This window comes from Barbus barbus (genome assembly GCF_936440315.1).
Source record: "Barbus barbus genome assembly, chromosome: 10".
NCBI lineage: Eukaryota > Metazoa > Chordata > Actinopteri > Cypriniformes > Cyprinidae > Barbus > Barbus barbus.
Window position 1 is genome coordinate 31916842 of NC_136738.1, and position 72089 is coordinate 31988930.

General features: G+C 33.7%; 1 protein-coding gene across 1 annotated transcript; it reads right to left on the reverse strand.

Moving 5' to 3' along the window:
- Positions 1-2683: 2683 nt before the first annotated feature.
- LOC306875667 (rho GTPase-activating protein 6-like) lies at positions 2684-33182 on the reverse strand (the record flags this gene model as incomplete). Its single annotated transcript, XM_079426346.1, has 13 exons — positions 2684-3117; positions 4441-4521; positions 5910-6082; positions 6902-6999; positions 7972-8151; positions 11691-11839; positions 12645-12795; positions 13754-13809; positions 14109-14304; positions 15398-15654; positions 18629-18697; positions 18817-18976; positions 32751-33182. The coding sequence occupies 13 exons, from the start codon at positions 33180-33182 to the stop codon at positions 2684-2686; spliced, it is 2436 nt and encodes an 811-aa protein (XP_079282472.1).
- Between the last annotated feature and the right edge of the window lie 38907 nt (positions 33183-72089).

A 72089-nucleotide genomic window follows, 5' to 3' on the forward strand; every position in this document is an offset into this window, starting at 1 on the left:
TAACTTGTATTAAAATAAACAAAAACTGTATTAAAAATCAATAAAAATAAAATAGTTTTTTTTTAAGTAAAAATGACACAAAAATTAGTAAAAAAAAAAACTAAAAAAAAAAAAAAAACTAAAATGAAAACAGAAAAAGATAAATAAATAAATAAAAAATCTAAATGTTAAAATAGTATCTCAATTATAGTAAAATAACGCTGTAATGTGGAATACAAATAAATCTTCACGTTGCACAGATAGACTGTGAGAGACATTCATTTTATTGTGTTTTTGGACACAGATGCTTTTGACTACAGGCAAAAAAAACAAAAAAACCCAACAAACAAAAACAAAGCACAACCCAAAAAACTCATGGAAGAGTTTCATTGAATTCTATTGTGTATTAACTTCATGATAAAAACAAAGAGACTTCTGATACACAGTAAACATCATTAAAGCACTGTATTGTGTAAAATTTTTCATTTTACATTCTCCTACTATTTAGGTAAAAATAATTGATTATCAAAATATATAAATTTGTTTTATAAAATGATCAACATTATATCACTCTCGGCTGTACAAATACCACAAATATCAAACAGAACTCTGACAGAGAAAATAATGAAGTACTAAAACTCACTTATAAATGTATAAAACTCATATACAGGACGTGACTGCTTTGTTCTTCATGTGGTTGTAATTTAAAGGAATAGTTCACCCAAAAGTGATAATTAGCTGGAAAAAAAGACATGCTCACCCTCAGGTCATCCAAGATCAGGATGAGTGTGTTTCTTCATCAGGTTTGTAGAAATGTGTCTCTGCATCAGTGTCTCAGCAATGGATGCTCTGCAGTGAATGGGTGAAATTTGTTTAGAGCTGTTTAGGTTTGTAAATGCAGCTTGATCTGTGCAGATTTCTCTCCTGATTCAGACCAGAACACTTTTTCACTGCAGGAAGCATTATTATGGATTATGAACTCATATTTGAGCTTTTGTCTTCTCCAGATGTTAACTGATGGACTGGAGTGGTGTGGATTATTGTGATGTTTTTATCAGCTGTTTGGACTCTCATTCTGACGGCACCCATTCACTGCAGAGCATCCATTGCTGAGACACTGATGCAGAGACACATTTCTACAAACCTGATGAAGAAACACTCATCCTGATCTTGGATGACCTGAGGGTGAGGAAATTTACAACAACATCAGTCAAAAAATAACGTTGTTTCAGAGGCAGAGCAAATTATTACAATAAAAAATATATATAAAGATAAACATGTTTCTTCAGAATAATGTGCACCATGAACATGAATTAACAGTCATTTTGACATTAATATCTGAATATGGTGGAGATAAAAAAAATGTATTGATTTTATGCAGATAAAGCAATACTGAGGCAACAAACTAACTCTGAAATAAATCATTCTGTGGTGATTATACACAGTGGTAACATACTAGTGGCTAATTTAATAAATAACATTAATAAATAAATACACTGGATGTTGTAAATATGACGTTCTGTATGTTTGCAGCACTGTAATTAATCTGAAATGCTAGTTAACTTATGAAGTGATGATGAAGTCCTAAAACATCATCAGCGACAAAATCAATTGATGAATGAAAAAAGGGTCAAGCTGGAAATATGAGGTGTTATTTACAGATAAAGATAAATTAATCTTTTAAATCTCCAAAGTGCAAATGTTTGCTGTGTTTAAAATCATCTACAAACAATGAGTCTTTGGATATTACCAAACTACTGAATGGAACTGAACTGCATTTATTTGATATATTCTAGATATAATTTCAACTGAGGCTGAAGTGAATTCAGAATTTAAGACTTGTTTTATAATTACCAATGACCATGTTCATACACCAAAAACATTGTTTGGGAAAGAAGTCTCTTCTGCTCAGCAAGGCTGCATTTATTTGATCAAAAATACAATAAAAATGTGAAATATTACTACAATTCATAATAGTTTTTTGTGTTAATATCTGTTAAACTGCAATTTATTTCTGTGATCACAACTGTATTTTCAGCATCATTACTCTAGTCTTCAGTGTCACATGATCTTCAGAAATCACTCTAATATGCTGATTTGCTGCTCTAGAAACATTTCTGATTATTATTAATTCTGAAAATATTTTATATTTTTGTAGAAACTGTGATACATTTTATTTTTCAGCATTCACAGATGAATTGAAAGTTCAAAAGAGCAGCATTTATTTGAAATACAAATCTTTTGTAACATTATAAATATCTTTACAGTCACTTATGATCAATTAAAAAATGTTAATCTTTGTAAAAAAAAAAAATCATAATGACCCCAACTTAAATTTAAAACATTAAAATATTCATCCAAAATTTTTATATCAATAATTATTTTTTATGAAATTATCTATAAACAATGCGCTAACATTTAGTGGGGCTTCCTCTCATTCCAATTCAAATTCTAATTCAACATTCTGTGGGTTGTGTCCAATTCAATTCAAATTAACTCACAAATTAAAAGGTTCTTAAAGGGACAGTTCACCCAAAAAGATCATTCTGTCATCCTTTACTCATTCCAAACCTGTATGCCTTTTTTCTTCTGTGGAACATAAAAGATGAAAATTCAATGAAAGCCAATGGGGTCCTTCAAACATCTTCTTTTGATGACAGTAAGTTCAAATTTTTGGGTGAACTGTCCCTTTAAGAAGCGTGTTTCACACCATAGTCTCTGGAAGTGTGTCTATGCTGTCTGATGATAGGAGTTGCCATATTTGCCACTTCTCTGTGGGCCAGTCTGGATGCTGCTCCGCTCCGAAGGTCTTCGATGGCACGTGTGACGCCGCACCCTGACAGGAAGTGACACGCGGCTGCATGGACACGGCAGGAAGTCTGTCATCTGGTTTGGCGGGAGATGTCATCACCTGCTCTGATTGGTGAAATGCAGTCCGGCGGCTTGATGCGATTGGATGCATTTGATGGCGCAGGGCGCTCAGAGGACTGCCGTCTGCATTGGTGACCTGCAGGCACGCTTTACATTCAGCGGCGATATTTGTAGGGGATGTTTGCGTCTCACGCACAGGTTCTGTGTCCTTATCGTCATCGTAGAAAACATCAGAGGAGGCGCGTTTATACAGATGTCCATCCGAACCTGAAGGACAGAGACACATTTCCTTATTCTTAACCCTCATAATGCATTCAGGACATTTTGACCTGGAAGACATGTATAAAAATGTCTAAAAATGCAGTTTTTAGTAAAGGAAAGAAACATTGCAAATGCTTTTAGATCCTTAAAATACATGTCATTTATTTTTTTCAGATTTTTTACATTTAATTTTTAAGAGATATAACATGTCTTGTGTTTGGGTCATTTTTGACCCAGGTATGTATGGAGTACCATTAGTGTCAAAAATACTTTTTGTAAAATTAGCTATGAAGTTAAATTAGTGTCAAAACAACTTTTGTAAAATACACTACCGTTCAAAAGTTTGGGATCCGAAAGATTTTTTTATGTTTTTAAAGAAGTCTTTTTAAAGAAATATTTCACAAGATTACAGTTATTTCTGTATTTTTGATAAAGTAAATGTGGCCTTGATGAGCATAAGAGACTTAAAAAAACATTACAAATCTTACTGATCCCAAACTTTTGAACAGCAGTGTATATTCATACTTTTCACTATATCTCACACACTTCTGGACTGAATTTAGTTGATAAACATGAATATGTGCATCTATTGATGAACCACTGCAGCATGAAAAAAAAATCACTTTGAATTTATGAATTTATTTAGTTTTAAAATGTTCAGAGTAACATTCATCTTGTTTTGTTTGATATAAATATGTAGGTTTCATAAATGTTGACTGTTTTTGAGCAATCATGAGTTATAAAGTCAAACAAACTTAATTTCCATTCATTCTAATGGGGTTAATAAGATTTATCTTGCTGTGTTAATACGATACATTTCTAAGATTCATAAAACATTTTTAGGAATAAAAATCTTCTTAACTGCCATACTTATCGTACTTATATTCTGTATTCTTCTTAAGAATCTTATCTTTTTTTTCTGAAGACTGTTCTTCAGACCACACTTAGGAAGAATTAAAATTCGTGAAAAGAATATTCTTAAAAGTCATCATAATTAACGTTTTAGACAAACAATTCTATTTTTGACACAGTATTTTTTTTTCTTTGAATTGACACCACAATTCAGCACACATATAATAAACATAAAAATAAATAACACATTTAACCAGTCAGGATACAGATTCGCTATCTGACCATTTTAATACTGTAATAAAGATTATCAAAAGTGCATTGTGTAAAGACAAAAATGTTAATGCGCTTAGTGTTTACCTTTGATTAAAAGAAGTTCTACTGTATAAAATACAGAGTGTATTGCATAATACAGGATAGATTATGTGGCTCTTAAAACTGTCATGCATAGTTTTTTTGTCTTTTGTTTCGTGTTTGTACCTGTGAGGAGTTTGTCATGAAGTCCTGACAGAAGAGCATGTCGTGTTCGCCAGATACGAGCCTTATCATGTATAGTTTCCCCTGAGAAGAAGCGAATATTCATTACTGACACGCACAACTCACAAAACCTGTGCTGCCTCCTTTCAACACATTTATAAGACAGCATTACATGAATGCAGTAGAAAGCAATCGGATTTTGTGCTGTGATGAGTTCAGGTAAAACAAATAAAATAAAAAAAAAATAGTCAATATTGGAAAGTATTCATAAAAAATAGTTTGATCCAGTGTGATTTTAGTCTCATTGATTTACTGTTAGATTATTTATTAATATTGTTAAATTGTTTTTATTTTTATAGCTTCTGTTTTTATTTAAAATAATAAAAATTATAATAAAATTGGCCCATGCTGTGAAAACTAATATTTTTAATATAATATAATAGGAAGAACTTTGTCTATCTTTGAATACATAGTTTTTATACTCTTTATTTTATTTTTACTTGGAATTGTATATAATATAATAATAAAACATCACAACAAAATAGGCCCATATTATTTACTGTAATACTGTAAATATTATTTTTGGTAAAGTTTTAGTAATTTTGTTGTGTTTTTGTCATTTTTAATAGTTTTTTGTTTTTAAATGTCCATATTGTTTTTCTTTTAATTAATTTTTAATTCAGTTTTAGCTATTTTAGTATTAATTTAACAAAATGAAAATGACAATTTTTCCTTGTGATCTAACTGAAATAAAATAAGTTTAGTTTTTTTATTTTAAGTTTAGTTTTATTATTTCAATTAGCATTTACTTTTTTTCAAGTAACAATTTTTATGGTTTTAGTTTTGGTTAACTATGATAATAAATTAAACATTTATAATAAATGTAAAATTACAATAAATTATAGTCTTTATATATTTTATATTTATAAAAGTCTTGCATACAAATTTTTTTTAACATTTCCACTGCTACTGTCTTAGAAATAAAAGTCAACTTTTTGTGACAACATGCCCCAATAGCTTAGATATGTTGTCACAATATTTGGGGTAAGTTGTCACAACAGGGCATGAAGTGACAATGTGAAATGTTGCCTTGGCAACTATAAATATATAATAATTATTATTATTATTAATAATGATTGAATAATAAATAAAGATTGTTTTTATATTTTATTTAGTTTCAGTCCAAATGTATTTTATTACAAATGACAAAGGTTTTTCTATGGTTTTAGTTTTAATGAACTATAATACCCTTGGTTTGATCTAATTAAAATGATTATTTTACCCAATATTTGTGCTGTGTATTTATGCTTATTAGAGTATCAGTAGCAATAACCTAATGACAAACTCCATTCACTCAGAGCTTCTTGTGTGATGCAGATGTTGAGCACTATATGTATGAGTTGCTGCATATGCAGCTCATTTAAATCAGTGGTCAGTATCATTGACGTCTCTTCATTAGTGAATAAACCCACCGGCGCTGGCTTGTGAGGCTGAGAGGCAGAAATTCCCAGAGTTGTTCCTCTCGAGAGCATGCTGGAGGTTTGTGGGACTCTGATGCTCGGGTCCTGATGGATGAAACCACTCTGAGAGCACCGGAGAGTTGTTATCATACGGAGAGATTTCTCCACTCGAGCTCTTCACATCTCTGCAGGACCACAGATCCAGCACAACATTAACAAAACTTGAATTATTTATAATAGAATAATATAAATACTAAAATAGGCACTTATGATTGACTTTATTGTTGTGAAAATTAATAACATTTAAATAATGAATTATTTGTAATTATATTATATATTATATGTATTATAGTATATATATATATATATATATACACACACACACACATATATATATATATATATATTATTTTAAAAAATAATTTTGTAGTTCATGTCACAGTGTAAGCCTAATACGTTTTTTCCCCCCCTTGGAATAATATATAACATCATAATAAAAAGTTATAAACAAATATAAGCCAATATGATTTCCTTTAATGCTGTGAAAATAAATAACATTTATATATTGTTATTTATATAATATAAGACCTTATATATTCTTCATTCTTTTTTTAAACTTGTAATTGTATATAATATAATAATAAAAAATGATAATACAATTATTTATTTATGATATGATTTACTGTAATGCTGTGAAAATAAATAATATTCATATATAATAAAATATAATATATTTTTGTGTACTTTATAAGTGCTTTTTATATTTTTATATTCTTTATTTATACAAAAAAATAATAAAATAGGCTCATATGATTTACTGTAATGCTGTGAAAATGAATAATATTCATATATTTAATACAATAAATACAATTATTAATATAATATAATGCAGTCTGATGAATTATTACTGCACAGTTGTTGTCTATTGAGGGTTAATCAGTAGTAGTGGCAGGTATAATTGGCTCGTCAGTCTTGTTGTTCAGAGGAGACACACAGTCACTTACTCACACTGTGGCATTTTCCTCCTCAGCAGATAATCCACCACATCACTGTCCGTGTCCAGCAAACTCAGCAGAAGCTCGTTCTGCAGCTCCGCTGAGATCTGCGGCACAAATCACATCAACACCTTCCATCAAAACACAGCCGAGTCCAGTCAAACCACTGACACACACACAGCTTTACTGCCAAAGAACAAGCACAGGGGCTTTAGCTTGGGTGGCTATCAAACTCTTTACAAGAAATACAATCTTTTTACATTTAGAACGCATTTAGAGACACAGTCCAATGCACAGCCGACTCAAAATCACTTGCAATATACTGGATGCAACTGGAACTTACTGGAGCTTTCAGAAATCAAAACTTCTTCCACAGTGGATAGAAAAACATTTATTCAAATTAAGATGCAAAAACATCCCATCCTGGCCAGTGTTACTGTTAACTAAAAGTAAAACTAAAAGTAAAATAAAATATAAATATTACATGAAAAACATCAACTTAAAAAAACGTTGCCTTGGCTACTAATAGAAATAAAATAAGTTTAAGCTGAAGTATTAAATTACTAAAACTAAAAATGACAAAATTAAAACAAAATAAAAGTAAAATATAAATATAAATGCTAATTCAAAATACACTGACCAAAATGATAAACGCAACACTTTTGTTTTTGCCCCCATTTTTCATGAGCTGAACTCAAAGATCTAAGACTTTTTCTATGTACACAAAAGGCCTATTTCTCTCAAATATTGTTCACAAATCTGTCTAAATCTGTGTTAGTGAGCACTTCTCCTTTGCCGAGATAATCCATCCACCTCACAGGTGTGGCATATCAAGATGCTCATTAGACAGCATGATAAATAGCATGATAATTCAAACTTAAATGGTCCAAATCATCTCAGCAGCCCTTTTTTGGACTGTGCTGGAAAAGCAGAGCGTTTCAGTGCTGAGCAGCATAAACTACATCTCAAGCACTTTCATAAATCTGTCATAACAAACAGCCATAGAAGTGGTGATTTATTTTCTCTGGCTAAGCATCCTCATATCTCAGTCATAAGGTCATGGTGCGTGTGTGATGTACCGTGAACAGGGACTGGTGCGTGTCGATCATGAGCTGCACCACGCTGATGATAGCGGCGCTCTCCTCCATTCGTGCCGAGCTCTCCACGCTGAACTCCTTCTCCGAGCTCTTCTGCTTGTGCAGCAGGTTCGGCCCGAATATGGTGGCCAGGTTCAGAGACGTCATCTTATTACCAATCACCTACAATACAATGCAGCCATCATTTCTAACTGCATTGAGCTCAGTGAAAAAACAACGCATGACCTCCAAAACCTGCCGTATAGAGACTTTTACTGCGCTTTCAAGTGCTTTTGTCCTTTTTGTAATTTGACAGATGTGGTCAGCATGATGTTTTATGGAAAAGAGCTGCATCAAAAACGGTCATGGAAGGAAGAAACGATTCCTTTTTCATTGAATTAAAATGTACTAATAAAAAAGATTGTGTATTTAACTAAAGTCATGAAACTTACACAATTTAACAACATAATTTTTTTATTTAACAAAAAAAAATTTTTTTTAGGGCCATATTATTTTTCTTATTTTTTTTTTTTACCAAATAATTTTTTTCTGGATTCTTTTTAATAGTTAAATTAAATTTTACTAATCAAAAATCATGTCCAATTTAATTGAAATCATGAAACTCACACAATTTAACAACATTTTATTTATGTATTTAGGTTTAAAAAAAAAAAAAAAAAATTAGGGCATTTTTAGGGTTTTATCAAGTCTTTTTTTAAACCAAGTATATTTACATTGATTTTTTTTTTCCATTTTAATAGTTAAATTAAAATTTACTAAAGAAAAATCATGTCTAATTAACCGAAATTGTTAATCTTACACAATTTAACAACCTATTTTTAAATCACATTTTTAGGGCTCTATGAAATCTGTTTTATTTTACACAAATTCTATGTTTTCCATTTTGATTTTTCTATATTCTGAGTTAAGTTACATAAATTTTATTATTTAAAAACATGCATTATTAATTAAAATAATGAAACTTACATAATTTAACAAGTTATCAACTTTTTAACCAAAAAAATTAAAATTTAGGGCCCTATGAAAACCAAACCAAATTCTGTTTTCTGTATTAATTGTTCTGATTCTGTGTTAATGAATTAATACAATTTTGATAATCAAAAGCATGTCGAACCAAAACAAAAGAATCTTTAATTATTCATTTAAAGTTTTTTATTTAATTAAATTTTTTATAAAAAATTTAAATAAAATTTAAATTTTATTATTACATTTTATTATATTTTTTACAATAATAGGTCCCTGTGAAATGTTTTTATTTTTTCAGAAAGTCTGTGCTGTCTGTTTAATTTTTTAATGTAATCAATTCCTTTTATAAAGCTACACAACAGAGATTTACTGATAAATTCCCCTGGAATTTTAGTAATCAAAAAGTATGTCTAATTAACAACTTTAAACTTTTTTTTTTATTATTTACTTCTTTATTAATTTTTACAATAATAGGTCTCAGTGAATTTTTTTTTAGAAAGTATCTGTCTTTACAATTTATTGTCATACAAGGTTGAAAACAGGAGTAAATAATAACATTTTTCTTCAGGCCGACCACAAACCCCAGAGTTCATTGAGCTCTTTAGGATTGATGCAGTTTGTTACACATCAGTAAGGAATCATGGGTAATCTTGAATGAGTTACTTTAACTAAAACAAACAAACACTCAGAACCGCAGTATAGATTTCTATTGGAAGCAGCATTAGGAAACCTTGTGATTCTTGTGAGCATAACATGACTGATGTATGAAAAATGACTCTTTCTTATTGTCCTCTTGCATTATTGACAAACTATTTTCCTGTTTGACTCTGTAAAGCTGCTTTGACACAATCAGTACTGTATAAAGCGCTAAATAAAGGTGACTTGACTATGATCATGGCTTCATGTCGTCTGATTCCTGCTGCAATAACGAGCTGTTATCTGCTGTTCATCCTCTTACACACACACACACACACACACGCACACACGCACACACACACACACACACACGCACACACGCACACACACACACACACACACACACACACACGCACACACGCACACACGCACACACACACACACACACACACACACACGCACACACGCACACACACACACACACACACACACACACACACACACACGCACACACACACGCACACACAAGCTAAAAGATGATACCTCAGTGTTTATTTAGCCGTTTGATAATATTTGACATTATCTCATTATTTATATATTCTCAACAGAGGAAAATCATTTCAAGCAAACAGTATATTATATAAACGAGCCTTATCCGACCGGCTCCTCCCGACCGCAGACGCAGGTTTACAAGCCACTTTTTCCATGCGTTTTTCAGTCAATTTCTTGATACCCCCTTATGAACAACACATTTTCGTACATTATAAAATCTCCTTGTGTTTTCTCCATTTGACCGATTTGAGCATTCATAAACAACACAAAACACAGGCATCTTGAGTTTCTGCTACTGATTCCTATGGAGAAAAAATGACTTCCTGCCCTCCAGCTGCATTTTGCGTCACAGCAGTATATTTTAAATACATTTTTAAATAATTTTAATCATTAATCAAATTCAGTGTTTTCCACTTAATTTTTTCTGATTCTATTTTAAAGATTTAATTCAATTTAAAAAATAAAAAAAGCATTAAAACAAAATCAAAGAACAATGTCAAACAAAATCAACATTAAATATATATTTTTTATTATTATTTATTAATTTAATGAATTAATTTGATTTATTTACAATTATAGGCCCCTGGGAAATGTGTTATTTTTTTCTGGATTTATGATTTAATACATATTTACTATCAAAAACAGTGGTAATTAAATGAAGGCATATAACATTACCAATTGAATTAATGTTTTAACAATTTTATCAAATGAAAATGTAACAATTCCTTTTATTTAGCTGCACAACAGAGGATTACTGTTCAGATTAAATTCATCTTGCAGTTTCTCTGTCATAGTATTTTATGTATCCTGTATTTTATGTACATTTATATATCCTTTAGTAAATTTTAAATAATTTTTTAAAACATTTTAATAATTTTGATTTTCTGCTTTCATTGTTATTTTTATTTCATATGCATGCAATTTTTTTCTAATGCATCTGATTTCTGAGTGAAAATTGTTTCACTACCAATTTTTTTTCAGTGCAAGATTTACTTTGAAACGATTTTCACTCAGAAATTGCCAGTAAATTTCACAAATAATTACAAATAAACAGCAAATAACACATCGATAAACATAATATTTTGAAGTAGAACGCACTCCAATAATCTTTATTTATTTATTTAGAAAAATCAGTTTTTTCAGTGAATAAGGGGTCGTTCACACAGAAAGTGTTTTTAATCTAGGCTGCTTTTTCTATTGTTTTTCTATGTAAACATGCACTAGAAAGACATATTTGACCTATGCCTTTGCATTTCATTTCTTTTTCATCATCTTATGCACGGCACATGGCGCTTAATTTGAAAGTGGTTCAACTTTTAACAAAATGAGTCTCTAAAAATGTCCAAAAAGGTATTTTGAGTGAACGGCATCTAACTATGTTTTTTCTTGAAGTTTATTTTAATTGAGATATTGTATTAAATCATGAGTCATGACACAAGTCTAAATTAAATTTATACAAATAAATATAAATGAAACAAATAAAACATTCAAATTGCCACAATTTTGCTTAATTGTAAAAGTCATCACAAATGATCCACACAACTCACCTCGTTTCCATCAGCATCCCGCGAATACTCCGCATGATTGGCTACATCTGACAGGAAGTGAAGTAAACACTGAAGGGTGTCGCTGTTGCAGGCAGGAAGCAGACAGATGAGTAACTGTATGAGCATGTGCTGATCCGCCTTGTCTAGAGCTGCACAAACACCACAGAGAAGATGAGTGGAATAAAGAAGAAGAAAGTGTTCATTTATTAAAGGAATAATTCATACAGAAAAATGAAATGTGCTCACCCTCAGGTCATTCAAGATGTAGATAAGTTTGTAGAAATGTGTCTCTGCATCAGTGTCTCAGCAATGGATGCTCTGCAGTGAATGGGTGCCGTCAGAATGAGAGCTGATAAAAACATCACAATAATCCACACCACTCCAGTCCATCAGTTAACATCTGGAGAAGACCAAAGCTGAAAAAACATGTCTTTAAGACGTTTTTAACTTTAAACGATTGCTTCTGGCTAAAATATGAGTCCATAATCCATAACAACTTAATAATGTTGTCTCTCACATCAAAATCCAGCCACATATTTGTTTAGAGCTGTTTTGGCTTGTAAACGGTGCTTGATCTGTGCAGATTTCTCTCCTGATTCAGACCAGAACACTTTTGCTCTGGAGGAAGTTTTATTATGGATTATGGACTCGTATTTTAGTCAGAAGCAATGGTTTGAAGTTAAAAATCAAGCATGCAGATTTTGTCTTCTCCAGATGTTAACTGATGGACTGGAGTGGTGTGGATTATTGTGATGTTTTAATTAGCTCTCATTCTGACGGCACCCATTCACTGCAGAGCATCCATTGCTGAGACACTAATGCAATGCTACATTTCTCCAAATCTGATGGAGAAACACACTCATCTACATCTTGAATAGTCTGAGAGTGAGTATATCTTCTTCTCTGGCTGAACTATTCCTTTAAGAATGATTGTCTCAGTATTGTTTTGCTTACACGCGCAGCTGATAAACGCAGAGTACAGTTCTCTGGTCAGCAGAGGATCAGGCATGTCTCTCAGAAACTCTTTGAGCAGCGCCGCCACGTCATGAACACTGTGCCGCTGGTCCAGAACAACATCGGCACCCTGATCGAAGGCTTCACGAAGCTGAACGTCACAACAAACACACGTCAACACTGTGAGAACTGACATCGGTCTTTACAGAGTTCACATACTTCCACCGATGAAGTCATACAACCTTTCCAGTTATTTGCTATTATTAATGCATTAGGATTTTTAAAAATCATTCAAATGAACCCAGATTCATTGAAAATAACCCTCCTGAAAGGTTTGTGCACACAACAGCATTATCTAGAGCAAAGTTTAGCAAACTGGGTTCGTGAAGAAACTGCTGGGGGTTAAAAAAGCTAAAAATGAAAACAAATTACAATACTTACTAAAAATAAATTAAATAATTTATTTGTTTACCCGAATGTCACAATAGAAAATTTGGTCAAGTTTTATTATATTACATATTACATGAGTGACTGTATGATATTGCTTAATAAATTTGACAGGTTTGTATTTTTTTTGTTTGTAAGTTCAAAAATAAGTCATAGCAAAATAAAAAAAATAGATGAATAATAAAAAAATAAAAAAAATAAAGATGAATTATTTCATTTGTTTGTATTGTGTAGTGTTTGGTTGTCATGTGACCATTAACCAGAGAACTGTGAATATGCAAATGTGCTGTTGAATTATTAAACTTATTAACTTTAAATAAATATATTAGGTAAAAGTAAGATAAAATAAAATAAAATAGTTTGGGTTTGGTGTTAAAATAAATTTTGAGTTTGAGAATTCATGGTCTAGATGATGAAATATTTTATAATGAGAAAAATATACAAAATAAAATGCCTTTATTTTATTTACCTTTATTGAAATATAATAACTGAAATATTAATTTAATTTAATTTAATTTAATTTAATTTAATTTAATTTAATTTAATTTAATTTAATTTAATTTAATTATTTGCTTTTATGTATTCTGGTTTCCTTACTGTCATTAAGTAAAAAACAAAATTGAAATATATAGTCTCTAAAACGTAAAACATTTGCCTCTCACCTGTCGAACTCTTTTCTTGGAGCTCCCGACCCGGAAAATGCCCACCGTCTGCAGACCTTAACAGCAGCAAAACAAATAAGTGGCACTGTTACGTCAACGTCTATATGGAAACAGTCTTAAAACTGTTTAGACTACGATCAAACAAGTCCGGCTGTTATTGTGAACACTGAAGACCCCATGAAATGGAAACGGTTTAGTTTTTTTTTTTTCCCTGTGTTGATGTTTTCTACTGAAACAGGAAGTTGGGGCGGGGCTTATCCAACCATAAAGGCGACCTCAAACTTACAGACCTCAGGACCACAATTTAGATTTTTAGGGGCTCCTTAAAACACATTTGGGTTGAGGTGGCACTGACCATACTTCTGCAGGTGCTGGCAGCAGCTGTCCAGAACGCGTGGCACCTGTCTGTAGATGGGGTTGAGGCTGAGCTTGGCGTCGCTCGTCTTCTTCTTCTCGCTGTGTGACTCCACAGGCATGGAGAGCTGAAGAGCCTCCAGCAGACGAGAGTGACTGTCATCCAGATCAGTGATGCAGTCCACAGACATGCCGCCCTGCAGCGGTCAAACACCGATATAGACACTTCTGTCAGCATATATGGCTGAGAAATACAGTTTGAACCCTATTGAAACCATTGCATTATTATTAATAGCATTACTTAATATCATAGCAAATACATTTTCAATATGCAATAAATCCTCATCCCTGATTGTCTTGAACAAACTAAAGAAACATTTGCTCATGTTTACTGTCTCAGCTTCAACACAGTTTGGTTCATAATGACAATTGCATCCAAATTGAGCATTAAACAACAGTTTACACAGGTAAAGTAACTAAAAGATTCATTCTCATGTGAGAAATGGGTTATTTTAGTATCATTTATATACTATTGTTAATAACTTTTACTATTTTTACATTTTCTGTTTTCACTTTCATTTTTAGTAAGTTTTACGCATTTTTGGCATATTTTTGTCATTTGTGAATATATAGTATTTTTACATTTTTATTTATTAGTTTTAGTTATTTTAGTGCTTCAACTTTAAACAAAAAAGAGAAAAGTAAATATAGCAAGTAAATAGACAAATTAATATTAATAATAATGACAATTAATTTATTGTTTTGTCAAAAACGTTTTAATATTTATTATTAATAATTATACATTTATTATTGTGGAAAAACTAAGAATTATTATTGTTAACGTTTAAGTTATCTCAACTTTAGATTTAAAAAAAAGTTGAGCAAACTTAAAAAGTTTAAGGAAACCAGCTTCAGCAGATTTTTCAACTTGAGTTTCCACAACTTCTTGTTTTCAGTTTATACAACAAAAAGTTGAGAGAACTCAAAAATCTCCTAAAAAATAAGTCGAGAGAACTCAAATATCTGATGAAGCTGGTTGCTTTAATTTTTTTTACAGTGTGGTTCCATTTGTCAACATGAACTAACACTAAAAACACTTCTAAAGCATTTATTCATTAATGATCATTTCAACATTTACTTGTGTAAATATTTTTTATGCACTAATGATTAATAGTTGTATTATATACTGTAACCAATGCATTGCTCATTGTTAGCTAATGTTAGTTATGCATTAACTACAGTTAACGAATGGGACCTCAGTGTAAGCAGCAGTATGCTTTGAAGCATTACCCGTCTGCGCGAGCGCAGCGCCGTCTCCGGTGTGCCGGGTGTGGTTCCCTCGTTGGGCGTCTCGGAGGACGAGCTGAGGGACGAGTTACTGCTGGAAAGCTCCTTGTTGGTGGATCTGCGGCCCGTCAGGTGCAGGAGCGAAGAGACTCGGTCCGCCGGACTCCGCTGCTCCTCTTGCTCCTCCTGCAGCTGCTTGTGCCGCCGGTCGTTCACAATCACCTGCGAGAGCGGCACGCCGAACGCCTGAGGATCCGACTCTGACAGAGAAACACACGCATATTTACTTCTGCTGCTCTAATCCAGGATTTCACTAACTTTCCGTCAAAAACTCAAATATTTACATGAAGTCAACCTGGGGGCTATTTTTTAATGTTTTATTCATGTTTACTAATGTTTTAACAACACAAAATATAAAGATGAGATAAAATAAATACCAATAAAATATATATTTTGTTTTGGTTTTATTTCAAAACAAATGCAACGTAAAATTTAATAAAATAATATAAAATAAAATTAAATAATTATTATGTTAATATTTATTTATATGTGACCCTGGAGCACAAAAGTCGCTGGGGTATATTTGTAGCAATAGCCAACAATACATTGTATGGCTCAAAATTTCTTTTATGGCAAAAATCATGAGGATATTAAGTAAAGATCATGTTCCATGAAGATATTTTGTACATTTCTTACAGTAAATATATCAAAACTTCATTTCTGATTAGTAATATGCATTGCTAAGAACTTCATTTGAACAACTTTAAAGGAGATTTTCTCAATATTTAGATTTTTTTGCTCCCTCAGATTCCAGATTTTCAAATAGTTGTATCTCAGACAAATATCTCAGCTTGAAATTGACCCTTATTACTGGTTTTGTGGTCCAGGGTCACATTTATGTATTTATGCGTTTATTTATTTAGCCTCATTATTGAAATGTAAACTTAAAATCCCAGGGGGACTTCATGTAAAAAACCAAACCAAAACATAATATAGAATAAAATCGTAATATATACTAAAAAAAAAATAACTTCAAGTACTCTTGAGATTTTAAGTTAATATTTAAATAATTTATCAACACATTTGCATGTCCTTTTATGTTAATTTGACATTTTTTTATGATGTAATTCAAGGATTCCCAAACTTTTTTTCTTAATATATCAATAATTACACGACACATTCAGATGTTCAGGGTCCTCTAATGTTGATAATAATTATTAGTCTTTTCATGTGATTTCTCCAGTGCTTTTTACTGCAAAGATTTAGTGCAGCTTCTTTAATCAAGGATTTCCCAAACCTTTTGTCAGTCAAATGAACTAAAATATTTACATGAATTCCACATGGGATTTTAAAACCTGCCAGATTCATTAAGCAATATCACACACAGACGGTCCTGCTTATTTCATATTGCTTAATATATAAAGTAATAAAACATGGCATATACACATTTTTGTATTGTGGCATTGCACACTGAACATCTCAGTGGTTTAATGTAAACGTGAAAGGAATGCGTACGGCGTGAGACGTCGGAGGTCTGATCTGCAACACAAATAATCGGAGCGGCCTGTTGTTGTTATTTCTCGAGGCAGTCGGAGCGCAGCGGGAGCGTCTGCATTCCAGCACACATTACTGCGCAGCCGCTGAGGCGGATCACTGCCGTCACGCCGCATTCTGGGTCAAAGCACTATATATTAATATCATAGAGGAGCTACAGGAGATCAGACGTACAGTATGAGAACATCTCTAATATTTGGTTCTCCATTTAAACCTATAAATACATGTTTTAGGATCTAAACATGAAGATATAATGTAAAAGCAGATTGTGCTCCGTTTCTATGTGACTAATCAAACGAGAGTTAATGAGTGTCATTGATCATGTGACTCTTTGTTCAGACGGTCAGATGTTCTTCTACTGAAGCGCAAGATGATATTTGGAACATGTTAGCAAATGAGAAGTGCATAAATGAACATCTGTTTATAATATTTACTTACATTTAGTCATTTAGCAGACACTTTTATCCAAAGCGACTTACAAATGAGGACAATGGAAGAAATCAAAACCAACAAAAGAGCAATGATGTTAGCTTATATATTGATATATTTGGCTAACAGTGTTATTTTTGTATTAATGAGATACTTTTTTAGTTTTTGCTATTGTTTTGTCTTCTCTGCATGCATGTTCATTTCATTTAAACTTTTATGAATTTTGATGTGTGTTTTTGTCATTTTTATTATTTTTGATGTTATATGTTTATATCGTTTATAAAAATAAATAGTCAAAATAAATTAAAATGTAAAATGTTGCCTTGGAAACTAGCTGAAATAATAATTTTAAGTTTTTTTTATATTTTATTTTATTTTAGTAAACGTTTATTTCAAGTAGCAATTTTTTTATGTTTTTAGTATTAGTTGAGTTTTTAAGATCAAATTAGGACCTTTTTTTAAGACCTGCATGTTTTATTCTATATGCGTACTGAAATTGGTTTATATACCAATACATCAATGCATTGTTGTTGATATAATGATAATCTGTTTAAAGAAAGGTATGATTATTGCTCTGATACTTCTATATTGAATGTGTTAAAAATAAAAATAAGAAAAAATACAAATGTATGCATAATGCAGGACTTTTAATTTGAAACCTGCCTGAAATACACCAGGACTCTTATTTTGAGTTTACAAACAAATAAAATATACAACCATCTACAACATGTTAGAATATAAAAACAAAGTGAACATTGGTTATGATCTACTGCTAATAAATTATGACAATATCTTACAATAAACAATAGACAATAAACTATGCATAAAAACTCATTTTCTGTTTAATACTGTAAAGCTGCTTTGACACAAGTATTGTATAAAGCACTATATAAATAAAGGTGACTTGACTAGACTTTCATTGATTTAGACTTTAAGTGTTGCTCACATTTGATTAACTCATCGCCTTTCGAAGTTTATTAGTAACATTAGACCATATTATGATTCCTCTTTTTAGCCCCAATTTTAAGACCTTTTAAAAAATAATTAGGACTTTTGTTATGCCATTTAAGATAATTAATACTATTACAGCCTTAAAGCATTTCTATATCTCATTAAGATGTTTAATTCGTCATACAAAAGCAGACACATCTAATCGAAGAAATCAGATCTGACCATTATTTCTCGTGGTCAGCTTGCAGATTTAACTTCTAGATGTGCATGAAGACAAATATCTAAAAACCAAATGCATACCTTTGTCTCTCTTTTCCTTGGATAAAGAATCCAGCTTCCTCCTGAGTGACTTTTTCCGCTTATGGCCATCTGGAAAAGACATTGCATGCAAAACGTCAGAAACAGAGCAGAAAATAACAGCAAGACAAATAAAGCAGTGACACTTCAGGACGTCTCTTATTTGTTGAAATGTGAGAGTCTCGGTGTACCTTTGGGGATGGTGATCTGGCATCCCAAATCAAAGTCTTTCATCAGTCTGACCAGAGCGACTTCCTGCAGCCGGACTCTCTCCAGCTCCGACAGACTCTGAATGGAAACCGACTGCATGTGGAAATTATGACCGGCTGTTTTCTTACAGGTGAAATCTCCCTATGAAAGATGCAAAATAGACACAGAAAGAGAAATGCTTTAATAAAGCAGCAGCAGCATCAACTAAATATTATACAAATATACACAGCTGGTCAAAAGTTTGGAATAATTCAGATTTATTTATGTTTTATTAAATAAGTCTCTTCTGCTTACCAAGGTTGCATTTTTTTAAATTAAAAATACAATGAAAATGTGTAATATTATTTAAATTTAAAATAACTATTTTCTATGTGAATATATGTTAAAATGTAATTTATTCCTGTGATATAAAGCTGTATTTTCAGCATCATTACTGCAGTCTTCAGTGTCACATGATCTTCAGAAATCATTCTGATTTGCTGAGACATTTTTGATTATTATCAATGTTGAAAACAGTCGTGCTGCACAATATTTTTGTGGAAAGCATGAAAAACAATTCAAAAGTCTGAAGTAAGCCTTTTATCTAGCACTGATGCATTAAATTGATCAAAAGTGACAATAAAGACATTTATAATGTTACAGAAGATTTCTATTTCAAATAAATGCTGTTCTTTTGAACTTTCTATTCATCTGTGAATCTTGAAAAATTAAATGCATCACAGTTTCCACAAAAATATGAAGCAGCACACCTGTTTTCAACATTGATAATAATCAGAAATGTTTGTTGATCAGTAAATCAGTATATTATTATGATTTCTGAAGATCATGTGACACTGAAGACTGGATAATGATACTGAAAATACAGCTTTGATCACAGAAATAAATTACATTTTACTATATATTCACAAAGAAAACAGTTATTTTAAATTCTAATAATATTTTACAATTCTTACTGCAGAAGAGACTTAAGAAAAATATGTAATCATTCCATGTATAAGTAATGAGAATGTTTCTCAGTGGTGCATCTCATTTCAGGATTGTGGATAGTTTTTTATTTGGTAAGCAAATGTGACCCTGGACCACAAAACCAGTCATAAGGGTCAATCTTTCGAAATTGGTTTGTTAGGATCAGACCATATTTGGCTGAGATGCAACTATTAGAAAATCTGGAATATGAGGGAGCAAAAAATTGCCTTTAAAGTTGTTCAAATTAATTTCTTAGCAATGCATATTACTAATCATAAATGAAGTTTTGATATATAGTAGGAAATTTACAAAATATCTTCATGGAACATGATCTTTACTTAATATCCTAATGATTTTTGGCATGAAAGAAAAATCGATAATTTTGAACCATGCAAAGTATTTTTGGCTATTGCTGCAAATATACCCCAGAGACTTAAGACTGGTTTTGTGCTACAGGGTCACAAATATGATTTCTGAAAACCAGAACTGAAATCCTAGGCTTGTGTTTTCTACAGCAGCTCATGTCAGGTTGTTTCTCAATGGAGAATGAAGCTCCTGGAATCCTGCTCTTATGCTCTGCTGGCTTTATATTGTGATGTTAGGACAGATACAGTTAATACACACAAAGCATCTCTATACTCCCCCAGAATAAGCCCAGGTCTCTGTGAACATGCAGTGACAAGCACTGGAGAATTCCTGCACAGATGTTCTGGCAGATGTTTGCTGATCATCCGTATCTCCTCGGACTTGAGAAATCGAACCCAGACTCTGGCAGACGCTCGTGTTTTGTTAGTTTGCTTTTACTCCTCTTTGCTTGTAGGGCTTTCTGGGAATGATCCCTGAAGTCAATTTAGCCGGGAGTCTCAGACTGAGTTAGATCAGATGACACGTTTAAGACAACAAATTAGTGATTTTCATAAATCATTAACAAGCGGTGTTGTGTAACAAAAACCGTCTGGCAGGTAATATCACCTCTGCTTATTAATATTTACCTCTTCATTATGAAAACATGCCTCGGTTATTTTAACTATAGTTATTATATTTTACTACTTGCATATAATTTAAATGTACTATATTTTACTGCTTGTAATTTGATAAGCTATAATGACTATTTGAAATAATTAGTAATTATTTAAAAAATAATAAAATATTTTAAAGTAATTATTATATAAATAATATAATTATGAAATAATTATTTAAATAAATTAACATTATTACGTATTTACAGCAGCTTACAAAAGAGGAACAACTGCAAAATTTGGAAAAGAAACAAAACATGTTTAATTATTATTTTAACTATAGTTTTTACTGTTTAACTACTTGCATTAAACATTTTAATCCAATCATAGTACTAATACTAAATAATAACAATAATTAAAAATATATATTTTTTAAATAAATAATATAATATTTGTTATTAAATTATTATTTAAATTAAATTATTTTATTATTCAATAAATGTGATTGAAAACATACTCCCATGGATCATAAGTAGAGTAGAATTAACCAATGAACTCAATATTCCTAAATATAGATTTTTAAACATTTGCTGTTTATTTTATTAGATGCTGTCAGTACATTAATATCATATGTTTGCGTGTCTATGCAAATAAAAATAAATGCACATGCAGAACGTGTGGCTCACAAACACACACTCTTTTTTTTATCTATATCGTCCAGCCTTAATGAGCGGTGAGGAAGGAAACAGACCGTGCAGGCAGATACTCACGACCTCTGATTAACCGGCCTCGACCAGATTATGCTTTCTTTGATCCATGTTGAAGTGGAAACTGTCATATGAGTCCAGATCCAAAGAGGCTTATAGTCCAACAACAATGAAAAATACTGACCCATTTCTAGGGCCTTTCCCAACAATTACAGGTGAACTTCATGACATTCATGGATCATCTATTCCTTTGAAAACATTAGTTATTCATGCAGCTATTTTTTTCTTGGAACTCATTTCTTTTGAAGAAACTCTTTTCAATGTAGTAAATACAGTAAATATAGTAAATACCTCCTATTATGGGTCATTGTGTAGCATATGTGATATGCAACCACACTTTTTTTTTTTTTCACTTTTCCGCTCCAGCCAATCTCATAAACTTGGATAACAGGACCACATGCATGCCTAACAGCACAAGTCAAACATTCACTGAGCATTTCCTTCCCAGCTGCAGAAGGTCAACACTCAATCCAAACACCAGCAGTTCCTCATCTGCTTGCATAATAACCCAGATGAAACCACACGAGCAAAGACGTTGGCTGCATCCACTCAAAATGAGATCAATAAAATAATCATATATTTTTAAATTTTTTTTTTTTTCTACTGATTAATGGTAAATTGCCTAATGGGGTCCCCTAATGGTGATGGAAAAAAAATAAAAATACTTTCTCTTGCAAAGGTATTGTGTTTCCCCAAGAAATTTTCCATTCGCTCATAAAACATTTGTTTTCTCTCACAAAAGTATTGCGTTCCCGAGAAACTTTGCATTTGCTTGCAAAACATTTGTGATTTTCACTAAGAAATGTTGCGTTTGCTAAACTATTGCATTCCCCAAAGAAATTTTGCGTTCCACTGAGAAAAATTGTGTTCACTCTCACAAAAGTATTGTTTCGCTGCGAAACTTCACATTTGTTCCTGCAAAAGTATTCGGTTCCTACGGTGCCCCTTAGAGCTCATGGTGGTGGAAAGATTTTGGGGTGGATGAAAAAAATTCGGGGTCGGAGGAAAAAATATTTTTCAAATCTTTTGCGTTCCCTCGCAAAACTTTGCGTTCTCTCGCAAATATGTTAGCGTTATGCGAGGGAACGCAAAAGATTTGAAAAATATTTTTTCCTCCGACCCCGAATTTTTTTCATCCACCCCAAAATCTTTCCACCACCATGAGCTCTAAGGGGCACCGTAGGAACCGAATACTTTTGCAGGAACAAATGTGAAGTTTCGCAAAAGTATTGCTTTACACTGAAACTTTGTGTCCCACTAAGAAACTTTGTGTTAATTCTCACAAAAGTATTGTGTTGCCGTGAAAAACTAACTTTGCATTTGCTTGCGTAACAGTTGTGTTTTCACAAAAGTATTGTTTAACTAAAAAATAAAAACACTGGCCCCTCTCACAAAGGTTTTATGTTCCACTAAGAAACTTTGCGTTCCCTTGCATAGTTTCACCTCCTAATATTACTGTATATTTCCATCAGAAAAGTTTTGTATGCAAACTGAAAGGTTTTGCTAATGAAAGCAAATGTTTTGCAAGAGAGAGCAAATGCATAGAAATAAAATTGATAACACTTTAAAGCTTTTATGTATAATGCATTATAAAAGTAGGTTTAATGAATTAATTATGCCTTGTAATGCACCGTATCTTGTAATGCAATCTCATGAATAATTGTAACCACAGTTAATGCATTAAAACACTTATCAATTCATTGTTACAATATGCATTTTAAATTCGGTTATAGTTATGTACAACATTTATAATGCATTATACATAAAGGCGTTAAGTAAAATTTTTCCTCCCATCTCATGTTTTTTTTTTTTTAACCATCACCATGTTACACATTTGTTGAACACTTCATTTCAAATGCATAGCAAAAAAAAGCATTGCAGCTATAGCAGATTCCACTCTTTTGGAAAGACTTTCCATTAGATGTTGGATCATGGATGCAGGGATTCACTCCCGTTCACTCCCAAGAGCATCAGTGAGGTCAGGCATTGACGTCGGGTGATGATGGTGTCTCGCTCGCAGTGTTCAAGTTCAGATCAAAGGTGTGCAACCCGTCAAGTCCTTCCATACCAGACTCAACAAATCATTTCTAGATGGGCCTCACATTGTGCAACCTATAAAGGTGACTTTAAAACCACAAATATCTTGATGCCACCCCTGGATAGAACACAATGTGAAAGTCTTTTACACCAAATACAACAGATATTTAGAGGAGTTGCGCCATTGTGGTCAAATCTGCACAGAGAAAGTTCATCTGACTCATGTTATATGAATGAAAAATGTCATCAGAACATTAAATTATGGCATTCTTTCTTAAGTACTACACTACACACCCCACTAACACCTGCACTTCATCATTCTCCGACATCAAATCTCTGCTCTTCCCGACAGCGGACGAGCTCTCCCACTGAAATCCAGAGAAATATCAGCGAACAAGATAACACTTGTGCACAGATGTGGAATTAAATTAGGCTGGCTTCACATAAGCTGCATTCCAAATATTAAATGGTCCCTACATAGTGTGCACTACAGAGTGTATGTAAGCTGTTCATTTGGAACACAGAAAGTTAAAAGAACAGCATTTATTTAAAAGTTTTTTTATTTCAAATAAATTCTGTTCTTTTGAACTTTCAAATCATAAAAAGAATCTTGAAAAAATTGCATATATTAAAATATATTATATACACAAAAATATGCAGCAGCATAATAATCAGAAATGCTTCTTGAGCAGCAAATCAGTATATTAGAATGATTTCTAAAGGATCATGACACTGAAGACTGGAGTAATGCTGAAAATACAGATTTGATCACAGAAATAAATTACAGTTTAACACATATTCACATAGAAAACTGATATTTTAAATTGTAAAAATATTTCAAAATTTTTACTGTATTTTTGATCAAATAAGTGCAGCCTTGGTGCACAGAAGAGACTTCTTTCAAAATCACTTAAAACATTTCGAACTCTTAAAGTCAGTATATACATAGTGCAGCATTTCTTGCATTTTATAATAAAATATCAATATCAAGACAAGGCAAAAACATCCAACAACACAAAATACAATAGCACAGGTAAGAAACATGAAAACAATGAGCAGGAGGCTATACTTTAGTAAAGTATATTAAAAAAATCATTTAAAAGATATTAAGAGAAAAGTGCAAACACGAGTCGCTTCATCCTTTGGTGCTGTAGTGCCACTCGACGACTTTTCTTTACCAGAAATGAAAGCCTCGCTCATCAGCATAAAAGGTGAGCAACAGTTTCATCTGAACAGCTGTCTAACAAGAGATACTTGAGGATCCTCAAATAAGCATCACATTTGTGTCTGATGGTAATTTCAGGCCCAGCTGCTTGCTACACGTCTATTCTCCACCACGATTTCACCAACGCGATCGCATTAGTATTCATAAGTATTCAATCATAACATGTGCTTCTAACACACATACATTTATATCAACGTCTGAACAGCTTCTAAATGCTTTTATAGATGTGAAAATTTACATACAAATGTTTACAAATCCTTTGAGGTTCTCAGAAATGCAATGAAAACTATGAATTTAATATTTGAATGAATTAGGTTAATTAAATGTTTAACAGCATTACATTTAACATGCTGACATTGTAATGTTTTCACTCAGTTCTGTGTGATTTCTAAATACTGTCAACATGTACAGTTCTATCAATTCTGTCAAAACATACAAAAAAAATGTGCAACATCTATTTACAAATACAAAGGGCTGCACAATTAATTAAAAACAAAAACAAAAACATGATATGGCTTAATGCAATAATCTGATTTCAAAGGCTAAAAAGTTCAATTGTTTAATGTTTGAAAATGAAATTAAGCCATAAATATTATTATTGTAATTTCACAGTAGTAAAATACAATTATTAATATATTTTTTTTTATTTTGTCATGTGCAACAATAGTAATATTTCTTTTTAGTTTTTATTTAATCATTTTTTTAGTAGTAATAAAAAAACCAATAATAATAATAATAATTATTATTATTATTATACATACCCAGACTGTAAAAAAAAAGATACAGTGCATATTGATATATACAGTATATATAAAATCCAATTTTTTTATCAGATTTTAAAATCACAACCTTTATCAGAAAAAATGTACAATTCGATTTGTCCCCAAACCATGCCGTCCTACAAATATAAATGCTGATCTAAAAATATACCAACTGAAATGCAGACAGCGAAGACTTGAGAAAACTCAGTTTTCCTGTGGTTTTTCCTCACTCTGGATCAGTTTAGCCACTTTCGTTTTGATAGGAAATAAGATCTTGCGGATTCAGGGGCTTCCTTGCAGAATTTCTTAAGGAAAACAAACAGTGCTGCTTTCTTACTTAATGCCGTCTTCACGCTACGCTTGAGCCAAAGCATTATGGGAGTCAGCTTCCCATGGGAAAGAAAAAAAACACGAGTGAGATCTCCTTAAAATCTCAGTTTCTTCTCAACAGCAATGAGATGGAGCGCAAATGGAGACTTTTTCGCCTGGTTAATCTCATGTATTTTCACTACAGTTTCAGAAGAAATCTCAACAACCTTTTAAACTACTCAGATTTACCAAGAAACCAAAGTCTGCAACCACAAGAACTGAGATCTCAAGATTATTGCATGTCAATTAGTGACTCATTTGTGTCTGTTTTCATTGTAAACTGACAAAACAAAGAGGAAATGTCAAATAAAATCTCTTCCAGAGAACTCACAGCATTGTTACATGCGAGAACGTCACTTTCACAGACTTATCACTTCCAGCTATTGAGACTTTGAGAAAGTGAGTCCTTCGGGTGTGTCACTTTCTGTCTTTTTCTTCAGAATGACAAAGTAAAACAAGTGGACACATGCTTTGTGAGGCACTATTGTTTGTATAACTGGTTTTGAATGAAAGGTACGGTACATTATGACAAGTGTGATACAAAAAAAAAAAGGTTTCAAGTGTTATTGTCCATCCAGATTATACAGTGCAACATTGAGAAATTAATTAATAATTTCTTAAAAATTCCAAATAAATTCCTGCCAAGTAATTAAAAAAAGTTTTTTAAAAAGTTGCATTAATTTGATTAAAATATAGTAAACATTGTGAAATATTATTACAATTTAGAATAGTTTTTTTTGTATGCAAATATCTGTTAAAATGTCATTTATTCCTGTGATTAAATCTGTATTTTCAGCATCATTACTCCAGTCTTCAGTGTCACATGATTCTTCAGAAATCATTCTAATATACTGATTTGCTCAAGAGACATTTCGATTATCAATGTTTAAAACAGTATATACTGCATTTATTTGAAATATAAACCTTGTATTTAAATATAAATGTATTTAATGTGTCACTGCTGAATAAAAGTATTAATTTCTCTAAAAACCGTTTAAAAACCTTGAAACTAAGACATTCTAATCCATTCTTGCACATTTTATTTGTGTTGGATTAAAATGTAAACATTTTTTGTGACTAAAATTCCTCTTTCTGTCAATCAAATTCCAAATTGAAAATCCAATGGGACTTGGTCAATTCACTTCAAATTCATACTCATGAACTGAAACGGAGCCAATTTGTTCTCCAATCTAACTCTTTAACCAAACAATGAAGATACAAAGGTACGAAGAGTTCAACTGTTCACAGAAATCTCTTGAACAATCCTATTTAATAGCTGTGATGATGTAAGAGCATTAAATATCACTTTATCTCATTCCCAGTGTCAAACCCCCAACTGGCACAAAGAAACAGGAAGTACCGCATGACTACATTACATCACTACATTAATCACTGAGTCAGTCAGGACGCACCCTCAAAAAAGAACACATGAACATCATACAGTAGTTGCCTGGCAACGGAAACACGTCTTCCTCTCGCTTATTTCAACTCTTTCCAACCGGACTCGAAAGGAAACTGGTGTGGGAAAAATTCAAGATTCAAACAAACTTCTTTTGTTGGCCGTACAGCATTTTTGAAGCTGTTAACAATGGATTTAATTGATACATGAAGCTGGAAAAACTCAGATAGCGTGTCATACAAACACAACACTTCGCAAACAGACTAAAAAAAAAAGTGAGTGATGTTTGTCCATGCAAAAGTTGTTGCAAAAATGCAATCATGTGCAACCGCGAGCAGAAGTGAAACATAGATTTGTGACTCATGCACTCATTACAGGAACAGTTGTCACCATTCATAGGCCTATAGATTAATGCATCTGATTCATCATTGCAAACGAGCAAAAACAAAAAAAAGCTTTGATGCAACTTGCAGGCCTAAATGAAATGCTGCAATCATCTATTTGCATGATTAATTTATTTGCACAATCATAATCTTGATTTTTAAAAATATGCAGCCATGATATGGACCATTTGGATTTCTTATAAGAAAAAAGTCATTTTTCAAATCATACCTCTGTTTTTCCCAAACAATACAGGCATCTTTAGAGGACAAATTAAGCCACTTTTATGCATTAAAGACTCTCTAAAAGGAATTTGAGAAACATCTACTATAATAAAATGAAATACAATTAGTATGTATTTATTAATTTCATCAGAAAACTTGTCTACTTTTGAATGTCCGTCAATCAAGAAAAAAAGAATGAAAAAAAAGGTGTATTTATGAATTTTACCAGCAGAGGTAAACTGGACTATTTCAATCAGACAAACTATGACCCTACAGGTAAAGCATTTTAATGGAATAGTTCACCCAAAAATAGAAATAAGCTGAAAATGTGCTCACCCTCAGGCAATCCAAGATGTAGATGAGTTTGTTTCGTCATCAGGTTTGTAGATATGTGTCTCTGCATCAGTGTCTCAGCAATGGATGCTCTGCAGTGAATGGGTGCCGTCAGAATGAGAGTCTGATAAAAACATCACAATAATCCACACCACTCCAGTCCATCAGTTAACATCTTGCGAAGACAAAAGCTGCGTGGTTGTAAGAAACAAATCCATCAAGATGTTTTTAACTTCAAACTGTTGCTTCATAAAAGTCTAAAATCCATAATAATGCTTCCTCCAGTGAAAAAATCCATCTCCTGTCATCTCTCACATCAAAATCCACCCCATAGGCCTATTTGTGTAAAGCTGTTCTGGACTGTTTTGGCTAGTAAACGGTGCTTGATCTGTGCAGATTTCTTTCCTGATTCAGACCTGGACACGTTTTCACTCGAGGAATCATTATTATGGATTATGGACTCTTATTTCAGCCTGAAGCAATGGTTTTTAAAAGTCTTAATGATGGATTTATTTCTTACAAACATGCACCTTTTGTCTTCTCCAGATGTTAACTGATGGACTGGAGTGGTGTGGATTATTGTGATGTTTTTATCAGCTGTTTGGACTCTCATTCTGACGGCACCCATTCACTGCAGAGCATCCATTGCTGAGCATCCATTGCTGAGCAAGTGATTAAATGCTACATTTCTCCAGATCTGATTAAGAAAAACTCATCCACATCTTGGATGGTCTGAAAGTGAGCACATTTTAATTTATGGGTGAACTGTTCCTTTAACTCTAGGTGTAAACAGGGCCACAAATATGCAGTATGAACATGAACGTGCCGCACATACGTGTGTGTGCAGCAATACACTGAGATGATTGGCAGGAAAAATATAAAACGGTTAAAGGTTATGCTGTTACTGATGTTGCAACTGCTTTAATGTAGCTAGAAATTCAAATTTAAAAAGGTCCAACCTCAGGACTAGCTTTTTCCACTCATCATTCTGGAAAATCAGATACATGACTTTGGGGATCGGAGATGTTTATCGCATGTTGCAACTGTACTTGTCTGGAGGAGATGCAATAATCTAAACCATCTTAATGAAAACATTGAACCCCTCACGGTCTCTTACGCTGGCACTGCTCCAACTGAAAACAGCTTAAGGTGAGTCAGTCTTCACGAACATGCCCTACATTCACTGGTCTGTGAACGAACCACATATTCTGCAAAGATCTTGCTATCTAAACTCAATAGTGTTGAATCACGGCAACCTGTCAAAGCTAAAAAACTCTGATTTCCATAGAATGATGCATTTCTAAGGATATTCAAGGACAAAAACAAAATAGCAAAATAAGGCCAGGAACTTGTTGACTTCGAATATTGCCTAATTTTAGACATTCCCAAGAGACTCTCCATTAGCACTCAAAAGTGCATGTTGGTTTTATCGGTGGTAAAGACCACTGCAAGCTTGAAGATTCACGAAACTGTTGAACATGAAAGAAGACCTTAAAAAGACCCCAAAGTGCTGTTGTACTCAGTTGACAGTCTCCAGTGGGAAGAACTATTTGCATGGGTACCGCTGCCAAAGATCAGGTCATGCTGCTCTGCTGTGAGAAATAGAAGCTGAGGCAGACTTCATGTAAACCAGATGTCACTTCGCTGAAGAAGTACGCTCCACTCTTACACGGTTTCTTATAGCACATGCAGTACAAAGACTTACTGCAGACAAGCTTTTTGCGACACAAAGTATACGGGACTATAAAAGAACAATGTGGGCTTACTGACTAAAAAAAGCTCATTCAGTTGAACTGTTTTCAATAAATATGAGTGTTCTGTTATTCAACAAAACAGAAAATAGTGAAAGAACATGCCGTTTTCATTGCTCTTTTCCTGTTGCGTTATTCTACAGAAACAGAACATTTCTCCAAAAAAAAAAAAACATTTAACATAACAGCTAATATTTTAAGCCAAGTCTAAATTTAAGCATTGGACAAGTGCACCGATAAATGCAATTTGACCAAAAATGGGAATTTATTTAAAAGCAACCCAATAAAAGTTGAATGTGGCTGTATTTTAGTGAGAAATATCAGAGCACTTTGCCTCGAGATCTAAACATTGTTAAGCTTGTTACTGTAACAAATTCTCTGAAACAGTCTGCAAAAGGCAAAGGGGCCAAAGGGAAGCAAAGAAACACAAGTAATACTGTTGTGCCTTGCAAGTCTACTACTTTAAGATGTTTTTTGTCTGTGCAAATGAGCCATTGTGGCTGCTTATAAATCAAAGCATATATTGCAATGCACATAAGAGAAAATATGAATTTACTGCCTATAGATTCCAGATTTTATTGGTTTTAAAATCCAATATTTATGACTTATTGTCATTTTGCAATGTGGTTTCAAATACCCTACCAATCAAGACTGTAAAAAAGGCAATGTGGCAAAAACAAAAAGTCTGCCTTTTGCTGCCTGTCAGTTTCATTGGCCAAATAATAGAAAGAGCCGTGCTCTAAAAGACTCAGCTGAACTGCTTTATAGGAGGAGCTTTATAAACTCCAGATTCCTGAGAGGTTAGGTAACTGTTACAAAGAGAGCTCCCCTTTGGGCTGGCCAACACAAACATCTACAAATTTGGTGTTTTGGTTTCTCAATATTGTAGTATGGCCACAGTTTGATAAAAAACATGCATTAATTATAAAGAGGTGTTTGTTGATTTGTCTTTAATCATAGATGCTTTAATAATGCAATTTCATTAGTTCACATTCCTGATCTTTGCAAAGCTACTTCAAAAAGCAAGCACTTTCACAACACCTTGGTATTTCCTGGCACTTCAGACATGTGTGAGATTAATGCCACTTTAATTTACCCTGAACATTTAACACATCTTGACAACAGGTTGCACTTCAGAAAGTCCCATTCACTGAATTGCACATTATTTTGTTATTAAAGCATGCAAATGCAATTTTTCAATCCGATGACAATGACAGCACATCCCATTGTGCACTTTACTGCATTGAATTATTGACATTACGTTTTCCAGTGGAATTTAGTGTTAAGTTCAATGGTTTGAGGATAATGCATTTATTAAAGTCAGGATCAGCAGCTAAACCACCGTATGAGTTCAATATCTTCAGTTGTTTTTATAGGGTTAGTATTGTATATCTATATTGGATTCTGCAGTGAAGGAAAGCGGATATTCCATGAAGACTTCCATGCTGTCTGCTGCTGAAACCCTGAGGCTGGCAAGAGCCACGCTAAGTCATCTGTCTTCATCCTACCAGCGCAGTCTGCTGCCTTCGACAAGCTGAACTACTAGATCCTCCTGTCCACACTCTCTGCGTGTCTGATCTTCAATCAACCAAACAGAGTTCATGTCACTGCCTTCTTGGTCTCACTCCACTGGTTATCTTCAGCCGACTGCATTGAATTCAAGGCTTTGACGTCAGGCTGTCACTGGAACGACGCACTCCTACAGGTCTATATTTCTTCCCATCCTCTGTATGGTCAGTAAGCAAGTGTCACTTGGTTCCATCAAAACAATGTACAAAGTCGCTTTCCAGAATCTTCTCTGTCTCTGTTGTTCTGTGGTGGATCAAACATCACACCTCCGTTTGAGACCGTCACAACCTTCAACAAACTTTCCATTAATTTTTCATAAATAGTTTTTGGTCTTGCTTTTCTCGATTTGTGCATTTTATTTCAGCTCTAGTTTCTATGCAAACACACTTTTGAAACTTGGCATTGCAATAGTGCAAGTAGTGCTGGCTCCTGCAGGATAAATTGATTGTGAAGTTCCTCAGGACAGAACACTTGATAAATGACTAAACATCAGTTTAGTCATTCCAACTATTTTGAATTAGAATTGGTGGTACGGTGATCCAGAAATTACCGTAAAGTGTCAATCTCAATGCTGAGACTTGGATGCATGCTTAGTCGTAATTATGCATCTGATCCGGCATGATATACTGCCAAGACTCAGTTAATGAAGACCCACTACTACTTGTCAAGTTTAAAGTTATACAACAGCTGCTTGGTTAAAACTGCCCATATGCATTCTTTAAATTGTAATAAAATCACTGTGAAGTTTACATTTGAGCTCAAATTAATTACAAGACTATATTAAACATTTGCATATCTGGAAGGAAAAAAAAAGTCACACCGCATGACAATTTAAAATGAGCAGGCATACACAGCTGATTAAAATTCGTGAAAAACTTAAAAATACAGTGAAATCATCATCATCATCATCATCATCATCAAAAAACATACTCTTCCTTTAGCAATATATCAATCATGATGTTTATATGCATTTATCAACAATGCATGAAAAAAAAAACTCATACTCGAGAAAAGACAGAACAACCTGGATGGCCTGACCAGACAAGCCTCATGATTTATCATTTGCTTTGACATTTGCAAACTTCTATTCAAACTGTGACGCAAAAACAGCATCCATGTCAACAAAACATTCATTTTAGTTTGAAATCTTCAATGCATTTTTTTATAATCTTACCTCCGATTTACAGATATTGTGCGAAACAGCATCCGACTGAGGCAACTTTCTTTGAAGCCACTTTCTCGGTGAGAAGATGTTGCTGGAACCAGAGAGATGTAGAGATAAATCCCTGGACGCGTTGCGTTTGCCGCTTCTGTAGTCAAAATGAAGACTGGAGATCGACGAAGCGTCTGAAGATGTGGAAAGACGCGGTTTGAGTCTGGGGTCCGCAGCGAGGCTTTCTGAAGAGCTTTGGCTGTTAGTAAATCCAGCTGTGGAGCTCGAGCTCAGGCAGAATGAGCGATGACCGCTGGCGTCTCCAGGCGTCGCGCAGTTTCTGATCAGCGCAGAATCCAAGCTGCGAGTCTGGTGCAGTTTCCTCTTTGCGAGGGTTTTAGAGCCCGATGAGGAACATGAGAAGACGCTGTTTAGCAAGCCTTGCGCGGACATCCCTGCGATATGAGACACAGACTGACGCCCCAAACACAAACCCCATGTGAACGCGACTGACTGAACAGCTGCTGATGCTTGTCTTTCAATGAAAACAGAGAAAATGTATTTAAAACAAACAAATTACATTATCTTATCCATCTCTGCTGTATTTGTCAAGGGATGTTTCCACTATTCAAGCCAAAAAGCGCGTCAGTAAAGTTTCTCAACTTCATCTCTGTGAACGATCCCACCCTCTTCCTCCGCCCTGCCTCGGTGTCTCTGAGAAACTGAGGCAAACCTTCACACTTCTCATTGATTGACGATTTAATTTCGTAATGACTTTCAGTGGAATCTAAAAGAAGCGTCTCGCTCAGTTTGGCCAGCTATATAGGCATATTCTACAGATTTATAAAGCAACTATTTTTGTAAAATGTGTAGTAGCCTATTTAAATATACATTAAATCGATACATAATGACAATATTTAAGTTTTCGAGCATGGAACTGTGGCATTACGTCACATCTGTAAACATAAAGTAGGCTCTCACATGTTAGGATCCTTTCCTCACAGCAGCTACAATAATTCAGTGTATCATTTTGATGGTGGATTGTAATCTAGAGAGAATTGCATGTTTATGAAACACATGTGAATTAAATTATATTCCAGTTTTAAATATGCTTCTGATTACAGATAGCCTGGGATTACACAAGATTTGTATTTGGAAGAAAACCAGTTCGGATGAAGCATAGTTTACTTTTTGGGTTAAAATAATTAATAAATATGAAATTCGTATGGCATGACAATTAGATTAGACTACAGAAATTGAAATCTACATGCTAATACACACTATACTGAAAGTCATGCAATGCTGATGTTGTTAACATTAATAATTTGAGAATAAAGTATAACAATAATAATAATTTGCACGGTTTGATGTGATATGAGCTAACCGATCGTTACACTTAATCACCATTGGTAGCGTGATTTACGGTAATGCTTTTTTCCTCAGTTGGTCAGAACAAACTTGGCAGACTTGTTGCTTGTTCAGATGACAATATACGTTGAAAATTTCTTATTTGGATCATATATTCCAAGATACAGGCTAGAATCTGTGATTCCTAAGTGCAGTATTCACACCAGTGCGGTGACTGACAGCGACACATACTCCTCAAAACATTAGATTCATCCGCGCTGCAGCCGTGCCAACGAGTAGCATCTGCCTGCAAAACCGGAGGCTTTCAGAAACACAGTCCTAGGACCACATTTCTAGGACCCTAGGTTTTTAGTGACAACGCCACCTACCGAATTAGAGGGCCAGCGAAGATGGATGACAATCAGAGTGTGAGTATCAAATGTGAATAAATTGTGATGCATTTCATTGGAAAGTTAGCGTAGCCGAAGTGATCGTGATTTGCTAAATAGTCTTGAATGCATAGCCATCATATATTAGCCTCTAATGCTGTAAAATGAATGGTTAGCACATGAATTTAATGAAAGTGTTGCATGATAAGCCCTGTGTTGACTTATTGACAGCACAATAAACTGTAGAGCATTCGTCGTGAAAGCTTGTAGTTTTTCAAGAAACACATAACAATCCAATTTGCCCATAAGACGTACTCAACGGGAAGACTTCAAAATGGTATGCTCTGAAGTCCTTTCGCCAGGTGCCTGTCTACCTTGACAGTGAAGAACAACAGGACAACCTTTTTGCTTTTCTGAAGTCAGTACTACATAAAACACCTACGCAACTGAGCTTCACGGATGAAGTGCGGTTAATCTGTGGTGTTCTATTTCCAGAGGTATGCATAACAATATAATGTATTGTGCATGTTTCTGCCCTTTCAAACCCTAATGTATATTATAACTTATGCTACTTATGTACAGACCTAACAATTTTCTTTTGATGAGCTGAGCAGGCCTTCCTCTCTGGTCCTGATTATCATCACAGGTAAGAGTAGAAAATGGAATTGTTTTTACACAATGTCCAATATATCCTTTTTTAAGTTTTAACAGTATTTCTGTTAACCTAGCAGTGATTATGTTCTCCATTTACTATTTCAGTGAAGTGGAAGAATTTAATAGAGTGATAGAGAAACAATTGAGAAAAGAGGGGAGAGCATCCAGGTGGTAGGTAGTGCTGCTGCATACATCACAATGTGTGCTTTAAATATTTAAAGGTCAGGAAAAGTCATGTCAATAATATGTTATTTCTATTCAGATTTCTTTTCTAAATTCAGATGGGCTTTATTGACATGAATGTTTCAAGAACCTTTGTTCCCACAACATAAAAATATTTTTTTTCCAAATCTTTGAACAGTATGCAATAATAGTATTATGAACATTAATTGGTATGAAGATTGATGTAATTATTTTTGTATCGTATATGTGTGTGTGCTCTGCGGTAATTAAGATCTTTTAAATATGAAATTTAAAATGAGAGAGAACATGTTCAACTAAATGTTCCTTATTTCATTCACTTCTCTCTCTTTCTCTCTCGTAGGAGTCAGTGAAGACGTTGTCCATGAAGTTCTTTCTATGTGGTTCACGTCATTAAATTAGTTTTTTGTGTGTTCAAGTTCAACTGTTGTAATATATTATTTTATAAAATATACACAATCTTAAATCTACCCCCAGAGCCATCCTTCTGCCTTCCCTTTGTACTTGAAAATGTGGTTGATCTAGTGACATGATTCCTTGTTTATATTATTTGAGTTATTACATTTTGCTACTTAGACCCAATAATTACTCAACATAGGAACCAGGTTTAATTGCAATAAAGAAAGTAGTATTTGGGTGTAATAAAACTTTCAAAAACTCTAAAACTCTAATGTAGTTAAAACTGGGTGGAAATACTGCCTTGGTAGTACTTTTTTCGGTCCTCCAAAACTAAGCTCCTGGAAATGCGTTCCTGGGACTGCGGTTCTCCGACTCGGTAGGTGGCGCTGTCACAAAAAACTAGGGTCCTAGAAATGTGGTCCTACAACTGCGGTCCTGAAAGTGAAAGGACGGATAATATTGGTGCCTACTCACAAACCCACGCAAGGAAGATAATTCCGCAAAAAGCTGCAATTCCAGGTTTTCAAACAGAGATGGCGACAAAGAGGCAAAACTTACGGACTGCAGCTTTATAGCTGCCATATATTCACTCTTTATTCACCCGCTGTCCACTTTGAATAATTTTCTTCCCGACCCGACCGTTCCCGCTAAATTTAGATCTCGTTTCCAGAATCACACATTTAAATTTCCTCTACTGAAAGAAAGCGAGATAGGCTAACAAATAAAAGTGTAGTCTGCACAAAATTGTATTTCTTATTCATCTTGTCAAGAGTCTTTTATTGACAGCAAAATGTTAAACAAATTTTGTGTCCAACACAGTAGGAAAAAAAGTGTCACAGAGAAAATAAATATGTACAAAAATTGTATTCCTTGTTTTTATTTGTCTTGTCAGGATGCAATTCGTTTAGCCTTTACAACACAATACGAACAATTGTCGCAGAGGGAAAAAAATGTAGGTTGTATAAAAATGGCCAATTATAATTTGTTTAACATCTTGCTGTAATATCTTGCTGCGGGCCGTATATTCACCACCGGTACAGCCTGTTCTAAGCATCGTTATGCACATGCTGCGCACAGATCTCTAAATCAAACGAAGCACTGGTTCATGCGTGCAGCGCGTGCATAACAGTCGAGTGCAGGCCGGTGTTTGAATAAAGCCCAGATATGCAGTTCTGAAAGGACGTCGGGAACAGGATATTGTTAGACCGCCTGCTCCCGTTCAAATTGCACCAGAATTACCGACCGCTGCCGCGTTTTATTCTGGAATTTAATCCTGCGTGGCAAGAAATCTGGCCGGTCCTAGTCTCCGTGGGACAGCAGGCCTCTACTATGGAACACCATTTGTACAGGCACTGACTGTGTCCCAAATGATGCACTATACACTATGCACTTATACACTAAGTACTTATGCACTATATACTCAACCATGTAGTGTATGAATTTTGTAAGGTTATTTTGTCAATAGTCTGATAGCCCATCCCCCTTCCTAACGTAATTAAAGCTGCGACAGACACATTTTTATAATCATTTTCAGGGGCTCAAATGTAATTAGACAAATAAATGTAATCATAAATAAACTCATAATAAAAAAATATAATCATAAATATTTTGAGAATCCTTTGCAGGCAATGAAAACTTTAAACATAAAACTTTCTTATTTTGCCTAAATATCAATTTTTTTTTATTTAGTACTGCCCTTCAGAGGCTATAGAAGATAGTTACATGTTTCCCAGAAGTCAAATTAAGTTAAATTTACCCTCATCTTCAAATTCAAAATCTTTTATTTACTTAATGCATGTTTTTTTCTTCTGGAGTATCAGTGAGTGTTTGAACTTTCCGTAATAGTTTCTTATGAGTCCCTCAGTTGTCCTCAGTGTGAAAAGATGGATCTCAAAATCATACAGTCATTGTTGGAAAGTGTTCAAATACAAAAAAATGCCGCAAAACCAAAGAATTTGTGGGAGCTGAAGGATTTTTCTGAAGAACAGCAGACAGTTTAACTGTTCAGGACAAACAAGGAACTCATAAACAACTATCACTAAAAAAAAAAAAACACACAGCTGTGGATCATTCAGGTAACAACACAGTATTAAGAATCAAGGGGATGTAAACTTTTGAACGGGGTCATTTTTATAAATTCAACTATTATTTTATGTGAAATATCTTATTCAGGTCAGTACTAAATAAACAATAACATGCATTTTGTATGATCCCTCTTATTTTGGTAAAATTATTAATATTTTGCAGATTCTGAAAGGGGTTTGAAAACTTTTGAACTCAACTGTATTTACCCGAAGCCTTCAAAAAGTCAAACAGCATGAAGTAGCTTACAAGAAAAATTACTTATACAGTATGTTTTATATTTTGTTGTTGCGTAAGACCAGAGGTGCCTAAACTTTTTTCTTTGCAGAGCCAAATTCAAACTTGATTACAAAAATGAATGTTGCATTATTTCGAGCCATTTTATATTAAAATTTACTTTTAATTGATTATTTTTACTTGCATTCCTTACATGATAAAACAAAATGTTAAAACAAAAACATAACCATGCCTCAGTGGCATGTTTTTTGACTGTTGAATTGCTTATGTAATTCTTCTTCCTGTCATTCAATTTGAACTTCCAACTCGTGATTGGAAAGGAAGCCAATTCTTCTGAATTGTTTCCAGCCTGCGACTCACTAACAGAGTAATGTTGACTGCTTTGCTTGTTCACCGCAACAGTACAATGGGCTCCAGAGAAATCAGTTTCAGAAAATATAAGCTTTGGTCACAGTTCTTCACTTCCACACCCAAACACTGCTTAATTTATACTCACAGCATGTCAGCAATCAGTCCCCAAGGGCTGTGCACATATATATAAACCATTTTTCCCCTTCAGAATAGACCAATCCATCTTCATTTGAATATCATAACACTGCACGACTTCATAAAAACTCAGATCAGTCTTCACTATGGGGAAATGGGATGGATGTGACTGCTGGGGAAGACAAAGAAGAAGAAAATAAAGGTTAAAAACTCCATAGACATAATAAAAGCCATCTCCCTAAAGAGACAAGACTTTGCGTTAGATCTGCAACATATTATTCCAGAGTTTACACGATACCCCCCAGAGCTTCCCGACATGGGGTTATTATCTCATTTTAGCACAGGAAACAGGATCTCCAAAGACTTCTTTTAAGGTCTGTGAATGTAAACAAATAAGGGTGTAACCGAGAGCATGTCAGAAGGTCTCTCTCTATACTGTAAAGATGGATGGATGTATAAGAAACGTCTATGTTCATAATTGAAATGAATCTTTTATACACGATAGTAATCCTATGATACCAATGAAGTTACAATTAGAACTCAATTATTGCTTGTAGAAGCAGCATCGAATAGTCTGTAATATTCATATATGTACACGTTTTTAAACACTTTTTAAATTGTTGTATCAAATCTGTATGCATTTTGTTGTTCTGAGAGACACAAAATATGTTTAAAGGAATGATGAATGTTGAAGGAAAATTCAGCCCCACTGACTTTAGACAGTTTTCAGAATATCTTGCTTTGAGCCCCTTGTTTTACATGCAAATGGGTTGATTATGTGCTGATTTAAAAAAAACATTGTTTTTAATGTTTTTAAGCAAGAAATAAGAAAGAATGAAAATATGAGTACATGAACAAGATGTTTATTTGCTCAATTACAGGCCAAAGTCTCTATAGCCATTTAAAATTAGAAGCAAACACTGCATTTTAATCATAATCTAAATTAATCATGACTGCACAGACTCATACTCCAAATGAATCACTACTATGAAGATTCATGCTCCAAATGAATCACTACTATGAAGATTCATGCTCCAAATGAATCACTACTATGAAGATTCATGCTCCAAATGAATCACTACTATGAAGATTCATACTCCAAATGAATCACTACTATGAAGATTCATGCTCCAAATGAATCACTACTATGAAGATTCATGCTCCAAATGAATCACTACTATGAAGATTCATACTCCAAATGAATCACTACTATGAAGATTCATGCTCCAAATGAATCACTACTATGAAGATTCATACTCCAAATGAATCACTACTATGAAGATTCATACTCCAAATGAATCACTACTATGAAGAATCAGGCTCCAAATGAATCACTACTACATAAAGAATTGCCTTTTTAAGGACAATAAAGTTAACCTACCTACCTACCTACCTACCTACTATGAAGATTCATGCTCCAAATAAATTGCTACTGCGCAGACTCAGGCTCCAAATGACTTGAATGAACTACACGCATGCGCTGATTTGTGTAAGTATACTGAAAATGCAGCGGCTAGAGTTCTTACCAAGTCAAGAAAATATAATCATATTAATTTTACAGTCTCTGCACTGGCTACCTATTAAGTTCTGTATCGGTTACAAAATATCGCACTTGCACAAATGCTCCCAAATATATTTTTGAGGTCACACAGATTTAATTTTGGGAGCATATGCAACCAAAACAGTCCCCATTGTGAGCCCTGATAAAACTAGAAATGTTAAGGTCATCAAGACAAAATTTGAATGTTGGCTTGACAAAGTCATGCATTAAGTTAAAAAGGTATTTTGTACCTAAAATACTTTAAGAGCTGCACATTATTAAGGGATATTAAAAGAAAGAAAAAATGTGTGTACACAAGTGTGTACAATAACTGTATGTTGACTGTCAAGCCAACCTAATTAAAAAGACAAGTAGAGATGAAGAAACAGAAACCTGAGATAGACACACCCTTTCATGCCATTATATTTTTCAGTCAATTTATTGTCTTCACATCTGAACATTTTCTGGACTCTTGCTCAACTGACTGATTGCACAATAACTGCAAGCTGTTGAGTTCGAATGCATTCAGATTCTTAAGACCTCAGCGTTGGCAGGACATTATCACAACGACGTGATAAACATTGAGGTTCGTGCCTGGATGTCGGGGAAACTAGACTGACGTGACGCATTTTGGCCTTTGTTTTATAAATAAACCAAATGGCAACCAAATGACAAAAAAGCACTGCAGTCTGTTCAGTGACAAAAATAAGTTATTAGTCTTATATTTCTGTTGGGTCTTGACCTATAAATGGGTCTCATGTCTGTTATAATTGGTCGCAGATGGCAGGGACAAACAACGATGAAAGCAAATGATGAGACATGAAACTAACCGCATGTTTAAAAATACAAGTACATGTTTTTGCCAATCTGTTTTGTGCCATGTTTTGCATTTGAGTACTCTTGCGCAATCTCTTCAAATGACTCATAAAAATGATACAGCATAATTTCCAAAAAATAACATAATTCCATACAGTTATATAGTTTTTCATTTAAATTAGACCAACATAAGAAATGTAATTAAACGATAAACAAGATAATTAATTAAATGATAGTAAATCAATTAAATTAAATGGCACCAACAAAATAAAATGAATTAAATAAATAATCCTTAGTAAATGCATTGAGTTAAACTGGAGAGACAGTTTGACAAACCTAATAAAGTTCATTTACACTTACATTAATGTGACCTAATCCAACTAAACTGTGATAATCTAACGAAACTGACTTGCATTAAATAAATTAAACAAATTAATGAATTTGAATTAAATAAATTAAATTGTGGTTTAAAAAATCACTTAAATTAAAGAAATTTAATTACATTTTTGAGTGAATTCAACAAATGTTATTTTATTAAATACCATGAACAGGAAATACAATTTATTTACTTGTTTTTTTTTTTACTTTGTCAGGTTTTGTCAAGCCAGCATTCATAATTTATCTGTCAATTCAATTTTGACTCTTTCAAAAAGAGATGAATAATTGATGCTTTTGTGTAAGTGGTTTAGGTTTTTTGGGTGTGTTTGTGTGGGTAGTTGTTAAGATGTGAGTGTTGTAAAGATGCCAGTGATGTGCAGTGTGTGTGCTGCAGTGGTTTTAACTGTACTGTGATTTATAAGGCCACCAGTGGATGACACACACACACACACAGAGAGAGAGAGAGAGACAGTGCCAGCTCCTTCCCCTCACTGACACACCTGAGAACCGGTGACGCCAGCACAAAACCAGTGACTAACCCCATCAGTGTGTCACTGCCAGCCTCTGTTCACATGACATCACTCACTCTGTCTGCATCAGTGTCCCTGTGGTGAGTTCTGGGAATAAAGCGCAGTTCCAGTATTACGCACTAGTCTTCGCTGTTACACTGTATTTGCTGCTGCTGCTGTCAAAACAAAAATAAGAGTCAATCTGGCATACTTTATATACTGTACATCCATGCAACAGTAATTATTAATCTTTGTTAATGTTAGTTAATAAAAATACAGCTGTTCATATTAGCGCAAGTGCATTAAATAATATTAACAGAGGCAATAATTGTTTTCATTAATATTTTAGTAAATGCTGAAATGAACATTGAGTGAGAATAATACTGTAAAAGCTTTCATTATTAGTTCATTTTAACTAATGTTAACAAATGGATGCTTATTGTTTTAGATGTTTTATGGTTTCTGTCATAATTTATATTTAGTATGTCAATGTCAACTTTTGTGGCATAGTTATAATAACTTATGTCAATATTGACTTATGTCTTTATGATTTTTTTATATTTTACATCAAGTATCGAGGTTTTATGTTTTGTTGAATTTTCATGTCATAATTCTGACTTTTTATGTCTTGATTTTGTCTTTTTATGTAAGCATTTCAACTTTCCATGTCATAATTTCAATTTTACATGTCGTAAGTCTCAGTATGTCTGTAACGGGGCGAACGAGACATGAGGATCCATTTGCAAACTTTATTAAACAAAGACATGGCCAAAACATCAGCACACAGGTATGGCACAGACAAGATACAAGAATAATCCAGAGGGCAAGCGTGGGTCTATGATCGGTGAACAATATCCAGAGGGCTTGACAACAGGGGAAATCCAGAAACATGAGCGATAGTCCAGATAAGGTACAAACAGAGTCCGAAAGGCGAGACAAGGGTAAATCCAGGAAACAGACTAGTAAACAAGAAACCAGTTCTGTATCGCAGCTAAAACTAGGGAAGTAATAAATGCAGAACAATACTGGACCAAAACAGAAACACAGATGGCTTGGTAAGGCCACTAACACTAGGAGAGCGCTATACGCAGAACAATACTCGGCAGAGAGGAAGAGGAAGTCCATGGTTTAAGAAGGGTGTGTGATTGTGTGATAATTCTCAGGTGTGAGCGTGTGACTGAGACAGCTGTGTGTACTTAGTGCAATGAATGATGGGAAATGCAGTGCAGGGTAATATATGACAGCCGGTGTGAGAGTCGATTTGATGGCGATGGACCTGTTTCATGACAATGTCATAAATTTGACTTTTCTCCTATGATTTTTTTTGTCATAATTTCAACATAATTCTGGCATAGCATGGCATAATTTCAACTTTTTATGTCATAGTTATACATTTTCAAGTCAATTTTGACTTGTGTCATAGTTATGACTGAGGTGTTATGCTAATATTGATTTTCTGTCATAATTTTAAATTTTTTCATATCACATTTTTGAAGTTTTATGTCATAATTCCAACATAGTATGTCATAATGTCAACTTTTTATGGCATAATTTAGACTTTTTATTCCATAAATCTTAGAATGTCATCATTTTGGCTTTTAATGACATGATTATTACTTTTTTATCTAAAGTATGAGACGCTGAGTCTTTTCAATGTGACATTGTTTTCTTGCCAATTATTTTCCCCGCAAAGTCCTATTATCATAATGCATAATGCAGGTTTTTGTCATTCTCATTCATGAGCTTCACTCAGAGGGTCAAGGTTTGGCTGGTTAGTATTGGGTCATTTAGCTCCTGCTGGCAGGTGTCGTAATACACCATCTGGCCGAAAAGTGCATGTTTTTCTACTGACGTTCACTTCAAAGTAGTCATGTATTAAGTTTATTTATTTATTATTAATGCTTTATTGTCAATAAATAACATGTACAATGCCATAACAAAGAACATTTCACATGCATCAACAAGAAGAGAGAAACGAGAGATGAAAAAGGGGAAAGGGTACACGAGCATCTGTTTACAGACAAATATTATACATGTTTTACACTTCCATAGGATGTTACAATGCAAATTTTAATACAGAAGCTGTACTTTGCAGGTAAGCACCATTAAATAATGTTTTGTACTAGGCTTATATATGCTTGTATATATGCATACTGAAGCAGCATATAAATCACAAACATTACCAGTGACCAGTTTAACCTTAAATAAATAATGTGGAAACAACACACTTCACTTTTAAGGTAGGTTTTCAGTGTCATGAAGCAGTTATTATGAGCAGAATGTAAAACATAAAGCTCTTGAATGGACAGTGTTATCCACAAACCCACTGTGTGTTCGCTTTGAGCTCATCTCTACAACTAAACATTGACTAAATAATCTTTTAGCAGATAAGATCATTAAAAAAGGGCAGTCTTTCCATCCAGGGTCAGTAGAGCACAAATATTGATGACCCAATGTCATAATTTCCACAATGTCATACACTGTAAAAAGTGATAAGTTGACTTAAATTGAGGAAACCCCTTGCCTTAAAATTAAGTAAATAATTTTAAAAATAAGTTAAGTGAATTGTCAAGTTTTTATGTCATAATTTCAGTTTTTCATGTCATAATTTGTACTTTTGTCACTTAATTTAATCTTTTTATGTCATAATTTAGATTTTGATAATTCATAGTATGCCATAATTTCCATTTACAATAACTTCTTATGTTATAATTTATACTTTTTGTTATAATTTAAACTTTTTGTCATAATCAGTATGTTTAAATTTCAACCTTTTTCATAATTTCAACTTTTTATGTCTTTATTTTTTTGGTCAGAATTAACATTTTTATGTCATAATTCTGATTTTGTCATAATTCTTATTTCATAATTTCGATTTATGTTGTAATTTATACTTTTTGTCATAATTTCAAGTTATGCCATAGTTCTTATTATGTAATAATTCTTAGTACAGTATGTCCTTTTTGTTTAATAATTTTGAGTATGTTATAATATCCTTTTTCTTATCTTTTTAATGTGATAATTTTGACTTTTTTGTCAAAGTTATATCTTTCTATGTCATAATATTTACTTTTTATCTCACAATTATGACTTTTTATGTCAAAAAGTTGTGCATGATTAAAATCACAAGCTGTTGTGACTGTTGCTGACCTGTGCAACTCATTTAGTTGTCATTTGTCATGAGTATTCTGATAAAAGTGATGTTTTTCAAAAGCAACATATAAATAAATAACCATTTAATTATGTATTTATTTATTTATTGTAGGGTCTTGTGTTAAATATCCTGACAGTCACGACTCGGTCTCAAAGAAATGATGTGGAAATGACACACTTCACCTTTACGGTGGGTTTTCAGCGTCACGAAGCAATTATGAAGAACATGAAACTCCTTCTTTTTCTGCTGGTTGATGAAAAAAGCAATGACCTTTCCAGTGGAGGACTGCAGTTTGCCTTCACAGAATCACAATGTGATTTGGACGCTCACCCATACACTGCTCAGCTCCAAATACATTATACTCTAAAACTAATATGTTTGGACAATTTATTGCGCTTACATTTATGTGTGATGCATTGACACAATTTAATGCATGCAAATCACACAAATGCAGTCTTCGGTTATTGCATGCTCCATTTGCCCTCTAGTGGAGTATCTAAACAACGTTTTTTAGGGAGATATTTGTTATGCAATGCATTCTGGCATTGGCTTCTCCTAGAAGGCTACACTGATGCTGCCTTAGAATTTGGCCAAAAAAGCCTTTGCACGTCTACAATGCCTTAAAATGGTTTGAGCTGCAACACAAACACATGCACAGACCGTGGTTCTGACTCATAACAGAGATATTTTCTAATAACGCATGCTATTCGTGAATTGCATCACAGCTCACTAAGAGAATTCAGAAATGATAAACACAATAGTGTTTACAGTAAGAAGGAATCTTCATCTGCTGTGGGAAAAGAGCCTGATCGTTATCAAAAGTGCTTTCTGTGAATTATTGCTGTCAAGTGGATTCTTAATGACTCACGCTTAGGAAGTTGTTATTCCCCAGCTGGTGTACTCAATAATATTTGTTTTATTGGTCATTATTCTAATGCACCAGGTCTTCTTGACAAATAGCTTGTTTTGCATGTTAACGCACGAAAGCTAATGCAATGCATTGCATCAGCAGTTATTCATGCAGTTATGCAGTTGCTTCAAGATGTAACATTTCAATGTTTATCATGGCAGTATTCTGATTTTTAATGCTTATGAAAAAGATCATGCATGCATGAAGATTCCTGACATGTTCTCCTTCACAGAAAGCATGCATGCATGAGCTCAGTAAATAATGACAATTTTGTAATTTTTTGGCGGACTATTTATTTGAATAATGATGTGAGCCATCAGAAAACGATGCTTTTGTTAATTCCAGTCTCTTTAGCTGTTGACAGGCTCAGGAGATAGCATTCCTTGGTGTCTTGAAGGTGTGAGATCCAAGGGCTGTGATTCGCACTCTTCCCACCTCACAGACTCGCTCACAGCAGAAACGGTGAGTGTGTTTAATAGAGCACTGACACACACACAGAGACGCTCACTGATAGGTGAGACATAGCGGTTCATATTTGATGTTGAATGGACAGAGTAACCCACAAACCCAGAATGGCGCTCATCTGCATGCAAGTGTGATTAAAAATCGACAAAATCATTTTTGAGCAGATATGCTCATTAAAAAAGGATTGTCTTTCCATTTTGGGTAAATGGAGCAAAAATATTGATGACTCATCCTGCGCTCATGTCTCTGGAAGCCCATTTCTGCCACATAAGAAAATAATAAATAATGCATAAAAGTGTTAATTATGTAATTATGACTTAAGTGCTGTCAAACCATTAATTGCCATAAATCTCATAAAACAATAAACGTTTTATTTACATAATATATATATATGTGTGTGTGTGTGTGTACTGTGTATATTTATTATGTATTTATAAATACACACACATGCATTTATATATTTAAGATTTTTTTATTTTATATATATATATATTATATGAAAATAAATATATACTGTATGTGTGTGTATTTAAATGTACATCAAAAATATACACAGTACAAACACATATATGTTATATAAACAAAAACTTTTATTTTGGATGTGATTAATCACCGTTAATCATTTGACAGCACTATACTTAATTTTTTAATAATTTCAACTTTTTATCATAATTGATTTTTTTATTTCTTAAAATTTTGATTTAAATGTCATAATTTCAACCTTTTGTGTTATAATGTTGACTTTTTATGTCATAATTTTGATTTAGTTTGTCAAAATCTTTATGTTTTTGTCATAGTTATGACATAAGAACTTAACATTATATAAAAAGTCAAAATTATGACAGAAAGTTGAAGTTGTGACATGAAAGGTTCAAATTAAGACTTTCTAAGTTAAATTTCTGACAAAAGTCAACTTTTTATTTCATAATTTTAACGTTTTATATCAGAATGTTGACCTTTTTATGTCAAAATGTTAACTTTCTGTCTTTATTTGTAACTTTTTGTCATTTTGTTGACTTTGCCAATATCAACTTTGTGTCAATTTTGACTTTTATATAATAATTTGGGGTTTTTGTCATAATTTTTAATGTCTTAATACTGACTTTTATGTCATAAAGCTGACTTTTCATGCCATAATTTTGATTTAGTTTGTCATGATTTCAACTTTATGTCATAGTTATGACTGTTTTGTTTGTACGAGATTTTGTTGTAGTTTTAACATTTAATATCATAATTTTGACTTTTTATGTCATACTTATTTTTGTCTTAATTCTGACATAAATCATAATTTCAATTTATGTTATGATGTTGGCTTTTGCCATAATTTCAACTTGTTTTGTGATAGTTTTGACTATTTATCATAATTTTATTATGATAAAAAAAGCCATCTTTTTTGGCTTTTATATCATGGCATAATTTCAACTTTTTATGTTACAGTAATACATTTTTATGTCAGATGATGTCAGGATTATGATGACATAATATGACATAAAAGGACAAAATTATGACGTTTTGTCTGAAGTGCGACACTTCATTATTAATATTTATCAATATTTAAAAATATCCACCAAATTATGCAAGGAGCCATTTAGTTTTAGTTGCTAAAGATTTCTGATTACAGAGCAGTGCTTTTGTTACCTGCCTTCATTCTCCTGAAACGATCCTTTATTTAGTATTATATGAAGCATTTTAAGGTTTGCCAAGAAGCTTTGCTGGAAAAAAACATTAACAGAAGAGAAATGCAGACTTCAGTTTATGTGGCGCTGTCAGTGTCTGTAAGCGATGGGGAGGATTTCAGAGATTTGCTCTTCTACTCGGACGTGGAAGACAGTTTGTGCATTTTAAGTGTGTCTCCATCTCTTTTTGTGACCTTACCGGCTTTCTGTGAGCATATTGATTTTTTCTCCCACATTTCAGATAATTGCCAGATACTCTGAACCCAATATTCCCTGTGCTTCTGCTGGCCAATGAGAGGCGTGTGCGTGTGATCGATAGAGTAACGGGATACTCCAGCTCTTCACTACGAGCTTACGTAACGCTCAGAGCCTCGGTCAAACAGCTGCGCCACAGCATCACGAGCGCCAGCATCTGAAACCATGGCAACAGCTGAGGAGAGCAGCTGCGCTTGTTGATGCTTTGTAAGGATTCGTATTCTGCACATTATGACATAACGGCACTACAGCGTGACACTGATGACATAAGACATTTGCAGAGCTCAGTCATGGGTTCAACTCTGGGAGATTCTGCAACTGGAACAGCGCAAACCTTTAAAAGCATGATCTATGTCATAGATTTTGTGGTTTTATCATGTACAAGACTAAACTGTACATTTTTACCATTTCTGAACTAGTGCAATGGTGTTTGTCTGCGGGTGAGAATAAGGTATCACTTTATTGTTGTATAATTAATTAAAACCTTAAATAACCATTTTCTTAAACTGAAATAAAATAAACATTGACTGTATATGCAATAATTTAATAATAAATTTGCACGTCCACAGTTATTATTATTGTTATTATTAATGTTTAAATTAAGTACAAAATTGCAATTGAACTATAAAATAAAAATGAATATATAATTAAATAATTAAAACACATGTTCACGGTTATGTCAATTAATGGTCAAACGATCTGCAAATAAACGGATAAAATATTGATTTTTTTTTTTTTCTAGTAAGTGTTTTATTTTGACCCAATCAAATTGAATATTAATAATAATAATAATAATATCACTACTAGTTACAATACTATTAATTTATGTCTTAAATTGTTCACTTTCAACCCTTCAAACGCCCCAGCTTTAAAACATTTCAAATCCTCAAGCTTTTATTTTGACTTTTATTTAAAATGCTGTAAATTTTACCCACAAAAATGATGAGAGCACATGCAGAGATTGAGTTTGAGCATCAGACTGTACAATTATTTCATAAAATTTCACTATATTATTATTATTAATTATTAGCTCTTATGTTCTATATTGTCAGTCATAAATAATACTATCTGATACCTCTGGCGAGTTTTCACATCTGTGAACTGTTTCAGTAAGCTATATTTGTGGTGTAATGATAAGAGTAAGTGTCAGTGTATCAGTGTGAAGATGCAGTAGATCTGCGCTCAGACACACTCTCTGACTGCATCTGTAAACCACTGGATCTCTGAATATTCCATGTATTGATCAGTGTGTGTCATACTGTGAGATAAACACACTCTCCTGGCATTTTCTCCTGGGTAGTGTTTGCTGCAGCAGATGCGTGTGTGTGTGTGTGTGTGTGTGTGTGTGATGGAAAAGCAGGCCAGTGCTCGTCATGCTGTTCTTCATGGCCCAGGGCTTGTGTCATGCCACATGACTGGATGGCTTCATGTTAAATATTCATTTCACAGGAGGAGATAATCATGTTATTTTTATCTGACTGACTCTAATAGCTCTTTGAGGTTTTACTTTGAGGTTTGAGGTTTAGGTGAAAGTGCCAATATGATATGAAAATATGAGCTGACAGATTATGAGCACAGTAAGGATGAACGAGAAGGCCAATAATAAAGCAGAACGTGTATGTATGGTGTTTTAGACAAGGCCTAATAATAATAAAATGACTAAATTATTCTGTCTAGTAATGCAGTTTGTAAATGGTGTAGAAACATTGCTAGTAAATTTCACAGAGAATTATGAAGTAACATTGAATTAAAGGTGAAATGTTGAAATAGAAAGACTGACATAGTATTTTCTTGTAAAACATACTCCAATAATCTTTCGTTTACTTACAACTGAAAAATTATTTTTAATGTAGGCTGTTAACTATAAGAACCCTGACCCACCATAAAATCTTGAATACAAAACCATTTCCACTGTTACTGTCCTGGAAAAAAGGGTCAGCATTTTGTGACAACATGCCCCAGTGGCTTAGGTATGTTGTCACAATATATGGGGTAAGTTGTCACAGTTCACTTGCCATTAATGCACGCTTATTCAATGCTTTTCAACAATTTTCAAACGTGATTTGTATGCATTTTAATGATCAAAAGAGTGCAACATATAAACCACCTGTGACAACTTGCCCCAACTTTGCTTGTTTACTAAATGGTAACCTGCAGTTGCAATTTTTACTTGCTTTAACCAATAAAAATGTGTGTTTGTTTAAATTAATCTATTGATTCAGTGATGCTAAATAATATTTTGGGAATTTAATAAAACCACTTAACTTAAATGTTACCATTTTTCTGTCCAGAACAGCTGCTCAACATTGTTATTTTACCAAACAATATGCCAAAATACATCAGAATATTGCCTATCGGATGAAAATAATCATTTTCACCATTTAGTTATGTAAACTGATGAATGTTGCATGAGGAGCTTTATTTGCTCAGCTGCTTGAGACGGCCTGAGAGCTGTTCATACTTATGTAATCTCACTCTCCACACTCCCAGAATGCCGCTGTACTGTACACATTTTACTTCATAACTAATGGAAGACTTCATTGGCTTCACGCATGATGAATCCACAGCATAATCGTAATCTGCAGCGCCCAAGCCCTGCGGATCAAATCAGTGCAGCGGCCTGAGTCTTCTCACATCCACATTTATCATTTTACTCATATATTTTGTCTTCAGTTCATATAATGCATAATTTCTCTTCATTATATTCAGCTCTCGTCCAGTGGCAGAAATGACAGAAAGGTCACTTTATGCATATTTCATGCTTCATTACTGAATACATATGGACAATGAGTGCATTTTGCGTAAATAATCAGTGGCATATACAATACAAAACCACTTCAGAAAGAATTAGCGTGATTTTACCACAGTGAGACATGAAGCTGATTTACTTTCTCGTGGTAAAATCACTTTAAAGCTCGTCCTCAAGTGACTTAATGCTTTTATAAAACAGTAGCAACTGCAATATGAGAAACACAATGTTCAATAAATAGTTATGTAATGATTGATATTAAATAGTTCATCTGCCATGTCGTATTTGTTAGAGAAGCAGACTCAGACAGATGGTTAGAATACAACAGGTGAGTTTTATTGCAATCGGTGGAGTCAGCGGTTTGCTGATGGAGGTGAGTAACAAGTTCAATGAACAGGTATAGTAGTACGATGAGGGTGATAATGGAATATCCTTTGCTTTCACAGGAACTCGTGGATAGGAGAGACGGAGCACACACACACACACACACACACACACACACACACACACACACACACACACACACACACAATATTGACAATATTCTGCCCTAAAAAAATCTAAATGCAGCAACAGCTAAACTGAGAAACACAGCTGTTTGATTGAATGTTAACTGATTTGGTATCAGTTTTCATCCATTTTTTTAATTTTTAAATCTGAATCTGTATGTTTGGAAATATATGTATGAAATATGTAATGCACTTAATATTTTATGGTGTTTTTGTTTTAAATGTTTAATATTTTCATATGAATATTATCATAGGAAACTTTATATGTTCAGTAAGCCGTCATTTTTAGTTTTATTTTAACCTGTATTCTTTTTTCTTTTTTTTTTTTGCTATATTTATTATTATTATTACTGATGTCATTATTGGAGATATATTGTTTTATTTTTTATATTTTTATTTATTATTAATATATGTCATTTTTATTTCAGTTTTAATTATTTTAGTCATCAAGGTAATCATTGGTAGTTTTGGCGTCATTTGAAGTTTTATTTTTACATGTTTATTTGTATATATTTAGCCATATATATATATATAGTGATATAGTGTATTAGTTTTATTATTTTTAAAGATGGCGGATTGAGGATTTACTTCATATTCATATTTAATATTTATTTAATGTAATATTAGAACATATTAGAAAATATTGTCCATTGTTATTAATGCTCCCCTGATATGTTAAAGCAAAATAAAATAAGTCCGTTTTGATAAAAATATATAGTGATTGCACATTATATATTGGTGTTTCAAACTGACTGTAAATGTAAAAACGGCGCATTATTGATCATATTTGACCTTCTAACTCTAGCTCTCTCTATTCGCTTTCTAACTGCTTTTTTTCTTTAAAAAAGGCCATTAACACTAGCCTTCTATATTCTTTTTCTATTCTATCAACTTGGTTTCTTTTTGTTATATGTATATACAGTATATATATATATATATATATGCCTATTATTGCTCTTTTGTTGATTTTGCTTGCTTCTCTTGTCATCATTTGTGAGTCGCTTTGGATAAAACCATCTGCTAAATGACTAAATGTAAATATAATGTAAATTTAAATGAATACAGTCAGACTAATAAACTATTTAACTCGGTGGGAGAATTATTCCAATTATCTATTTATTTAACATTGGTGTTTACATAATATTGCCGTTTCATAAAAGCAATCAGCCACTGAAGCTTGTGTCCACTTTACCTGCACTGAAATCACTGCTGTGGAGTGGCTCATTTCTGTAATACGGTGTGTGCTGAAGTGTTTGGTGTGTGACTCTGATATCGAACCGCTGCTGTTCTGATGCTGGCACTATCTGTCCTCTCTCTCTCTCTCTCTCTCTCTCTCTCTCCACTCACAGCCAGCGCCAATCAGACGGCAGCTGTAAGCATTGATCCCTGTGGCTTACTGATGCATTGGCCCGTAATGTGATGGTGTTTCATTATTGAGTCTCTCTCTCTCTCTCTCTCTCTGCCTCAGGGCTCGTCCCTCACACCGGGGCACACAGTGAGCGAGGAGTTAGTTGGTTGGTTTATCCGGGCCGGCTCAGATGTTGAGATTTCACCTGACTTGCATTTTTCCACGAGACACAGGGAAGTCACTGGAAGGATTTGCTAGAAGCATAAAGTATGCCAAAGGGACAGCAAAACAAAGCGCGGGCCGCTGAAGACGCCGAGCCCAGTGAAGAACTCAATGTTTTTACTGTCATACAGTAAGTTCAGTGACTCTCCTTCAAGCTTTTATCACACAGATGCTTTTCTGTGTTTATTGCATTGGGAATTTTACAGCAGATTTCATGCATTTTGCATGCTTGGCTTTTAAACACTTTGGGCCAATTTTCTATATAAATCACCAACTCAATAATGCGTGCATTTCATCAGTGGTGCTTGATCTGTTTTTCTTCACAATTCAGATTTTACATTTAATCGAACGAGGCATCAAAATAGTTAATTGACACTGTAAAAATGTTTTCTTTTTTCAAGATTATTGAAGTATGTTTTACAAGAAAAAACGATTTCTACTTAAAACATTTTTTACAATTCCCTGTCTGCGCTTTTTCTGCGGATTTGGGCTATTTTTATACTGTTGTTTTTGGAGTACACAGGTTAAAGTGATCTCCCAGAAATGCTAATAAGATGTGGAAACTGTGGAAAAAAACAAAAACGTGATTGAGTTAGTTTTGATGAGCAATCGGGCTGGTTTTATTTCACAGATCTGGCAACCCTGATTCAATGTGTTACTGTGTTGCAATTTCTTAGTAATTATTTGTAAAGTTTTGCAATTTTTAAGTGAAAATTGTTTCAAAGTAATTTTTTCAAAGTGCAATTTCTAACTTAAAATTGTTATTTTTTTGTTTTTTTCTTGCATTGAAAGTAATTAATATTGCATGTATTTGTTAAAATGATTGACTTTTAGGCTCTAAATTGTGATGATTTCACGCTCTCGGCACAAAACACATGGATAAACCATGTTTATTCTCATTAAGTGTATCCATATTAGTTGTTTTGTACACTGATAAAAAAAAATGGTTTAGAAACTCATAAATTGCTAGTAAATTTCACAAACAGTTACAAAGACATAGCAGATAACACATTGAATTGAACATAACATGGTATTTTGTTGTAAAATGTAGTCCAATAATCTTTGATCTTTTTATAACGTAGAAAATTCATTTTTACAGTGCATTGTATTCCTCATTTGTAAGTTGCTTTAGATAAAAGCATCTGCTAAATTAATGTAAATGTATATTGGAGGTCAGTTTGATATGCAAGTCATAAAATCTTACATGATTATATGGTTAGTTGTATTTTGTGTTTGCATTTGCCTAGTTATTTTCTGAGATCCACCGGTTGAGCGCCGCTGTTGTCTGGTGTTTTGATAGTCAGCAGAAGAATGTGAATGCTTGTCTTTCACCCATGTGACAGTTTTACACATTCATTTTGCTTGTTTTTCCCTATATTATTGCTGATGTGTATAATTCCTTCTTGTCTTTTCTAATTTAACTTGCAGAGTCAACTATAAGTAAGTAAAGTTTTTCTGAGAAACCATTTCTCTGTAACTCCCCCGCATTGCTAATCTCTGCCTAAAAATAATGCTGACCAATCATCTGTCTGCCATGTTGTTAGACAAGCTGTTTCTTCCTTTCTAGTGTAAGTCTATGTATTTGGACAGTTTTAATGAATTGAACCAATATAGGGTTTCTGGAGGTCCTAAAAAGTCTAGTACAAATTAAGATCTTAAATCAGAGCATAAAGTCTTAAATTCATGAAATCATGGCATTAAATGTTGCATGCACTGCAAAAGAGTAAAAAATATTATTTTTGTCTTGTTTTCCAGTACAAATATCTAAACTTTCTTAAATGTAGATGCATTGAGAAGCAAAAAGTCTTCTTAGAAACTGATGAAAATTAAATGATAATTGTTCTTTTTTAAATCTCCATATTCTAGTTTTGCTTTTTTGTAGAATAAATGAAAAAGTAAAAAAGTATTACATTGACCTTCATAAACCGGCAGAAACCTCGATGAAACATTATTTGCTGGGTCACTTATAATAGTGAAACCCAGAGAGGAAAAATGTACGGTGGCCAAGAGAGCTCAACACGCTGCAACAGAAAATGCAAATAGACACATGCAAATATAAAAAGCACCATCAAATCAAGAAAACATCATCAGTTTGACAGCGGGTGGTGCAAATGCTCACAACACAAACAAATACATTTTATTTGCAGTGCGTTTGGTTGTGTTGTGAGCATTTGCAGCGTGTGTGTTGTCAAATTGAGGAAGTTGTTTTCTTTATTTGCAGGTGTTTTATCTATTTGCAGCGCGTTGAGCTCTCTCGGCCACCATAAAAATGTGGCATTATTTACATAAATTTAGAGAAGTTCCTGTACTAAACCGCAAATCAAGTACATTTTACAGAGCACCACATCATTTCTCTCTTCGTTTCAAATCACCATAGTGTGTATAAGAGATTCAACTAATAATCACTTTAACTGCCTAAAACAGGAGAACGCTGAATATTTAACCGGACAAATATGTGACCAGTGTGTCTAGTTCAGTACTAATCTGTCATTATATTTAGTGCAGATTAGTGCTGGACGATCTTTGCCTGGGAAAATAGTGATTTAATTGACAGGTTAGTTACCACTCTCAGGTCTTATGCATAAATGCATTTCATTGACTGATAATGTGTGTTTAAAGAGCGTACTGTAACTTGAGCATGAGAAATCATTTGATCTCTGTGAAATCTTGCTCACACACATACTGTATTGCTATAAGAAAGATTATCTTGAGATGTCTATATCCGTTTTCAAAACAAAATCAAATGAAACAGGAAAATACAGTATTGTGCTTTGCATATAGTAATTTTTAGACATTCAAATAATGTAAATTTTTATTATTATTGTCACTATTTTGCCATTATGGTAATTTTCATGATCTTTTGCTCTAAATGCAGTTTTGCAGACAAAAATAAAGTGTGCCTGGTTCTGAATTTCTTCACAAAATGTAGATTTTAATTAAAATAAATAGTTTGAAACATATGAGTCGTAACAGTTGTGAAGTAAAAGCATCATCTTGTGCTCATCGCAGATGTTCAGAAGTGTTTAAAAGCATCCCAGGATGCGCCTCATTCATGTATGTTGATGAATGTTTAGCTCAAATCCAAGTTTTCATTTCGTGAAAACAAAAGTGTTCATCAAATATGAAAGTGGAAATTGGAGATATGTACAAAGATTTGACTTCTAGTACAAATACAAGCAACAATTACTTAAATATGTACTCAACAGATGATACAGTGAAGGTGTGCTTGTTTCTATGCTTTTGAGCCGTCTCTCAATTTAAACACTAACCTGAATCCCTGGAGAGATTTTCCCTCCACGTCTTCTAGCTTACTTGAAAGTTTCTTCAGTACATCAAACTAATTTTCATCAAGTGCTTGCTGAATTAAGCTGGGACGGATTTAAAGAGTCCAAGTTGGTAAATGAATGAAATCAGCAGCTTTTGGCTTTAGAGGAGAGTCCAGAGCGGCCGAAGCAGAGCGCGTGACCTTAATATTCCCAAACGTTCCTATTTGACGTCTGACCGATGCACATTTACGGTATATCCTGAGCTCTGTGTGACTGTGTGTTGTGACGGATATCTGAAAAGCTTTGGCTTATGGTGACCTACATATTGTGGCACGTTTTCTTCTACTGTAATGATACAGTGTTTGGTTGGGTACAAATAAATATGACTTGTTTAAGCATGATTCATTTCAGCATTAAGACAAGACACTACAGACAGAAACACTGATTTACATGCACTGGTCAGTTTTGAAATTTGGGGTTATTTTGCTTCCATAACATATTTTCCTTCAGTCTATAGAAGGAAACACACAAAATACACTTCTAAGTGTTTATTTTCTTGCACTTTGTCTATTTGCATTTGTAGATTTTAAATATGACGTTGCTAAAAAGAATATTATTTTGTGTATTTGGTGTAATGCAATGTGTTTATGTGGTTTAAGGTTAAAAAACACATTATTTTCCATATACCGTACATTATTGTTGCTCCTCTATGCTCCATCTTTCTGAAACGTGCAGATTTTTACAAAACCCATCGTTCTGAGAAGCGAGGCTTGCTCTGATTGGCCAGGTATCCGATGCGTTGTGATTGGCTGAATACCTCAAGCGTGAGACGGAAATGTTACGCCCCTCACCGTATTGTGATGCCGTGTCCCGGCGTGACGACACAAAAACAATAAAACCCATTATAAACGAGGCATTTGTTGCATCCAGTGAGGATATAATGACTTATACTGTCTTTTTACACGTTGTGTTGCATTGTGTCGCGTAAACATTACCATGCCTGCATTTGTGATCAGAGAAATGACAAATAACAAGCACTACTCTACACTGCTCAAAACTCAACTTTGAATCGTCAGTGGCAAATTCTTTAAATAAGAAAACATACTTACAGGCTGTGAGTCAGAAGCGCCAGACTGTTCTTGCAAGGTTAGAATTGCTCCACTTTATAGAAACATTGTAGGCTACTCTTCCAGGTTCAGGAAATAGTCCTCCGTAAAATGCGCTGCACACACTCTAATATTTGGGTTGAACTGTTCTGGAACAGTGTTGTAAATACAACTTAACCACTGATTTCTAGTTGTGTCCTCTTCTGGAAGCCCAAACAAAGTAGTTACGCTTTCACAATGAAACACAGCGTCTCCAGGACATGGTGCCGGCGACAGCAACAACACTACAGCCAGAATAATAGCTCCACCTTTTTTCATTGCGTGAACATTTGGGCGGTGTTATGCAAATCTTCCCACATCGTGATTTAGACGTGTGGGGGCGTGTTTGAATGAGCTGTTTTAGGAGGGCGTGGCAGAGTCTTAACTTTTATAAAGAATATGTCTTTGGTTTTGAGACTTTAGTCTTTGCAACTTCAGGGATCTTATCTATGCATGAACAGCTTGTAACACTCCAAAGAGAAAGGAAAACTTGAAATCGCATCATATGACCTCTTTAAAGTTTTTTTTCTCCACTTCAGCAGCACTTACAAACGCTAATATTTACAGTTTTATTCCTCTCTATATTCTGAAGGTTTTTACTGAGGGGTTTGTTGATATATCATTCAGACTGATTTCTATAAGGTTTTATACATGTTAAAACATGTTGACAGTATTTTCTGATTTTTGGATTGTCATTAAAACTGAAATCTTAAGTCCCCTCTGTAAAAAAACCCCTCTCTAACATGTCAACAAAATCAAACAATAATTTTGAACCTGAAACCTTAAAATCTGCTGGAAATGTATGCAAAGTAGTGCATATTTCATTAGATAATGCCTTATTTGCATATTTAAACATAATATTTCAGAAAACTTGTAATACAATTTTTTTTTAAATTTCTTAATGTATTTAATGGACTGGGAAATGATGGTGATATCTATTAATTACATTTTTAACCTCATTTACCTGGGGTGTGTTGCCTTAAACAATGCATGCTCCATTTGAACAGGAGTTGAGAGTGTCTAATGTAATGTTTGAGCTGAAGTTCACAGCAAAGGCAGACAGACAGATGTTTTAGGGGATGTCTGTGATGTATTAGCAACCAAATATAATCAGAACAGCGTGGCACATGCTGTAAAATAAAATAAAATATAACGAATACACAGTACACAGTAATACACACAAATGTTCTGCAACTTTATATAATCAGCAGATGAAATGTATGAGTGTTTTTCTTATTGCTGTCAGAGTAATTTGAGCTGGAGGTAGAGATTGAATATATCTTATGTTGCTGAAACTGAAATTGTAGATTTTTGCACTCTCCTGACTGCAGTGACACATTACTAATGTCATTTTCGTAACTTATTTATTGTTATATTAACTTCAAAACCTACATTTTTCAGTTCATAACTGAACTATCTAGTTGGGAAGTTACATATTTTAATTTATGAGAAATTATATTGTTAAAATACCACAAAGAGGCAACCATCCCACTGATTTGTAAGCAGCCTTTGTTTGCATGTGTGTATTTGTGTGCACATGTTGTAATGATTTGAGCTGAAGGCCAATGCACAGTCATTTCTACCTGCAAGGTCATTTTTCATCACTTCCACAACTGGAAATGAAGGTTTCCATCATGGCATACTTCATAGAATATATATATTTTTAATGTTCAACTGTTGCTTTATGACACATTATATAATGTTTCCTCAATGACTTTCATCCCACTTTCTGATTCCATCTAATACTTTGATTCACATTTAGATTATTAACAAAGCTGTTTGATATTCCACCAGGCAAACACATGTGACGTGCGTTTCTACAGGAAGAAAACGAATGCTTTTCTTCATTACAATCGCTGTGATATATCTAATAAAGCACACTTTTTCAGTGCTGAAACTCCTTTTGGTTTGGGTTAGGACTATTTTTTTCCATTTTCATTAAAAGTAGCTTGTATGTACAAAATATGACAGTATTATAAAATTACGGTAGAATAACAATTACATTTACAGCACCTTCATAAACTGGAATACAAATATAAAGCAGAAACACACCTGATGTGCATTTGTATTCATCATTTTGTAGAAGTAGCTGACTTTTTCATAACGATAGTGTAAGATCACTTCAGTTCAGTGTTGATTCAGTTTGGTTCAAAAATGTGAAGTTCATCAGTTATGAACAAAATTCAGTTCAGCTATAAACAGCTCTGAAAACAACGGTATCTTTATTCAACTTAATTCATCTGAATGTTGATTCAATTCAGTTCAATAAAAATATTGATGTTTCAAAATGTCTCAATTATGAAAGGAATTTTATTCAGTTAAAAAAGTAGTTAAAAACACTAGTTTAATTATTACCATAAAATCGATAATATTTCTGAATATTAAGTATTTTTTTAACCTAACTAAGCAAGTCAAATGTGATAGTGGCAAGGAACCCAAACTCCATCAGATGACAGATATGAAAAAAAAAGAATAAGAAAACAATAATTAATATTGCAATATGAATAGAGTACTTTAGTGCATGTCTAATTTCCAGTGGTGCTGGTTCCGTTCATTTTTCCCATAGGGATTTTTTAAAAGTTTTCTTTCCTCATGAACCAAACCAATCATCTACAAGGAGAATCGCAGCATTAAAAACTTTAATTTGAAGCAAAAAAAACAAACAAACACAAAACAGTTATTTATATATTATTTAAATAGTTAACAAATATAAAACAAATAGGCCTATTTATTTGTTTTGAGAGCGTTGGGAGACAGGTTATTTGTGGTGCTGATGGGAGCAGGCGGAGCTAAAGCGATTTTTGTCGCACCTATTTGAGGCTTTTAGTGTATCCCATCATGCATCATGTTTTGGAATAAATCAGTTACATATTTTAAAATAAGTAAAAACAAATTTTTTTCACTTCCCATTTACATTTAAAGAATTTTCCATATATGACCCTGGAGCACAAAAGCAGTCTTAAGTCGCTGGGGGATATTTGTAGCAATAGACAACACTACATTGTATGGCTCAAAATTATACATTATTCTTTCATGCCAAAAATCATTAGGATATTAAGTAAAGATCATGTTCCATGAAGATATTTTGTAAATTTCTTACAGTAAATATATAAAAACCTAAATTTTGATTAGTAATATGCATTGCTAAGAACTTCATTTGAACAACTTTAAAGGAGATTTTCTCAATATTTAGATTTTTTTGCTCCCTCAGATTCCAGATTTTCTAATAGTTGTATCTCAGACAAATATTGTCCGATCCTAATAAACCATACACCAATGGAAAGATTATTTATTCAGCTTTCAGATGATTTTCCAAAAATGGACCCTTATGACTGGTTTTGTGGTCCAGGGTCACATATATAATGAGTAAATTCACAATATACCAAATTTTGAAATCAACAGTATACTCATAAAAAATAAAACATCCTTTTCTTTGAGTTGTACGCTATTGTTTACTCTCTGCACAACCGGCCACCAAACGAAATTTGCTAAATTTATGACAGGTTTCCAAAAGGTTTCCAGAACAATCTGCTTGCCATTGGTCACGCTAACAAATAAACTCACACCATTGGTTAAACCGATTTTTGGCGCAAATTGTTTTTTTTTTTGTCGCACCCTGATGCATTAATAGAGATTAGAACCTGCGCGCACAGGTGTTTATTCTCTCTTTGCTCATCAAATAACTTTCTCCGCTCTTCTCTCTTACTCCTCCCACTCCTCATCTCTATATCTTCCTCCTCTTCCTCCACGGAACACCCACGCGCTTCTCCATTCCCCTCTAGTCTCGCGTCGCGCGATGACGCTGACCTTTGCACGCGTCGCGAGATTATTCATTATAAATGGACATCTGAGATTAGATGGAGCATCTATCGCTGAGATGCTCAGTCTCTCGCTTCATCCCGCTCTTCTCCATCGGTTTCCACCGCGATGGGAAATTGAATAAAGTTGGCCGAGGGCATCTGGAGCCGCAAAGGATGTAAATCTGAGAGAAACGCGGATCGGGTTTCACGCAAACGACGCCGCCGTAAACGCGCAGCCATGCAGGAGATCCTTGCGCTGACTTGAGGAAACCTCCGACGCGTTCATTTAGTAAACGATTCACGCCGAGACGTTAGTGGAATGGAATCGAAGTGAGTTCGGAGGCGATCCGAATCATGGACGTGTTCAGCTTCGTCAGGATGCCCAAACTAGCAGGGTGAGTTTGAGACGCAGCCGCAGTCATTTACACCAATTCACTTTGTTCGCATGTTTACGCGCGCGTGTAACGCGTCGTCTAACGCATCGAGTGATTGTCAGCGGTATGGGAAACATGCAGGAGTGATGTCAGGGGAATTGATGGATAACGCCGCTGTCGCATCTCCTCTCCTCTCCTCTCCTCGTTCATTCAGAGCTGAGTGCATCTGTAAAGGCTCCTTATGCTTCTTCTTTCAAACGCGTCTTTACTGAGGAATAATGCTGAATGTTGCAGCTGCCGCTCAATGCAAAGGTGAAAATTAATGTATAAAGCTCCAGAAAACAGTCAATCACTTCACAGTGCTCGACATCTGCCCGCTTTCCATTGACTAAGCAGTAGATTTGGAGGTTACTGTAGCAACAGTAGACAAACTATATCCTATGAATTATATAAAAAAAATAAGTATTTATTTTTATATTATATATAATAAATGTATTATATATATATATACATACACGTTTTGCAAATTTTTTTTTTTAATAATATATATATATATATATTTTTGTAATTCAGCATTTAGAATTTTCCATTGACTAAGCAGCAGACTTGGAGGTTAGACAGTAGACATATATGTTTTTTAAAGTATTTGTTTTTTATACTTTATTTATAAATATTTATTTTGTTTATATAAATGTTTTTTATGTACATTTTAATATTCATATTTTATTTTTTTGTTTGAGACAGTATTTAATGTAAATTCAGTATTTTAAATTTAGATAAATTTGCATTATCAATTGACTAAGCACATTAGATTAGGAAATTACTGTAGCAGCTATTGACAAACTCTATGATATAAATATAAACATTCAGTATTCATTTATATGTAATTTATTTATTCATTTATTCATACATAGTTATTGTTATCAACATGTATATATTTTTATTTATTAATGTATTTATATAAATGATTTATTGTTTAAGCTATTTACATATAATTTACATAAATTGGACAAACTATATTATATAAAATATAAACACAGTATATCTATATATTTTTTATATAATTTATTGTTAATTAAAAATAATTATATATATAAATTAAAGGTTTATTTTTATTTATATAATTAAATGTAATGTACATATTTTTATCTAGAAATAAATATTTATATTTATAAATAGCTTCTATTTTTTTATATAGTATTTATCTAAATTCAGTATTTTTAAGAGAGCAGAAATACATGCATTATCCATTGACTAAGCAGATTTGTAGATTTAGGTTACCGTGGCAACACTAGACAAAATGCATTGATGAAACACAAGTAGGCATACTGTAAATTTGAATACAAAAAACAAAAATATCACAAATGCATATATTGATGTATTGCCACAGTATTTATGCACTTATTATTAGTGTATGTATATAAACCAAGCATTTATTTTCAGTGTAGCTTTCTGTCTGTCATTGTATTGTATATGCACCTATAAGCCGCTCTACTCTGTATTGCTATGGGCCATTATAAAGCCCATGCCCAGGTTGATGATGAGAATGATGTTTTGTGATTTAATTTGCCTCCATGCATACAGTGGCGTAACATGTAAGCCGTGTGCATGCGCAGTGCTGTCCGGTTAAGCTCATTTCATCCTGTGACTGTCTAAACTCCATAACCTGTTTGGCTTGTTTGATTTTTCTTGATTTTATCCCAGCTAATCCTCCTAAAGGATTGGCCCCTGGATCTCGCTGGCATCGTCGCCACCATCCAGTGCACAGCCTGTTTATTCTCCAAAATAATCACGCAGTATTAAAACAGATTATAAATGTATAGAAGAGCTCTTTATTTCATTCAGCAGCTGTGTGTGTGAAAGAGCGATTGTGTTTGTGTGAAGGGCCAGCTTGGACTGCCTGTTGTGGACTGATGTGAGGAGATTTAGCCAAGATGTGTCTGTGGTGGACGTTTTAATGGAACGGCTGATGATTTGTGATGCATGGGAAATATTTTATGTTCATGTTGAACTGTTTCACAAAATGTTCAAATTCTGCAGAGAACCCTTTTATGATTTAATGTTTTAATAAGCAATCTGCAGAAATGGAAATTCTGTCATTATTTACTCTCCACTTACTCTCCATTCCAAACCAAGTCATTTCCATGTTTTTCTTTTGTTTTTGTTCCTTTGTTAAACTATTGTATGTGTTCTGAATCTGCTAAAATAAGAACATGAAAGTCTGCATTAATATGAGGATGAATAAATAACGACAGAACTTTCTGGTTCCCGTTAAACGGCACGTTGATTGTCATGTGATCTTTCTGAAGCCGTCCTGCTGTTCTTATGAACTGTAATCTGCTACATTCCTAATCTCCTGCAAACAAAAGAAAAATATCAGACTCAGGGGACTAAATAACAATCAACTAAATGAAACTAAATTGTCCATATCACCACAGGGCAAATGCTTGATTGTGTTTTCCAGTGTAAAAGCTTCTAGCCGCAGATCTGGCCGTGTTTGGACTTTGGCAAGATGTGCTGAAGGTTAAAGAGCGCTTCCTCTTATTTCTGAGATAGTGCATGAAAAGCAGCACTTTGGAGAGTTATGAAAGCATCATCTTTAATTCATGTTCTCTCCGCGGTGCTGAGAATAGAGTCTAGATTAGAGTACGCACGAGGAGCAGAAACAGCCCTGACCAACAACAAGAAGACTGATGTCTGGCTGCTTCTGCTCACATCTGCTCTTTCACACTGAAGCAGTCGCTGCTGGATCTTGTGCTGCATGTTTTCATCTTAACGTCTTTAAAAGGCAAGTCATTTGGGTAACACTATTGCTCACCTGGTCACTGAGACTAAAAGATTTAGAAAAAAATGCATGCTGTTCTCATGTTGTTCCAAACCAATATGCTGATATTTTAGTCATTATTCACTGATAATTTTACCAAAGATATTTGATTGACTTCAGAAGATGTAGTGCACATTTTATTTTAAATATTAGTATTTTTATTATATTATTTATATTATATATATTTCAAGGAAAAAAGTTTTTTTTTTTTATGAAATGGTTTTAGATTTAGTTAAATATAATAAACAAGCAATGGACTGATTCTTGACAGATTTTCTGTTTTCTTCAGAAGAATGACTATATTACTATATTAAAATATCTAGACGAGTGTTAATTTGGTCACTTTTTTATTATAGTCTTAGTCCTTAGTTTTTATCATATTTAGTCAGCGAATTAAGTTTTTTTTAAGTCAAGTCTTAGTTGACTATGAGTCTAGGAATTTTAGTCTAATTTTAGTTAAAAAATAGTCATATTTTAGATGCATAATGCTGCATAACTGTTAAACTGATAATCACAATTACTTTGCTGAAAATTACAATCATGATTGTTGTTATTTGAGACATCAGAATTATTGCACTTTCACCTATAAGCACTAATATTGAGACTATAACCTCATGCACATTGTTTTTTACTTCATAGAATTTCCTGTTTTATTAAATTATCATATAAATGAACACGCTCTCTAAATCATGCAAACCATTAATAGTGTTATTTAGTATCATTGAGATACTATTATAATTTTAATTACTATTTTGAATCTTATTTTTATATTTTTCATTTTAATTTAGTAAAATTGTTATAAAATATATATATATACACATTTCTTTTAGTTAGCTATCATTTTATTTGATTTTTGTTTTAATACAATATTTTGGTTTCTTTTATGGTTTTACTTTCAGTTTCCGTTTTAGTTGACTATTATAATCCTGACTGATGAAACTCAAAAGCTTCTTTTGAAATCTAAAACAATGAAATCCTTAACCTCAATTCCAATACTTCAGGAGATAAAATAAAACACTGGGCCCAAATGTGTCCTTTTAAGAAAAAAAGCGTTGATAGGGGGATTTAAACTCTTGACATCTGGCAACCCCAGGCATGACAACACTGTTGTTGTTGCTGAAAATATAGCTAGAGAAAATACATTTTGGATATATAGAGTCTTTGTTTTAAACAGCATTTTTGTCTCGTCTTTTTTTGAAGATATTGCATGTTGGTCGTGTCATCTTGTCTTTTTCATCATAGTTTTTTTGAAATGATGAGCAAAGAATGACAGTATTTTAGTTTTTGGGTGAACTATTGTTTAACCGTAGAAATGGCCTGTTACTGACAGTCCTGTGTGTAAAACTGACACGAAGCTCTTGTTATAGTAGTATCTGGGGAGCTGTAGGAAGTGCTGCTGCTGAGATGATCTGCAAACTCACAGCAGATGGGATCCAAACGGCTTTATTGTCCTCTGGCATTTAACAATTACCATTATGACTACAATTATAATCACATTTATCAGTGCAAATGCTTTGTTCCCCCTCGATGGGATTTGTGCAAATGAAAATTATCAGTTGCATCATCTTTCTTTTGTATTTGTGCATTAACTGCTGTAATAGAACGGCACTGTCCCAAGTCACATATTACAATAAAATTCAAATAAATAAAAGTACTATTTAAAATTTTTGTTTTTATTTTTTTTAAGCCTATTTTTAGGATCAGATTTTTTGGAAAGAGAATCAACACCGAGAATGAGAACAGACACACACACACACACACACACACACACACACACACACACACAGACAAACAAAGGGAAATGGCCAAGTGCATGGGGGGAAAAAAATAGAGAAGAAAATGTGCTTAAGTGTCATAAAAATAATGCAAAAAATCTTAATGGTCTTAAAATAGGCCTTTTCTTTATGCAACTTAAAACTGTGCAACTTTTTCTGTTGATTTCGATGTTAAATGTGACCTAAACACCTTCTTGATAGGTTTCTCCCACACATATTCTGTGCAACATTTGCTGAAATGCAAGAAACAAAGTCTTAACCAATGTGCCAGCCTTAACAAGGTTTTGGTCTGTTTGGCTGTGATTTAATGCACTCTTGTCTGGCGTTCAGTTATGATGAGATGCATGGTGTGCAGCTGCCTGTTGTTTTTTCCGTGTGACCTGTTCTGAAGGTTTCTTCACATTCATTGTTGACACGGGATGTGCCAGGCAGAGAGTGATGCATGTGCAGAATATTTATGAGCTCAAGCAGACAATAAGTTCTGCTATTAGTGTTCAGATTTGAAATATTTCGTACCACAATGACTTCAGGACAAAGCAGTAAGGCCAGAAACGGTGCAAGTGCACAAAAACAGATGCAAATGATTAGCTAAAGCATTGCAGGTTGTGTTGCATTATAATTAGCTTTTTTGACAGCAATAGCTATGTTTCTGTCCATATAATTTTATGTGAATTTTGGGATATTGCATAAAAAAGGCTGGATGGAAATGCCAAGATGCATATAAAATGCAAATGAAAAATGTACTGTATGCTCTCAATTGAGGCAGAATGGTAAGAAAACATTCATAAACTATGATGGAAACGCATTTACAGAATAAATTACTGATATTTGCACCAGTTACTCAGGAAGTGAAGATATTATTTTTTTTGAAAACATGGGATGGAAACGTTCACATCACATGGTTGGCATCACATTCACTCTTTTTTTGTTGTTTTTAAATGCCTTTTTTATCCACCTTTTTTTCAACGCGGAAGTAAGCCTATGGGTGAGACTTCGGTTCATTAGCCATAATAGATGAATAACGAGAAGAATAACAATGTGCAGTAAACGGTAAAACTGTTTGCACTACAAACCAGTGTGTTCATAATTAAGATAATACATTAAAATAATATCGTAAGACACAAATTTTCAATATCAAGCAGCAAAACGAACTGCTTTGTGCAGCTAAATATAGCTGGACGTGGATGAGACCGGAAGCTAGACCCATAGTATTTACAAATGAAAGGTGGATACCATATTCCATTTTTTTCACATAAGTAAAGATTTTGTTGTCTTGAACACATGCTATGGAAACGGTGCTTTATTCGCAAATGTTTTATTTGATTTCCAATTTGTTTTGCAGATGTAATGCATTATGGACTATTGCATTAAAATAAAATAAAAAATTTATTTTTATTTTTTTTACAATTGTTTTATGCAATATCTTAGTATTTTCTGCAGATGTGTTATGCTGTATTTCAATATTTTCCTCAAATGTGACTCTAGACCACAAAACCAGTCTTAAGTCGCTGGAGTATATTTCTAGCAATAGCCAAAAATACAGTGTATGGGTCAAAATGATCCATTTTTCTTTTATGCCAAAAATCATTAGGATATTAAGTAAAGATCATGTTTCGTGAAGATATTTTGTAAATTTCCTACTGTAAATATATCTACTTAATTGTTTATGCGTAATATAATATATATATTTTTATTTTTTTATCCTTTTCTTTGAGTTGTACGCTATTGTTTAATCTCTGCACAACCGGCCACCAAATGAAATTTGCTAAATTTATGACAGGTTTCCAAAAGGTTTCCAGAACAATCCGCTTGCCATTGGTCACGCTTACAAATAAACTCACACCATTGGTTAAACCGATTTTAAAATGGACCCTTATGACTCTTATGGTTTTGTGGTTCAGGGTCACAAATGTTTCATGCAATATTCAATGACGTGTGTTTGCCTGATGAAGGTCTTTGACACGTTTCCATTTTTTACTTTTTCTGAACAAAGAGAGAATGCAGATCTTTTTCGTATCATTTGATGTACCTATTAATCTTGCACCTGGCCAAGACGATTTGGATTTGCGTATTTTGACCCTTAGTCTTTTGCATGTTTTATGCAATATTCCTTTTTTTTTTTTTTTTCCATATTTTATGCATGATTCCTTTTTTCATAAATGTTTTATGCTATATTCCAAATTTTCTAAACTTTGGATGCAAACATAGCTAGTGTGTGAAATTGTGCTTGTGTACTTAGAGCAGCTGTTCTGATGTATTTGCATAGCAAGTGTTTTAGGCCTAAGACCGTACACAATATGATAAAAGATGCAAATGTGCAATAAATGAATGTTTTGCACAGGCGTCAGTTACAGTGGAGTATGCGCGTGTGAAGCGTTCATTAACGCCGCTGTGGTGTTATTAGCGGTGTTTCCCAGCTGGACCATCCACCTCTGATGAAGCGCTCAAATAACAGGGTGAATGGCTGGCGGCTCCGTGTTTCTCTAGCGCTGTAATCACTGTCAGTATCACAGTCGCTTCCACCACGCCGCTATCTGCAGTGCTTCCAAGATGCATATAAATATTATGGTTGAAGATTGAAAAGCAGATTATATAATACGTGGCTTTATTTAAAGTCTTAAATTTATCATTTTAGAAAGTGTTGCACTGTTCCAAACGTAGTGTGCTGCCTACGTAAGTAGCATTTTAAGGCGTCATGGACTTGTTCCAGACATGGAAGGCTGTTCCAAATAGTAGGCAGCATAATTATACCTCATTTTAGCAAAAAAAAAAGGAAAGGAAAAAGAAAAGGCCGCATCACACGTGTGCTTTATGGAAAAGACAGTCCCAGAATGCATTGTGACAAGCACAGTGAAATAAAAAAGCTGATGGGTAGATCAAAAATGCTGATTAGAAGTCAAATTCATTTTATATTAAAAATATGGATCAAAATTGTTTATGGAAGGAATAAAAATAGAAAATCTTACTTTTTATATTCATGTAGGGTCCTATAAAATCTCCCCCTCGTTTTAATTTTTCTAGGTACCATTTTAATGGTTTAATTAAATTGTAGTATTCAAAACGGATGTCTCAGTTAAATTCATAAAAAATGTTAACAATTTAAAATGTATACAAAAATAGTGCCCGATTAAATTATTTATTATATGTTGCAATCAAACTTATAGCAAAATTTGGTAGTTTTGTATATTGTCTGAGGGTTGGCATCATCTGAGGTCTTCTGGGGGGTTGGCATCATCTTTTCTCAGGTGTTCGGTCATCTCAGGTCTTTGTAAGGGCTGGATCCAGACTGAAGCTTCTGTAATTCCTAGTTGCCATGGGATGCCTGAAACAGAGAAGGTAATAGAGAGAAATTTGCGTAGCTGCTGTTCCAACTATGCAAAAAAAAAATGTGTTCAACCCAAGCAAAAGAATGAAAATGTGCATATGATCAGATATAACTGAAGTACAAGGTTATGCGATACATTATGTGAATGCTTGGCTAAAGAGATGTGTCTTTAATCTAGATTTAAACCGAGAGAGTGTGTCTGAACCCCAAACGTTATCAGGAAGGCTATTCCAGAGTTTGGGAGCCAAATGTGAAAAAGCTCTACCTCCTTTAGTGGACTTTGCTATCCTAGGTACTACCAAAAGTCCAGAGTTTTGGGACCTTAGGGAGTGGGATGGATTGTAGCGTGGTAGAAGACAAGTTAGGTACGCAGGAGCTAAATCATTAAGGGCCTTATAGGTAAGTAATAATAATTGTAACTGATACAGAACTTAATAGGTAACCAGTGCAGAGACTGTAAAATTGGGTTAATATGATCATATTTTCTTGACCTGGTAAGAACTCTAGCCGCTGCATTTTGGACTATCTGTAGCTTGTTTATTGAAGATGCAGGACAACCAGCTAGCAGTGCATTACAATAGTCCAGTCTAGAGGTCATGAATGCATGAACTAGCTTTTCTGCAACCGAGACAGGTAGCATGTTCCATAACTTGGCAATGTTTCTAAGATGGAAGAATGCTGTTTTTGTAACATGGGAAATATGATTTTCAAAAGACAAGTTGCTGTCTAATATAACACCCAAAGTTTTGACTGTAGAGGAAGTAACAGTACATCTGTCTAGATGCAAAATGTAATCTACGAGATTTTGTGTACTGTTTTTTTGGTCCAATAAGTAATATTTCGGTCTTATCCAAATTTAATAAGAGAAAATTATTGGTCATCCAATCTTTTACATTTTTTACACACTCTGTTATCTTAGATAATTTACAAATTTTATCTGGTCTTGTTGAGATATGTAGTATCATCAGCATAACAATGGAAACTAATCCCATATTTTCTAATAATTTTACCAAGGGGCATCATGTATATTGAAAATAGCAGAGGGTCTAGGACAGATCCTTGTGGTACTCCATACTTTACTGGATTTATTTGAGATGATTCGCCGTTTAAATAGACAAAGTGATAGCGATTGGAGAGGTAGGATCTAGACCGTCTTAATGCCTGACCTTGAATACCAGTATAGTTTTGTAATCGATCTATGAGTATGTCATGGTCTATAGTGTCGAATGCAGCACTAAGGTCAAGTAATACTAGATGCAGCGTTGGTCTGAAGCAAGTCATTTGTAAATTTTAACAAGTGCAGTTTCTGTACTATGGTGGGGCCTGAAACCCGACTGAAATTCTTCATAGAGATAATTTTTTTTGCAGGAAGGAGCACAATTGAGTAGACACAACTTTTTCTAAAAATGTAGACATAAACGGAAGATTTGAAATGGGTCTGTAATTTACCAGTTCACTAGGATCTAGTTGTGGTTTCTTAATTAGAGGCTTAACAACCGCAAACTTGAATGGTTTTGGGACGTGACCTAAAGATAACGATGAGTTAATAATATTGAGAAGCAGTTCTTCTGCTACAGGTAACAACTCTTTCAGTAGTTTAGTGGGTACAGGATCTAATAAACACGTTGTTGATTAATTTATTTAGATCTTCCTGTCCTTTAGTTGTAAAGCACTGCAGCATTTCTTTGGGCGCAATGAATGAAGCTGAATTACAAGACACTGTTGATTCTGCATTTGTTATTGTATTTCTGATGCTATCTATTTTATCAGTGAAGACATTCATAAAGTCATCACTACTAAACTGTGAGGGAATATTTAGTTCGGGTGATGTCTGATTTTTTGTTAATCTAGTCACTGTGCTAAATAAAAACCTTGGATTGTTTTGGTTTTAGAGCCTGCCTATAGATGTACATACTGTTTTTTCATGCAATTCTAAAAACTTCCAAATGAGTTTTTCTCCATTTGGTCAAACAACCAATCACCGTTCGTTTCATTCAGTGTCATGTCGCCACAATAACAGTGTGTAAAACTCTCGGACGTATTTTAAAGATTCTATGCCACAAACTTTAAATATTTCACATACTTTTGAAAATCCAGTGTTTAGTTGATCCTGATAAGCGCTCATTGTCACAGTTGTGAACTCGACTGCTTTCTTCTTTCGTGAGGGGGTTTGGCGTCACAGTATCTTTGTTTCCAGGCGGAATGTTAACGAACGCCACACACACGTCTCCCGGAAATCCTGTATAATCTAACCAATCCAATGATGACTTCGAAACGCCTGAAGTGTTTTGAGCTAAGTGTGCCATATGCATCAGATGTTTAGCCACCGGTCCATCTGAGGCTGAGACTAGACCAGAACCAATTTATATGTGCCATTTCAATATGTGCAACATGGGAACTTTTGCATGGATTATAAATAATTAAATTTTCTACCATTAATTGTTTTTTCAAACTTTTTAAACTGTATTTAGCAATGCAGGGCTGTGTGTGTTTATGGTGTTATTGTTTACAGTATATTTTAGTGT